At 42.1% G+C, this 72,089-nt stretch overlaps 1 protein-coding gene across 1 annotated transcript; it reads right to left on the bottom strand.

The window, feature by feature from the left end:
- Window positions 1-14,353: 14,353 nt before the first annotated feature.
- Window positions 14,354-71,134, bottom strand: LOC126277950 (trifunctional enzyme subunit beta, mitochondrial). Its single transcript, XM_049977548.1, has 12 exons — window positions 70,819-71,134; window positions 70,591-70,700; window positions 70,156-70,324; window positions 61,886-62,073; window positions 45,019-45,206; window positions 44,457-44,631; window positions 30,926-31,056; window positions 26,559-26,686; window positions 18,821-18,908; window positions 15,581-15,731; window positions 15,409-15,497; window positions 14,354-14,773 (listed from the first exon to the last, which is right to left on the bottom strand). Exons 2-12 carry the CDS (start codon window positions 70,658-70,660, stop codon window positions 14,723-14,725), a joined length of 1,428 nt encoding a protein of 475 aa, XP_049833505.1. The 5' UTR covers window positions 70,661-70,700; window positions 70,819-71,134; the 3' UTR covers window positions 14,354-14,722.
- Between the last annotated feature and the right edge of the window lie 955 nt (window positions 71,135-72,089).

The following is a 72,089-nucleotide window of genomic DNA, read 5'->3' as shown; positions in this document are numbered from 1 at the left end:
ATTTCAGATTGTTTGTTAGTACACTTGTCATTCAGTTTTATGGCACTAAAGTCTTCCTGTGCTCTTGGTTGCCCTGTTTCCCTTTCACTAATATTCCAAATTGCTTTAATTTTATTATCAGAGTTACTGATCTCAGACATGATACCCATGCTTCTGGACTTTTTAATAACTTTTCTTAGTACCGCACAATAGTTTTTATAATATTGAACAATTTTGGGGTCAGTACTCCCTCTTGCTGTTAGATACAGTTCTCTTTTACGGCTGCAAGATATTCTTATTCCTTTAGTTAGCCAAGGTTTTTTATAGGTTTTCTTGGAATTATGTTTCACTGTTTTCTTGGGAAAACAATTTTCAAATACCCTTAAAAATGTATCGTGAAATAATTATTTCAACTAATCTTGATAGCCCCTACGGTTGTTAATACTGAAAAACTGTGCACTTCCGACAAAGAATAACTAACAGGAAATATTAAGAATTCCCATTAACAATACAAAAAGTTTCAGTCATTGTCAACAGAAATCACAGTTGTCTGCACAGTCTCCTGTCCCATTCGACACACATTACATCTCTTCCATACAAGTTGCTTTTCCCTTGTCAAATGGTTCCTGTTTTGTACAATGTGGGTTTTCTTCCAAGTCAATCATGTGCCTAAATTTTCATTTATGGTAAATTATCCTCTATTATTTTTATTCTACATTCACACAATACCATTTCACTACAGAACCACTGCCTGTACAGAATGAGAATTAAAAGGTAGCAACTTATTATATGAAAGAATAGTTTATGCTAGTGGACATTCTTCCTTTCACACAAATAATATGACAGCATCTAGACCTGCCTATCACATGCAGACATATTTGCATTCTGTTTGCCAAATGGTGGTTGTTTCGAGATTTTCTGGCATAGATATGGCATTTGCACTGTTATAAATTCTGTCAAAATTTAACAAACATCTCACCTGTCCTTCCATTTACTGTGTAGTGTATCAGGATGTTTTGGCAAGGATCATGGCCCACTACGAAGAATCGTCCCAGCAAAATATGATCACAATAGAGGCAATAGTAAGGCTTTATTCTGGCAAAGACACCACAGGACGGTCTAGATATGATGGCAGTGAATGCACGGCATCTACTGACTGGGCACACGTTTTTACACTGTGATGCCTCTAGTTGACAGTGTCAATGTCATCAAGACAAATGAATTATCTTTTAATATACCACTAACTGCCTGTGCAACCTTTTGTTTTAACGACTGATGTCATGTCATTGATTAGCCTAGCTGAGCAGCTGTAATATATGTTAATCAGAAGTATGAACTTAAAAGTACAGTAGAAGTTGCACACACTTATTTAGATTCCTTGCAAGACAGCACGAAGTCCTAAACAGTTGGATGTTTAGTTTGACCACAACGGTGGCAGGGAGGATTCAGACCACCAGAATGAAGTAGCAAGAGAATAGTTCACCAAGGAGAGATATTTGAGGTAACTGACGGCATTGTGCAGACAGTACATCTCAATGTCATACTTTTGTTTCCATGTATATTGTTTAAATGACAATATCACCCCAAATACAGGGTGTACAAGTCTGAGAACACTTTCAATTATTTATTGCACAAGACCCAAACATTCTACAGATATAATACATATGTCATTTTGAAGAGAAACCCTGAAAGTTTTTTTCATGTATACTGCCACAGCATCGATGGATTGGTCTTGCTACAGAAACAGCTGTTTCATGAAATGGGCTCCCCAATCATCAGATCTCACTCCGTGTGACTTTCTTCTGCAGGGACACATTAAAGATCTTGTGTATGTACCGCCTCTACCACGTGATGCAGCAGAGCTCCAGGAGAAAATATGGAAAGAGACTGCCACAGTCGACAATGCCATGCTGGCAAGAATTTGATTACCATAATGATGGCTGCCGGGTCACCTGTGGTTCGCACATCGAATGCTTGTAAAAGACTTTCCGAGTTTATCTTCAAAATATGTATGACATCTGTACAATTTTTAGTTCTTGTGCAATAAATAATTGAAAGTGTTTTTGGACTTTATATACACCCTGTAGTTAATCTAATAGCCCTCTTTCTGGAAAATATAATGAGCACTAGATACCTGTGTACCTCTCTCTACTCACACTGATAACTATTTATCAGTTCTAAGACCAGAAGATCTTTCTTCCAGAAGTCTCAATCTGAAGAGTTTAACATTAAGCATATACAGGGTGTTACAAAAAGGTACGCCCAAATTTTCAGGAAACATTCCTCACACACAAATAAAGAAAAGATGTTATGTGGACATGTGTCCCAAAACGCTTAATTTCCATCTTAAGAGCTCATTTTAGTTTCGTCAGTGTGTTCTGTACTTCCTCGATTCACCGCCAGTTGGCCCAAATGAAGGAAGGTAATGTTGACCTCGGTGCTTGTGTTGACATGCAACTCATTGCCCTACAGTACTAGCATCGAGCACATCAGTACGTAGCATCAACAGGTTAGTGTTCATCACAAACGTGATTTTGCAGTCAGTGCAATGTTTACAAATGCGGAGTTGGCAGATGCCGATTTGATGTACGGATTACACGGGGCAATAGCCAAGGCACAGTACTTTTGTATCGAGACAAATTTCCAGAACGAAGGTGTCCCAACAGGAAGATGTTCAAAGCAATTGATCAGTGTCTTAGGGAGCATGGGACATTCCAGCCTATGACTCGCGACTGGGGAAGACCTAGAACGACGAGGATACTTGCAATGGACAAGGCAATTCTTCGTGCAGTTGACAATAACCCTAATGCCAGTGTCAGAGAAGTTGCTGCTGTACAAGGTAATGTTGACCACGTCACTGCATGGAGAGTAATAAGGGAGAACCAGTTGTTTCCGTACCATGTACAGCGTGTGCAGGCACTATCAGCAGCTGATTGGCCTCCACGGGTACACTTCTGCGAATGGTTCATCCAACAATGTGTCAATCCTCATTTCAGTGCAAATGTTCTCTTTACAGATGAGGGTTCATCCCAATGTGATCAAATTGTAAATTTTCACAATGAACATGTGTGGGCTGAAGAGAATCAGCACGCAATTGTGCAATCACGTCATCAACACAGATTTTCTGTGAACGTTTGGGCAAGCATTGTTGGTGATGTCTTGATTGGGCCCCATGTTCTTCCACCTACGCTCAATGGAGCACGTTATCATGATTTCAAATAGGATACTCTACCTGTGCCGCTATAACATGTGACTTTACAAGTACGACAACATATGGTTCACGCACGATGGAGCTCCTGCACATTTCAGTCAAAGTCTTCGTGCGCTTCTCAACAACAGATTCGGTGACGGATGGATTGGTAGAGGCGGACCAATTCCATGGCCTTCACACTCTCCTGACCTCAACCCTCTTGACTTTCGTTTATGGGGGCATTTGAAAGCTCTTGCCTACGCAACCCCAGTACCAAATGTAGAGACTCTTCGTGCTCATATTGTGAATGGCTGTGATACAATATGCCATTCTCCAGGGCTGCATCAGCGCATCAGGGATTCCATGCGGCAGAGGGTGGATGCATGTATCCTCACTAATGGAGGACATTTTGAACATTTCCTGTAACAAAGTGTTTGATGTCATGCTGGTACGTTCTGTTGCTGTGTGTTTCCAATCCATGATTAATGTGATTTGAAGAGAAGTAATAAAATGAGCTCTAACATGGAAAGTAAGAGTTTCCAGACCTGTCCACATAACATATTTTCTGTCTTTGTGTGTGAGGAATGTTTCCTGAAAGTTTGGCCGCACATTTTTGTAACATCCTGTATAATGAGATTCTCAAAAAGTAAAGTATTTTCTGCATTAAATAGGAAACATTATGTCCTATAAATATTTGTGAAACACCACAAGTGTTTCCTGTTTATATTTTCTGCAGTCATGGATCATCCATCAACTGTAGAGCCATTGGTGTATGCCCCGCTGAGCCTGGAAATTTGTCAAAAGCATAAAGGAACAGGTGGCGAAAAATCATAGGGTCTTAAGAGCCTTTTGGGCCTAAGAACAGGTTGTGGCAGATCTGAGGAGGGGGTACACACCATGGGGTGTGTGCAATTGCTCCCCGACAAGAGGAGACAGTGGGGAAAGATGGAGACACTGTATGTGAACTGTGATTACAACTCCAGACCTTTGCCTCTGTTTTGGGACATAGACCTGACTACCAGAAGAATACATGATAGTATTGCACAACAGAACCGCAGTTATTGGTGTCCGATTTGTAAGGGAGGGACACCAATCTCTGCAAACAGGCTGGTTACAGTGCTGGTCCGAAAGTCACCTGTTTCGTGCTGGACCCTACACTGTTATAACGGGTCCAGCATCTGCAATGATGAAGGCTATGCTGAGCAATATACCAGGCTGCCATAATCAAGATATCACAGGATCAGAGCTTTGCAGAGCAGCAATGCAGAGCTATTGTGTAGGGATGGTCAAGGGAACCTACACATCCTCGTTCATCCCTGCAAAATGCCTGCTCCCAACTCCTTGCCTCATGGGATCATATGCCTTTAGTAGACGTAGATGCAAGACCTGTCCCATCCGTCCTCCCCCCACCACCACCACCACCACCTCCAGTCTGATCGCAAGCATCATCTATCCCATCAAGGGCAGGGCCACTTGTGAAACCAGTCATATGTTCAGCAAGCTAAGCTGCAACCACTGCACTCAATTCTATGAGAGCACAACAACCAACAAGCTGTCTGTCCACCAACAAACTGACTAAGAAACCTCTGGACCACCCCATTGCTGAGAATGCTGCCCAACACTAAGTTATTCATTTCAATGACTGTCTCACAGCCTGTGCTATGTAGATTCTTCCTATCAACACCAGCTTTTCTGAGCTGCACAGGTAAGAACTCTCCCTACAATGTCCCGTGTTCCTGTGATCCTCCTGGCATCAGTCTTAGTTACTCGTTGTCCCCACCCATCCAGCCCCTTCCTTGTTCCCATTCCAGCACTACACATCTCTATTCCACCAACGTATCCACAGTCTTCTCTCTTTTTCCATTACCCATCTCCCCTCCACCCTCCGTCTAACCACCCAACTGACTGTACCTAGATGTCATGCCCTGCCCCCTCTCCACCTTGTCCCTATACACTCCCACAAGCAGCACTTTACCGTTCCACTATTCCTACCTTGCCATCCCTCCCCCTTTCCACCCATTTGCGTCTCCCATCATGTGCTGCTGCTTGTAATGTGGTCACAGAAGCCGGACACACTGTGTGTGTGTGTGTGTGTGTGTGTGTGTGTGTGTGTGTGTGTGTGTGTGTGTGTGTGTGTGTGTGTGTGTGTGTGTGTGTGTTTTTCTAAGGCCTTATTGGCTGAAAGCTCACTGACAGACTTTTTGTTGTGCCTAACTGCAACTCAGCATCTCTGCTATATGTTGAGTAGCAACTATCCGTCCATAACATTGTTACATTTCATCCTGCATCTTCCATTCGTTTGAGGGAAAAAAATTATTTTATTGCCAATTTCGGCACTGCTCCTCATCAGTTTCAGTTTAATTTTTTCACCAAATTTTTTGTTTTCGATGTACGGTACATTCCTTCTTTTTGCCTTGTTACATTGTTTTTCACTTTTGCGTTGAAAATTAAAATGTACTTCTCAATTACATCATAATTATTGACATCAATGATCATACACATTTAAGTTATTAAAAGAGAAATAATTTATACTAAATTTAATCAATTAAAAATCAATAACAGCCACCTACTGCTGCCAGTTTTTCAGAACAAACTGCATAATTTTAATGCTCTCTTCTGAAACAGTATGATGCCGCTACATCAACAGTTCACTTTAGCATGAAAACAGCTGCACAACTCTGCATTTACACCGAGCACAAGACACTGAACAATCTAAATGTTGCTGTTCTACTAATAAACGATGGAATGCGCATCTCTCTAGAATATCTACATGGCTGAAACCAGCCATTCCAGGTGCTCCTGATGGTCTCTTAACCATGTTGGCATTACTAAGAGTTCATCATTACTGTAGCATGCGAGTAAAGGTAAGTGCTCATTGCTGTAATTGCATTGCTTCCATAAGCATCTGACAGTCTTTCGCCATCCGATCTATTTTAGGACACTAGTACAAACCCTCGATCAATGATTAACGGTATTACTGTAATCCAAGACACTTCGGCAGCATTGTGACATGTGGTATATGTAAAAACTGGAGTGTGTGTTAAACAACCATGTCCAGGAATTGGCCATCCAGCTTCGAATTGGCTTCAAGTCAGCATCTGCTGCACTGTCGCCCTGACAGGACCACTAGCATGGGATTCCAACCACAGCACTGATAAGCTGAGGACCAACTGAGGTTTTCTCGGACACCAATATTATTATTGTTGTGGTCTTCAGTCCTGAGACGCTTGATGCAGCTCTCCATGCTACTCTATCTTGTGCAAGCTTCTTCATCTCCCAGTACCTATTGCAGCCTACATCCTTCTGAATCTGCTTAGTGTATTCATCTCTCGGCCTTGCTTTACGATTTTTACCCTCCATGCTGCCCTCCAATACTAAATTGGTGATCCCTCCATGCCTCAGAACATGTCCTACCAACCGATCCCTCCTTCTAGTCAAGTTGTGCCACAAGCTCCTCTACTCCCCAATTCTATTCAACACCTCATTAATTATGTGATCTACCCATCTAATCTTCAGCATTCTTCTGCAGAACCACATTTCGAAAGCTTCTATTCTCTTCTTGGCCAAACTATTTAATGTCACCAAAGAGATAGAGGGGCTGGCCAGTACTTACCTCAGCTCAGTACAGCCAATGGAAACAAAAAACAACCGAAAATTTAAGTTCCTAGCTTTCGGAATAAATGTTCCTTCATCAGGGAGGAGAGAGGGGAAAGAAAGGGAAGAAGGGAAAGTGGATTTAGTTACTCACAACCCAGGTTATGAAGCAACAGGGAAAGGAAAACAGGGAAGGTAGCAAGGATGGAGGCATGGTTGCGGACAAGAGGGAAGCCAAAGATATTCTCTCTTCCCTCTGACAACCATGCCTCCATCCTTGCTACCTTCCCTGTTTTCCTTTCTCTGTTGCTTCATAACCTGGGTTGTGAGTAACTAAATCCACTTTCCCTTCTTCCCTTTCTTTCCCCTCTCTCCTCCCTGATGAAGGAACATTTATTCCAAAAGCTAGGAACTTAAATTTTCGGTTGTTTTTTGTGTTTCTATCGGCTGTACTGAGCTGAGGTAAGTACTGGCCAGCCCCTCTATCTCTTTGTTAGTAATTGTTTCACATCTTTATATGAGATTTTCCATTAATTAGTTAAACTATTGTCTATGTTTCGCTTCCATACATGGCTACACTCCATACAAATACTTTCAGAAATGACTTCCTGACACTTAAATCAATACTCGATGTTAACAAATTTCTCTTTTTCAGAAACACTTTCCTTGCCATTGACAGTCTACGTTTTATATCCTCTCTACTTCGATCATCATCAGTTATTTTGCTCCCCAAATAGCAAAACTCCTTTACTACTTTAAGTGTCACACTTCCTAATTTAATTCCCTCAGCATCACCCGACTTAATTCGACTACATTCCATTATCCTAGGTTTGCTTTTGTTGATGTTCATCTTATACCCTCCTTTCAAGCCACTATCCATTCCGTTCAACTGCTCTTTCAAGTCCTTTGTTGTCTCTGACAGAATTACAATGTCATCAGCGAACCCTTAAAAGTTTTTATTTCTTCTCCATGGATTTTAATACCTTGTTTTGTTTCCTTTACTGCTTGCTCAATATACAGATTGAATAACATCAGGGACCAATATACTACTGGGGAAAAAATGATTCAACTGCCTTCGAACTGCCCATGACCTACACTGCCACCAGCCGAACATTAGCAACGTTGAGAAACTTGCATGGGATCTATAGCGTTTGGTAGGGTAAATCTGACTGGTTGGGTAAACCCGACCAGCCCCATTTGTGAGAAACGGCAAAGCAGAGTGAGTTTGCATTAGTGTTGCAATAATGTTATCATACAGAGCATTTAATGTAACGAAAATGTCACATTGACAGCTTTGCCACATTTAGATACTCAAAACGCAAGTTTGTTTTCAATTGTTTGAATTTAATTTTTGTGCAAATTGCATCACTTCATTTGCCTTATTAAATACAACTATCAAAAAACATATAGTATGCAATTTGTGTAGTACATTTAGTGACCTATTCAGTGTATGTATCTTTCTGTTGGAAATTTCAAGTAAATTGTTTGTATGTGTGTTAAATGAAAAATGACATGGTGGGGTAAATTGAACCACTAAATGGTGGGGATCTGACCGCATATTAACCATTTATGTGTATGGAATTATTTATTTATTTATGTAAACAAAGTGAATTTTTGTTTATTTTTGGGAAAATGGTATGGAATTAGAAACAAAAAACAACAAAATGCAACCAAAACGATATTTGCCGAGCAGTTGCTGCAATGCAAATGGGAATGTCTTTACGAGCTGTCGCTTGTGATTTTAACATTCCGAGATCGAAATTGCTTAAGTCAATTTGAATGATATTGCTGTAGCTTCTGCAGGCTGTAGCACAGTAAGATTGCAAAAAATTTTGACTTCAGTCTTCTTGGTTTTATTATACGAAGCAAATTATTTACCTTTTTTATTGCATTCTTCTTTACTTTTTGAACTTCTTTTTACATAGGTGCTCACCACAGAACAAGAAAATGCTTAAGAAGATTATTTGAAGCATGCTTCTGATGTTTTCCTTGGTTTGACTAACCACCAGTCAAGATATTAGCAGTCAAATTCGTCACACAAGTAAAAGCCAATGTCCGCGATTCACACAAGAGAATCTAAAGCGGGACAAGATTGGTTCCGCAGATTTATACAATGGCATCCAACACTCACTGCGAAAGCCAGAAGCAACCAGTTTGGCAAGAGTAAGAGTGTTCAATCGACATACTGTCCCCAAATTTTTTGAAAGCTACAGACATGTAATGAACACACATTAATTTGGTCCACACAATATTTGAAATGTCGATGAAACAGGCCTCACAAAAGCACATCGGTCTGTCCGAGTAGCAGCTGACATGTTGGACAAATTATTTCAGCCGAGAAGGGGAAACGTGACAGTGCTTTTACCTGTCTCAGCTATCGGAATGAGGATGCCACCATATTTCGTGTTTCCCAAGCCCACTTCCAACCACAATTTTTAAATGGCGGCCCAACAAGTTGCATTGGTGGGGCACATCCATCAGGACGTATAGCGAAAAAACTACTTCTGGACTTCCTAAGGAGTTTCCATGCCTTCACGCATTGCTCTCCAGACCAGCCAGTGTTGCTATTCATGGATAACCGTGAAAGCCACCAGTCATTATCAGCGTTGCAATACTGCCGAACAAATGGGATTCATTCGGTGTTGTTTCTGCCCCACTGCTTGCACTGATTGCAATCGCTTGATGTTGCAGTATTTGGTCCATTCAAAACAGCGATGCACCCCGGCCCGCCGATCCAAATTTTTTAATTTTCCTGCAATAGTGAATCGAGCGCTGGAAATTGGTGCCACGGAAACCAATATTAAAGCTGGATTCCGTGCAAGGGGCATTTGGCCGATTGACCCACAAATTTTCCAGTACATTGTTATGCCTAGCAAAACAACTGATTGGTCACTGGAAAAAGGCGCTATGGATGTTGATGATGGCGATGGTAATCAACATGAGGATGACATTCCATTGAATCCACCACTCGCCGCTTCAACAACAACATTGACATCCAGTTTGAATGAGACGTTGCAATCAATTCGTCCGTTCCTGCGTGCACTGCCTCGCCAAGGAACAAAACATGGCCGTAAGCCTGGCCAAACATCCATCATAACCTCAGATGAAACCATTTCTGAAGTGGCAGAAGCTGAGCGAAACAAAACAAAGAAATCCAGGTGTAAAGACAAGAAGGCAAAAAAAGTTAAAAATGTAACAAATGCTGAACAACCATCGACATTGCAGCCATCAGACATTCAAATTGAATCAAATGCTAGCAAATCAAGCTTTTTGATAGCCAATCAGACTCAGATTAATTAATTCTTCTCTTTCAATGAAATAATCTGTTTCCAATTAAAATCTATATTAACTTTTAACACATTTAGTACTCCACACTTATTTTTTGAATAAATTTTCCTCATTTATGTAAAAAACATAATTGCTTATAATTATTTCCCAAAAAACTTTTCATTTAGAACTATTTCTGCGCAAAATCAGCCAAACAAATAGGGGGTTGGATTTTCCCCAAGATTTTTGCCAATGGCAAAAAGAGTTTCTTAAAATACGGATATCTGAAAAACTATTGATGTCATAACAAAAATATTTTGCAAAAGTTGCTCCTGTATATTACCAGTCATTTAACATATATTTTAAGATCCGACCTCTGTTAAGAGTTTTACAGCCACAAGAAATTACTAGGTCAGATTTACCCCACTTTACCCTATTGTTAGCCCACTTTGAAGGTGTCCACTGTGTGTTTCCTTCACCAACACCTGCTGTATCTGTCCCTTCATGTTTTCCACAATCTTTCTGATTGCATCGCCAGAAATTCCTTTTCCCATAATGAAGGAATCTTAATTTAGACTAGTTTCATTCAGCAACAACGCATTTCCAATTGTGCACAACAAATCTTACCAAAAACAACAGTTTGTAGACATTAATCAGTTTGTAGACATTAATCCAATGCATTAACTAAACTGCAAATTTTCATAGCACCAAAGTACAAATACTAAAAAATGTGGCACTTTAGTTTCACAAAAATGTAAATCAACATGGCACCTACTCAACTTGCTTTTATCAGCAAATCACAGAATAGAATGTGTCAAAAACATTTCTGGTGGTAAACCAACACAGAGAATGTTTATTTCAATATTCGACGTCATTTCATGAGAAGCTATCAGTTTTACTATTTGTGCAACACGATTTAAATTCTTCGTCTGACATATGCGTGACTATGTATCATGTGTTTTGGCTGATGGAAGGAAACTGAATAGACATACAAAATTTCAGGTATGAATATCAAGAAGTAGGAAAAGGACAGATTGCTACTTGCCATAAAGCACACATATTAAGTTGCACACAGGCACAATTAAGACACACTTACATAAAGCTTCTAGTCAGTCTTCATTAGTGTGTGTGTGTGTGTGTGTGTGTGTGTGTGTGTGTGTGTGAGAGAGAGAGAGAGAGAGAGAGAGAGAGAGAGAGAGAGAGAGAGAGAGAGAGAAAAAATACATACACACAGCCAACCAAGCATACTTCATGCACACGACTGCGAACTCCAGCAGCTCGGGCCCTGAGATGTTTGAACTGGTGGCCATGTGTGCCTGAGATGTACTTGCTTGTGCATGTGGATTGGCTGATCAGTTCTAGGCACTACAGTCTGGAACTGCGCGACCGCTACAGGCGCAGGTTCGAAACCTGTCTCGGGCATGGATGTGTGTAATTTCCTTAGGTTAGTTACGTCCCTTAGTGCTCATAGCCATTTGAACCGTTTTGCATTTCTTTTACTGATGAAATCTGTGCATGAAAGCTTTATGTAAGTGTCATAATTGTATCTGTCCGCAACTAAAAAGTCTTCTTTACGATAAGTAGCACTGTCTCTTCTCTGCATTGCTGAATAGACAATGTTGATTTACACGCTTACAAAACGTCTGACAGTTTTCTTACTTGTACTTAAGAACTACGTAAGTATGCAGTATAATTCATGCACCGTACTAAACTTGTCAACAAAATGTGCCATTTTCTTAACAACCTGCTGTGCAAAAGCCTCAAGAAATGTGACTCTGTTGGTTAAAATTGTTACTGGAATGAAGTCCGTCTGGAGTAGAGTGGTTGAGGATCATGTTTGCCCATATTTGCTTCCGAATATATAATTATGTAGCAGGTGTTAGAAAGCTTAGTTTTACAAACCTTGAACAGGGTAAAAAAAGTGAAAAGAAGAAAGTGAGCAGAATATCATCCATACTACAAATATTAAGACAGCCACATAAACATCACATGTCACTAATAAAAGAGCTTATGGACAGCACAAACTTCACTGAAACATGCGAGCCATGCTGACCCCAGCTTATGCGTTGCTTTAAAACTTAACTGATACTCTGTTTGGTTTCCCGCGGTTATTGCAGTTATGCCGTGGTTCTTTCTCTTTCTATGTGTGGCAGTAGCGATGTGTATCGATTTTGCATCGTATACCATCTTTGGTCCAGTATTTATAGTTCTGGATTGGTGGTGTGCAGCCAGTCAGTCGGTTGGAGCAAATCAGCACGCAAGTCTCCGCTCAGCACTGTCGGCCAGGGCTGCTGGCGGTATCTGCACAGTGTCAGAGCGTGTGGAGGCTGTTCCGAGTGCTACGAGGTTTGTGGCTCACCGACCCAGGACACGAAAGTTGAGTGGTTATTTCATTACTGAAGCCACATCTGTTCACGTGGTCCCATTGGTAGGTGGTTCGCTGTCTGCGGTATTCCTGGGAGTAACAGCGAGTGTTCCGAGTTGGTTAAGATTTAGCCGCCGTGTGGTGGAATTAACTATATTTGTCAGTTTGAAATGCAAGTGCACAAGTGGAATTTTCTGCCTTGTGGCCATTAGTGTTCCAGTTACCGGCCCTGGTCGCTGATAAATTCAAGCAGTGTCCTTTCCTCACCTGTTGTTGCTGTCCAACATGGGGGGTAGTTTTTGACAGCTTAATGTATTTTTCGTTGTGGGCAGCTATGTCTGTAATGTTTTGGCTTTGGAATTCTCATATACTGGTCGGTGGGTCCCTGACTGTCTCTTGGTTGTGTTGCCCGAAGATGGAGTATAGTTGGGCCAACTTCTTGTCTCACCTAAACGGACGTTAAGATTTCAAGGGCAGACTGAGCCCCCCTGAAACCTGAGCACCGTTGCCTATACTGCCTTCTTATTAGCGTTGGTTGGAGTTTGTATGCTTGTAATTGTGTTTTTAAAAACAATAGCCTTCAGCCGTTTTGAAAGTAAGGTTTTTCTAAATTGGACATGTCTTACGTCTGAAGATAAAGCTTGAGCCTTCTGCCTATTGAAAATTTCTAGTAGTTGTACCTATATAAAAATAGTGGGCCTTCATCCGCTTTAAAATTTTGGATTCTTATTTATCAATTTTTACATCACTTGGGCTTAAATACTATTTAAGTTTAAAAGATTTGGGCCTTCTGCCCTAGAAAATTGATTTCGTAATGGCCATGAAGCTTGGGACTTCAGCCTATTTAAAGGTTATTGAAGTTACATTGTTTTAAATTTATCGGCCTTCAGCAGCTTTTAAAAACTTAATCTGACTAGTCAAGTCTTACATCGCATTTAACTCATGGGCCTTCAGCCGTTTTAGAATTAAAGACGTTTTTGTCGACAGTCAAATTTAGAAGTTGCTGTACTGTTGTCATGTTTGGAGTGTAACTGACAGCCGCCCATTCTGGGCCCCTTCCACAATTCCTACTACTTGTCCTGTACTGCGCATTAAGCATGGCATCTCAACATGTTTGGATGTTAATAAGAAAAATATGTTTGCTGAAGACATGGCTATACTCTTGTAACTGTAGAGCACTTTTTTGTTTGACATCAGAGGCTGACATTTTAATGCTGTCATCAGATTTATAACATTTTTGTACCGAAAATGCCTACTTCTGTGACATTTCGAAAAATACCCGATTTCGTGTTATTTCACTTAAAACTGCTGACTTCCCATTACTGTTTTCACAAAAATTTCCTGTCCTTTTTTATAGCATTTTTAGATTTGGAGAAAGCTTTCGACAATGTTTACTTGAGTACATTCACTGAAATTCCGAAAGCATGGACAAAGGTCATCTACACTATATATAGAAACTAGACTGCAGTTAACAGTGTAAGGAAATGAAAGGGAAGCAATAGAGGGCAGAGGTCTATTTCTCTTGTTACTCAGTCAATACAGTGAGCACACTGAAGGAAAACAAAGGAGAAATTTGGAAAGTAATTTAAATGCAGAGAAGAGAACTAAAGCAATTTTGTCAGTGACACTAATTCCGTTAGACATCAAACAACTTGGAAGAGCAGTGTAATGGGATGGATAGCGTCTTGAAAAAAAGACGCTAAGGTGAGCAGGAATTACAGTAAAACATAATAGAATGTGGTCAGACACTAGCGAAGGAAAGACTATGTAATGATATACTAATAGAAAATGAGCTTTTGATTTGGACAGTAAAATAATTAATGATGGCCAGAACAGAGATGGGATATAAGGTGGACTGGCAATAATAAATGAGAAATTTGTAAACAGAGAATCCATATTTAAGAGCCTGGAAGTCTTACGTCAACTTATGGGGACAACAAGAAACATATGCATAAGGATACTTGAATAAAAAATTTAATACCTTTAGAAAAATATACAAATACTCTAGAGAAAAATGTTATGAAAAAGTAACTAATAAATACAAATAATCACATCGTCATGTGTTCAGTTCTCAGTTGTGTTTGTCATTGAAAATCAGGTTCCGTATCTCAAAATACACACATATGCACACATACCTAAATAACTTTATAGTGGTATTATACATCAGTTCCGAAAACATCATAAAAACTTCTTGGCTATGTACATACTTCTCTAAATTTATAACCGAACATAGTTTAGTTTCCCCAAACCATCATTTGGGGGATGCAGCAAGGAAATGTACCTCAGGCAAAACTGTGGTAAATATCTTCCTTGGTTTCACAGTCTTATCACTTGAAAGATGGTGCATCTGGATGCCTTTCCACAATCATGCCGACACCCTGCGAACAGTGCACAATATTTGTGATGTATTGCATGGAAATACAACAAATGGAAAGGAAACTATATAAAAATGGTTAAAAGTTCAAAGGCTGCTCCTGGACATATATTCCATTAAGAGCAGACAAAAATCTGTGTAAAATAAAATTAGAATGTCAGAGACTTATACTACCAAACAGCCAATCCTTATAGGCTGCTGGCCCTGTTGTCTCTATTTAATCTGGCACACTGCCTGGAGCCATTCCATGACAGGGTTGGTTAAGGTAGGATCTTGGGCCGAGGGATGAGGGGTGCGCGACGCGGATGCATCCCTTGAACTGATGAGATGCACAGAATGACTACACGCCGTCCTTCCAGACATCTGGGTAACCAGTTACAGACAGTGTGCGTATATTTATAACAGTAATATTTATAACACTAATATTTATAATAATTTAAATAATAAAAGTAACATTCGTTGGTAAATTTTTAAGTGCACATAGGCACTATTAAAGGTCTGACAATAGGAGTAGCTTTTAAGCAACGCATCTCTTTTCAGCATTAGGTTATTTACACTTTCACACAAATGATTATAGCAAAACACAAAATGTTTATCTTCTTTCCCATGAAGCACACTTCAAGGAACAATAATAATTACCTGACCACCAGCTGCACACGCAGTTATCAAGGCAAACTGACCATCTTCACGAATTAAGCGGTTTGCAGCATGAGAAGTCAACCGCACACCTAGAGCAAAATTGACAATTTTCAAGCATATAAGGACTTTGCAGAACTGTACATGCCACTAGACTTTCCATCAGAGGTTTTACCTGTTGCTGCAAATGGATGCCCAATGCTTAAGGAACCACCCCACAAATTGAAACGATCCATTGGAGGCGCACCAACTTTGCTTGAACGGCCCATGTAAGTTTGAGCAAACCAATCTGAATCCATTGCCTTCAAATTGGCAAGAATCTGTCCCTGTTACACAATATGTTTGATTAGATATCAATTATATTGTCCGATGCAGAGAGAGAGAGAGAGAGAGAGAGAGAGAGAGAGAGAGAGAGAGAGAGAGGTATGTGATTACATCTCACATGATATGGTAATATAAGGAAAGTTGAAATGTTCAAATGAAAAGGTACGAAATGTCATAACAACCAAACTAGTAGAAATCTGCATATTCTGCTATGGGATAACATAGGGAGACATCTAGGGACTCTAGTGCATTTAGAATTAGTTGTGACTTGACATTTGGCTACCAGAGGGGAGATGACCCCGTTGCCTTTTTAACACCAATGGCAAGCAAGCTTTCCCTACCATAGCTCCAACAGTTCGGTTGGTAAAGTATTCCTGTTGCCATGCCATGGGTAAACAGTACCACACCAGTGCTGTGAATAAGATGTTTCTGTGTTCATCAGCTCTTTGTGGGGTATTATATTTTTTTGTCATTTAAATGAGCTGCAGCAGGCAGGTGTTCTGAATTAAAAGTTTTTGTGTTAGCATTGTGTTATAACAACAGCGCACCAGATCTGAACATTATATTCACAATAAGAAGAGATCATCTAAGAACAGATTCACCGGCTGCAAAGATATAGCGCATTGGAAGCTGAATTCCAGTCTGTGGCCAAGGTCACACTCTAGTGCAGTGACAGCGGTCCAATTTTAGATGTTACAATAGTAGTGGACAGAACATGGAGAAATGGCAATCGTCATCGAAAAATATGTCTGCATTTGGAAGTACATGATCTATGAAGCACATGTTACAAGTTTGAAGACGCCAAATTGTTTAGTATTCATTGGGCAACCATCAATAGTGAATGTTGTGAGTGACTTGAGAAAATGGAGAAAATTGGTTACTTATCTGACAATTTTTTTAAAAGGCTTCAGTGCAACCAATATTAAAGCTGAGCTAGATTCTACTTTGAGAGAGTCTGCTCCTTCATTGACAACAGTAAAATATTGAGTAGCCGAGTTTAAATGAGGCCATATATGCTGCAAAGACGAGCATCGCAGTTGTCGAGCAAATGAGGTAACGACTCCAGAAATGGTGAAGAAAATCCACAAAGCGGTACTGGATGATCGCCACTTGAATGTGTGCGAGCTAGGAGATATACACAAGGCATTTAAAAAGTGCAGTACATCACATATTATCTGAAAATTTGGACATAAGCAAACTGTGTGCAAGGTCTGTGCCATGTTGACTCACACTCTAGCAAAAACAGTGTCATGATGATGTTTCAATTGAGTGTGTAGCGAAGTTTCGCGGCACCAAAGCTGATTTTTTGTGCCATTTCATAACCATGGACGAAGTATGGGTCCACCACTTCACTCCCAAGACATAACATCAATCAGAACAATGGACACGAACTGGACAAGCAAATCAAAAAAAGGTGAAGACCGTTTCATTTGCAGGCAAAGTCATTGTGTCACTTTTTGTGGTGCGCATGGGATAATTTTCATCGACTACATTGAAAGAGGTAAAACTATCAATAGCGAGTATTACGCAAACTTATTGCAACATTTGGGCAAAGAAATCGAGCAAAAATGGCCGCATTTGGCCAAAAAGAAAATTTTGTTTCTTCAGGACATGACACCAACTCACAAGTCCATTATTGCAATGCCCAAACTTAATGAATTAAAGTTTCAATTGCTGTGTCATGCACCCTATTTACCACATTTAGCCTCCTTTGATTATTTTCTGTTCCCAAATTTGAAAAAAATGGCTCGGTGGTTGAAAATTGAGGAAATCTCATTATAAAAAAGGTATCAAACTTATTAAACATTGCTGGGAAAAGTGTATAGAGCTGGAAGGAGATTATGTTGCAAAATAAATTTTTTCCAAAATCTGTGTTTTCTTTGTTGGGTCGGGTACTTATGGAACCACCCTCGTATACCCTTATCAGTGCAGCAAGGTATACCCTACTTCAAATAAGCTGCTTTTCAGCCTCAAAGAAGCCAAACTATTCAATGGCATTAGATCATCACTTTGAAATTGTCTATACGAGGTTGGCTTCCGGCAAAGTTTTCGTCTGACATTTAGCACAGAGATAAATGACAGAGGCCTGGAGAAGCCAGTAGCTGCAACAGTGGAAGACATTGTGCGATTGGGCGAGACATTTGTTAATGCATTTCGCACACTGACAATGGTGTAGTCTGATCGCACAGCACAAGACACTACAGGAACACCGATAGGAAAGGGTGGCAGGATAAGTGTCATCCACATTGGCTCTGCTCATGGCTTCATTCCATTACATTTTCGTTTCAGCAAGCATGGCAACTACCATAAGGATATGAACGCCAAAGTTTTCACAGGCCACTAAATGTCGCAACCTAAGGTAAGCGCATCATTACTGCCACCTGCTGATGTGCTCAGTGCATGCTGGCCACTATGCTCCCGACTACTCGCCCTGTACAGAACTGTCTAGTCTCAGTTTAAGCACACTTATAGGGGCATGTGTCGTCACCCCTCCATAAATAAATTCCAAGCTGTATCCTCAGTAGGCAAGGTGATGGATGCCATTTTTTTCTTCCCAAGTCAAAGGTCCAATACTCGTCTAATTCCTTGAGCGAGGAAAACCCATTAACAGTGACGTCTACTATGAGATACACTGTAGCTTACTGTATGTCCATCAAAAGCAAACAGCCTTGGCTGCTTACACAGGGAGTGATTTCACTCCACAATAACACACATCTCCAATGCCACACAAAGTGTAATAGCCAAGTTGAAATGGGAGCAGCCCAGACGTATCGTCCTGCAATTTCCACATATTCAGTACACTAAAAAAACATCTCAAAGGGAAGCGCATCAATTCTAATGAACTGAAGAATGCAATGGAGGACTGGCTTCTATCACAACTACATGAATTCTGGTGAACAGGACTCATTCAGCTCATGAAACATTAGGTTAGTTATGCTTAAGCCTGTGGAGATTACTTTTGAATAAAGACTTCAATTATACCCAGAGTGCTGCTTTGTACCTTTTCTTTTGAACACCAATAATAGTCTGAAATATTTTTGGTATCACGTCCCAGTCTTTTCCCTGGTAAAAACTGCTTAATGGTACTTACCGCAAAAGCCTCATGGACTTCCCAAACATCAATATCACTAGCCTGAAGTCCTGCTCGCTCCAAAACCTTTGGAACTGCGTATGAGGGACTGGAAAAACAAATTAATAAAATGTGACACATGCACTTTACTATTACAAAACACAACTAAAAGTTATTACTATTCTCCAGTTGTATTAATCATTGAGAATGAAGTAGTAGTAGTAGTAGTTGTTGTTGCTGCTGTTGTCTTCAGTCCCGAGACTGGTTTGATTCAGCTCTCCATGCTACTCTATCCTGTGCAAGCTCCTTCATCTCCCAGTACTTACTGCAACCCACATCTTTCTGAATCTGCTTAGTGTACTCATCTCTCGGTCTCCCTCTACGATTTTTACCCTCCACGCTGCCCTCCAATGCTAAATTTGTGAGCCCTTGATGCCTCAGGACATGTCCTACCAACCGATCCCTTCTTCTAGTCAAGTTGTGCCACAAACTTCTCTTCTCCCCAATCCTGTTCAATACCTCCTCATTAGTTACGTGATCTATCCACCTTATCTTCAGCATTCTTCTGTAGCACCACATTACAAAAGCCTCTATTCTCTTCTTGTCTAAGCTATTTATCATCTATGTTTCACTTCCATACATGGCTACACTCCATACAAATACTTTCAGAAACGACTTCCTGACACTTAAATCAATACTCTATGTTAACAAATTTCTCTTCTTCAGAAACGCTTTCCTTGCCATTGCCAGTCTACATTTTATATCCTCTCTACTTCGACCATCATCAGTTATTTTACTTCCTATGAAGTATGCTGCTTAAATGAGGCAGTTCTCTTTCCCCCAGTTATAAATTAACTTTTTGTCGCTATAGTTAAGTCTATTAAGACACCTTGGTAGTTTATTCTTCACGGGAGGACAGTGGGTGCACAACTAAGGAACAGTTCCTTCAGTCCAGGAACTTATTTAACCAGCTCTCCATATTGGTCTATCCTGCTGAAGTCTCTTCATATCTGTATAATTACAACTTACAACTACTTTAACCTGCTTAAAGTTCGGTGACCTGTGGGCCCAATTCACACCCATACGTAAGCTCGCAGACCACCTCGTCGTGAGATGAGACAGAAGTGCTACTAGTGCACAAAGTCCAAATTGCGGTATCCATGATGATGGCTTAATGAACCGGTATGAACCCTGTAACACCACACCAATTAACTGTACTTCAAAACACACGTTCTTGAGAGTACATTAATTTTATATTGACTGAGAATTTCTTACGCAGTTTATTAGATTACAATTTGTTACACGTTTTTACTTTTTTCGATGTGAAACTGCAGTCTGGTTTCTGTACAAGTGTTAGCCCTTTCCTTCTTGTATTTTATCCCAGGTACCTAAATAATTCAAGAGTATTCCAGTTAATGTTTTAAAGTTTTTCTGGAGTCCAATATGAAGTCTGGTCAAAAAATTCTGGAACTTTGTCCACTAAATTTTTCTACATTACCTTTTATTTATTGGGCATGTTTCCTTCAAAATAATCTTCCCCACAATTGATGTACTGCTCCCAATGCCATTCCCACTTCCAGAAGCAGTCTGTGAATTTTGTTTTACGCTCTCTATCATTGAAAATCTTCATCCCTTCAAAGGGGTTTTCAATTTTGGAAATATAAAAAAAGTATGCAGTCTGGAGAGTACAGAAAATAGAGGCATCACAGTTATTTCATTTTTTGTGCAATAGTTGCGCACCAACGGGAATGACTGTGCTGGTGCGTTATAGTGACGAGAGAGTTATGAATTGTATTTCCATATTTCAGGCTGTTTCCTTCTCACATTTTCTCGCAGATGTCGCAACACATCCATATAGTACCATCGAATAACAATATGTTCCTGTGGCACATGAATTCATGATTAACTAATCCTTCAAAATCAAAGAAAACTATCAGCATGGGTTTGGCAATTGACCTGCTCTGACAAGCTTGCTTTGTCTTTGAGAACCTTTCTTGACCCACTGTGAAGACTGCACCTTGGTTCAACATCGTAACTGCAGACCCACATCTCACCACCAGTTATGATTCTCTTAAGGAACATCTCATTCTCATCCAAAAGCTCTTCAAACATAGCAAAGCAAAGGTCTTTCTGGTCCTGACTCATGGGCCATGGGACGAACTTGACAGCAACACTATGCATTCCAAGATGCTGTGTCAGAATTTCACGACGTGATCCAACTGAAAAGTTACATTCTTCTGCAATCTCTGACAGTCAGTCTTCGATTGCCATGCACAATTTCATCAATGTTCCTGACCTGAGCGTCACTGGTAGATGTCAAAGGGTGCCCTGAATGAGTGCCATGTCATCTTTAACTTCTGTCCAGCCATTTTTTATCCATGCGAACCTTTCGTAATGCTAAGTACAGCTTAAGTACTCATCACCATAGGCTTTCTGCATCGTTTGATGTGCGCCTGTAAAGGTTTCTCAAGTTTGGCATATTTAATGCAGACACATTGCTTCTCTAACCCTGCCATCCCAAAATTCGCAAATAGTGCAACCCAATGTTATACGCAATACACAACTGAACAGCAACACACATACAACAATGAAAATTCTGGCAGCTCATATTAAACACAGGCATGTGCAGGAACACCAACTGCTGTTCACTCCAACACACCTGTCCCAAAATTACGAACGTTCTGGAATTTTTTTTAACAGACCTCGTATGATATAAATTTTGGTGTGGTTGTCTTAATGTTAAAACAGAAGAAAAGACACCTTTCCTAGATATGAAAAAACTCCCAAAGACAGTGTAGAAGATGGCTTTATGAAATAGGTCGGTTTTTTTCTATTTAAAAGGACCAACCTGGGAGGTCATCTACCCCTTCATCCTATAGTATCAAACCATCGATAATCCTCGGAAGAAGGATTCAAAAGGCAAATTCTGGGAAGCCCATCTGTAAAAATGTTATGAAAACATAAATGGGGAGAGGGAGGGAGGGGGGGAGAGAGAGAGAGAGAGAGAGAGAGAGAGAGAGAGAGAGAGAGAGAGAGAGAGAGAGAGAGAGAGAGAGAGAGAGTCACTAAGCTCAGAAGCATTTTGAGGTCCCCATGGCGTTGGTATACAATGGGAAATGCACCCGTCTGCATCCGACTAACGTACCTCGCCTTTCATTACCCCAAGAAAACAAGTAGCACAGCTAAGATGATAAAATGTAAGGAAAGACAAAACATTAAAAACAGATGTGAAAGAATGAATGGAATTAAAATGTGGGGAGAATAGGAGCCAGACTGGGCCACTGAGCAAGGACTGTCGGGGGAGGGGGGGGTGTCCCTGGGCCAGAGCAGGCAAGGGGGGGGGGGGGTGTCCCTGGGCCAGAGCAGGCAAGGCAAATTAAAACTATGTGCCAGACTGTGACCCAAACTCGAGATCTTTGCCTTTCATGGGCAAATACTCCACGAAGTGACCTATACAAACAACTCTTGATTCGTCCTTACAGCTTTAAACTAACAAGTTTCTCCTGCAAGTTTCACAGGAGAGCTTCTGTGAAATTTGGGAGGTAAGAGAGGAGGTACTGGCGGAATTAGAGCTGTGAGTACAAGTCATGAGTAGCTCAGCCCAAAGAGCATTTACCCACGAAAGGCAAAGGTCTTAAGTTGGAGTCTTGGCCCGACACCTGGTTTTAATTTGCCAGAAAGTTTCATATCATCACACACTCGCCTGTAGAGTGAAAATTTCGGCAGCAAGGAATGCTCTTCGAATCCCCAAGCAGTCAATGAAGCCAAATTGTGCCATCTAAAAGACGAGCAGAAACCACCTTCACCAGTGAAATGTTAAAACAAGATTGTGGTGTCATCCACTAGCATCGGAGGTAGCATGTCAGAAATTTTAATATATTGCCATAAAACAGCTGTATTTGGGCAGTCTAGTAGAATTTGGGCAACTGTCAGGGAGGCACCACATCGACAGTACAGTGGCCACGGCTCAACCAAGTGTGGCCAATGCACAACCGTCAAAGGACAGCTGATTCCCTGCAAGAAGGGAAGACTGTCCCATGGTCATAGTCTCCATTATTGCCTTAGGGAGTCCAGAGCAGACCAGTCAGGCCTCCAACAACTGATGGCAGGCATAGAGTCCAACAAGATACAGTTCTGGGAACCCCATTTCCAAAATTTGCATCCTAGTAGCCAACTTTGCCAACCAGCCAGCGTTTTCATTCCCTAAGATCTCAACATGTCCACACAGATGAATAGCCGTCCAGCTTGATGGTGGCCAGAAAGAAGATTCTGGATAGTATTGACTAATGTATGAAGAGGGTAGCGCAAGCCTATAGCCTGAAGGATGCACAAGGATTCGATGCAGATTAGAGGCATCTTGCTGGAGCAAGAACAAGCACTATTAAGAGCTCATTTGATGGGTAACTGTTCAGCAGTGAAGACACTGTATCCCACATCCCAACCTGGGAATGCGTCAAGGAACATGTGACAAAAAACCATAAAGTCACAGAGTCTTTTGGTTGAAAGGATGAATTGAGACAGGAGTAGGAGAAGGATGCAAGACTTGTCCCATCCCACCTACTCCAGTCCAGTCACAATCATCTCTATCCCATCAAAGGCAGGCTGGAACCACTGTGCTGCATTCTACATGAGCACGACAACCAACAAGCTGTTTGTCCCTATGAATGGCCCCCAACAAACCACCCTGCTGCTGAATATACCACCTAACAGGAAATTCTTCATTTCAGTGACTGCATAACAGTGAATGCCATCTAGACCCTTTCCACCAATGACAGCTTTTCTAAATTGTGCAGATGGGAACTCTCCCTGCAATATATCCTACATTTCTGTAATCCTCCTGGCCTCAACCTTTGTTAGTCGTCCTTCACCATCTAGAGGTCATCTACCCATCTGTTCCCAATTCAGCAATCCACAGCCCTCTGTTCCACCAACACACACAGTCTTTTTACTTTATTTCTGCCCCCCCCCCCCTCCATCTAACCTCCCAACTGTACCTAGCTGCTCTCCATCCTCCCTCTCCACCTTATCCATGCATGCTACCATATTTTACCGTCCCCCTCCTAGCCTCAGTTTCTTCCTTACCCCCACCCAGTTAACTATCCTATCATGAACTTCACAGTCTGGTTTCATTTGCCAGAGACTGTAGTTGTGTGTGTGTGTGTGTGTGTGTGTGTGTGTGTGTGTGTGTGTGTGTGTGTGTGTGTGTATTTTTGACAAAGGCCTTGCTGGCCAAGAGCTTTGTTTGACAAGTTTTTTTGTTGTGCATATCTGTTATATAGCATAGGTGCTGAATGATGAGCAGCAGCTAATTTTTTGTAACAATTATTCATTAAACTGACAGTTTGGTAACACCCCATCAACAATGGCACACTTAAGTTATGTGCAATTTATTTACATGGATTTGGATCCTTTTCAGTAGAAAACAATATATCAAGTTTTCAAAATTACCTGATAACCTGATTACACTTGTTCCATGGATGTCAGTTACCTTGAAGATGGGTTGATTACGCATAGAATTAAATTTCATGTGCTTGCGATACTCATTTTAATAATGTTCCCCGAATAGTGATCTCAAAACATGAACACTAAGTACATACCAGTATACCGTTTTATTGCAGCACTATGCAGGGTGACAGCTGTTGTATCTAAAGATTTACAAGTTTTTCCAAATCGAAATTCCAGATTTCCCTGAAGCAATATGAGAGCACTTGGTATTTTTTGTTCAACAACTGCAGCACCTGTGTTATTCTAAATTACAATGTAATGATACTATCTGCATGCATGAATGCATGCACACACATGGTTAACAACATATGGAAGTTTGTGTCAGGCTGAACCTCTTTGGAGTTCTTTAACAATTCTTTTCACATCCCAAAAGAACGATCTCATAAGCTTTCCTTTTTGCAGTTGCAGAACCAGCTGCTGTCCATCGACTGAATTGCTGCTTTGATTCTGCTGTGTAGAACACTGTTCACAATTTGTGAGAAGTTCATTTCTGATCTGCCATGAGCCGGTGCAGAAACCATAAGGTGCAAAAGGTAGTGCACATGTTCTTTTGAAACCATTACAACAGTTTGGCAATTTCACAACCTCTCAATGTTTATCTTTCCAGATCCTATCATTCTACTATTTCAGGTGTGTTTGCATTTTTCATACAGTCTCCTCTTTTATAGCTTCATTTAAAGCTGACAGCAATTTCTTCGGAGTGGAAATTTAAGGAGAGCTACCATGCACATTTATGAACCTTAAATTAATTTCAGCTAGTCTCAAGCCATCTTAAAAAAATCATGTACCTGCCTTGTTCAGACAACTGGCCACACCCAATTACTGGATACAATGATTCAATTTTACATAGAGACTTAAAAGTTGGGGGAGGGGGGGGGGGGGGAGATGATGCACGTACTGCCGCTACGTAACAGTGAGGCTAACTGCTACTCTGACCACCTTTTTAGTAAAAATTGACTGAAGCCTGAATATTTCTTGCTAACCTGCAAGTCCAAATATGCATCAGCTTTTGTATCTTTCACAATAAAATAAACAAGCTTATCTTGCGCAAATGAAATTCACTGCTATGTCACAGATTCTTACATTCACTATGTTATTTTTAACAGAATTACTAAGAAAATTTCTTTCCATCTAAAAAACACTTGTCAATTCAATTTCCATTTCAATTATCAGTTTCCCTGATAAGTCATAACCAACATTACAGTGATGTTCTCTCTACAATGTGTCACATTTTGTTTAATTTGCTGTGCCAGTGTAAGGAAATGTGACAGGTGACTATATTGGAATCAGACTAGTGTTTAAAATAATGTACTTACATGTAATATCACATCTAAGTCATCAGTTGTTTGTGTGGGGTCTGAATGGCCGTTTTAAGATTATATGTGAACCTTGAGGAAGAAAGGGCAAGATCCAGTTTCAACAATAAACAAACACAGTAGCTAATATTAGTAAACCGCTAACCTCAGCTTTACAAATTTTGAAGAGGCATGGTAAAATTGCTAACTTTCATGGTGTTCGCCAAAAGCAAGGATTTTGTATTACATTGCTCGATTCTAATTCCCATGATTTACACGAAATTTTCACATGCCTAGTGACGATAACCTGGCACAAAGAAATATCCGAAAGCGAAAATACAATCAAAATAGTTTTCTTTTAAACAAAGGCAATAAAATCTGTAGCTTTCAGAACATTGTTTTATTTATGAAAAAATTTCTTACAGTTATGTTAGTGATGTGCTGTACCGTGGAACAGATATTCATGTTATGTGTGTATTTACTGACTAAGAAGTTAAAAGTTAACGGCTTCAATAGAAATCAGTATCAGTACTTATGGTGACCCTGGCTACACAGGCTGCATATCCGAGGCTATGAGATCAGACCTCCTCTTAACTTTTTATTAAGAACTTTTCACTGACTGAATTTAAGCATTTTTACCTCCACTTTTCTGAAAAATTTGAACACACACTTGATACTTCATAAGATGAACAGAGAGTTGGTAAATACTTAAAAGACTTTCAACAGTTGAACAATTTCAATGTTAAAACAACTGTGACATCTAATTTACACCTGATTTAGGCCATCATAATCACCTTTCATTACATATGACCAGGAAACTTCTCCAAAGTAAATTATGCCTCTGATTTGGATGATCAATTACAACAATAATTTCAGCTGTTAAAGATTAGTGCAGCACTGTGAATGTAACGGCATCACAAACTGAATTGTACATAATATGTAATGTTAAATTTATATACCTTAAAAGCAGCTGATCTACAGGGTCCTGAGAGACATAAACAAAGTCTCTTAAGTAAGCCTTTGGTTTTAATCCAAGCGATTTTGCCTTTTCTTCAGGCATGATCAGGCATGCTGAAGCACCATCAGTCTGTTGGGAAGAAAAGGGGATGTAGAAATGTCAATGTTTTTAATACACTTACAATAAAAATTCAACACTGAATTCACACATATTAAATGCGCTTTTCGTTAATTTTGAAACCATATCGCATACCCAGACCCATCCCTTCCCTTCCCTGACACCACAGCTTAACTGCCAGACAGAATGTGTGCATATATCTGGTGTGGCGGGGAACTGGGGGAGATGATGCGAGGGGGGTAATGGGATGAGCCAAATTTTTCTCCCTCCTACTACTTTTCTCTTTTCAGCCATAGTAGCATGACCTCCATAGAAATCTAGTGTTAACATTACAGCAAACCTAACAGGACACCAGAACAACACTACCACACTACTTTAATCCACTCTGAAGGCAGATGTTTACTACCAAGTAATCTTCCATTGGTTGCTTGTATAAGCACCAGTTTTCTCTACTTGCAGAAGTGGCTTGTGCAAGTTATTGGAATCAGTTTCTTGGATCTTGCTGGGAAAAAAAGGGACACACAAAAAACAAAGCTGTACTGTTCAGCAGAAAGTATGTTTCTCATGAATCTTGAGCACCACTCTGCACACAAAATCAACAGCAACATCCTTTGAAGCAGTTCTTGAAAGATTATGCTATTTTAGACAGAACCCAATGGTTGAACATGTCATGCACTAACAAATAACAATGACTCAATAAAGCAAACTTCTACACAAACGTGGTAGACTTATGGAACAAACTGCCAAAGTACAACAGCAAGATTTTAATGGGGGATTTTAACGCAAAAATAGAAAAAGATGTTTTTAAACCTACTATTGGAAACGAAAGTTTACATGAGAAAAGTATTGACAATGCCATTCGACAAATTTTGCTGCGCAATGGACATGATTATTAGTAGCACAACATTCTCTCAAACTTTTACGTAAAGAAACCTGGAATTCAAGCGACGAAACAGCAAATGAAGTTGACCATACTGCCATAGTTAACAGACACAGAAAAGCAATTTAGTGATGTATGATCCTTCCAAGGATCAGACCACAATCTAGTAATAACAATCAGAATCAGGTTGAAGGCAGCACACACAACAAGTATCTGATCTAGAAACATGGCCAAATTTGATCTGGAAAATGTAATCGTGACAGGAGATACTAAAATACAAAGCTGAGATTTCCTATTGACATGTGGTTTCAAGTAGTATCAGAGTAAGTTATGAAATGACGAGTAATGAGTGCTGGAATTGAATAAAAAGAGTCATTCACACAGCTGCAAGTAATAACATACAGAGAGGAAAGAAATTCAGGAAGTAGTAGTCTGATGAATCTTGACAAGAAATGGCTACAAGCAAAGAAGAATCCTGAAATATCTTATCAGCAAGAACAAAGGCACATAATAAAACAAATAGAAAAAGAAACAATACCTAAAACAGACAATATTTAGAACTATCACCCACATAATATTCAGATAATTTATAGGCAGACACACACAAAATTAAAAGATGTTTTAATTACAAATCTAGGCTGATGAAGGGAACATATGGCAAATGATTACTGAACCATACAAAATCTGGACAGTCCAATCATGGAATATTTTGACATGTACTGAAATGTTGTGATCCAGAACAACAACTTACAAATTCCATCAGCAGCCCTAATAATGACCAAATACCGTAACTGACATATGAACATAAGCTGGGAAGTATCAAACACCTAAAAAAAAATGGCAAAGCAACAGAGTGACAGAATTATAGCCGAGATGCTAAAACATGTAAAAGCACTGCAGAAATGTTTCTTTCGGCTGATAAGGGTAATTTGGAAAACAGGTTATACCAAAAGAACAGAATTAATAATAATCCAGATACATAAAAATTGAGATGAAGATTTCAGGAACTACTGGGGGAACTTCACTAGTTAAAAAATTTAGAATTTAGAATTTTCATTATTAAACCAATTGAAATCATAACAGTAAATATAATATGGGATTATCAAAACGGCTTTCACAGGAATAGATCCACTACTGTCAGTGTACTTGTGATCAGAACAAAGTGTGGGAATGTAAACAAAAAATACGTAACTTGTTCACTGAGTCTATGAAACTTATGACTCCATTTACTGTCAAAGGCTATGGCATTTAATGACTGGCTTGAGACTTCTAATTAAACTTGTAAATCTCTGTAAAATATGCATAGGTGATAATATAAGCACAGTTTTGCTATAAGGAATAAAATCTGACCTAAAAATAAAACTATACCAAGACAGGGAGATACTCTATCCCTTCTTCCTTTCATGTAACAGAGAGCAGTGGGGAAACAAATTAGTACCTGCTGGCATCCTCCAAACAAAGTTAATGTTTGAACTTAAGCAGATGATATAGCACACATTAGAGAAAGTGAAAGAAATGAGGCAGTTGTTTGTGATGCTCTTAAAAGAACCACCCAAATTAGGCCTAAAAGAAGATCAGTAAACAATAAACGATAGTTCAAATGTGTCATGACAAAAGAGGCAATCACTAACACCTAATAATAGGCACACAAAGTCAGCCCATCAAACAGTTCAAATTTTTGGGTGCAACACTGGGCAAACGAACTGAGACAAAAGTAGAAACAAAAAAATGACTGTAAAATGCTAACAGACTACTACCCACTACAAAACCTATGGTCTAAACTACTGACAAGGAAAACTAAACTGAAGCTATTTCACACTCTTTATCAGACCAGTCCTAACTTATGGAGCAGAAACATGAAGTTTAACTAAAAAGATAGAATACCAAATACAGATGTTTGAAAACAAAGTTCACAGGAAAAATCTCTTGTCCGTATTATCTACATTTACATACATCTCCACAAGCCACTGTATGGTGCATAGCAGAAGGTGCAATGTACCACTGCTAGTAATTTTCCACTCGCAAATAGGGCAAATGAAAAACTGCTATCCATTTCAACCATAATCTCACTAATCTTATCTTCATGATCATTGGCAGCAGTAGAATCTTTCAGCAGTTAGCCTCAAACGTCAATTCTCTAAATTTTCTCAATAGTGTTTCTCAAAAATAATGTCTCCTTTCCTCCAGTGATTGCCATTTGAGTTCCCAACGCTTCTCGATAGTACTTGCGTGTTTTTCGAACCTACTGGTAACAACTCTAGCAGCATGCCTCTGAACTGCTTTGATGTCTTTCTTTAATCCAACCTGGTGCAGACCCTTAGCGCTAACTGCACTCAACAATAGGTTAGGCTAATGTCCTATATGCAGTCCCCTTTACAAATGAACTATCCTTTCCTAAAATTCTCCCAATAAACTGAGGACTACCATTCACCTTCCCTACCACACACACCTTAAATCATAAGAACCAACTATAGCACGCAGAAAAAATCTGGAAGACTTATGGGCGGGCCATCTGACGGGAATGAACAAGGATTAGGTTATTTCCAGAATGTACACGGAGACGTAAGGAAGAAATCCAGGAGTACATGAGCAAATAAAATTAAAATAATATGTAACATAACAGGCATAAATAATCAGCAGGAAATAGCACAAGACAGAAGCATTTAGGACGACTTTTGTGATCAGCATGGGAGCTTAGAGTCCCTTAGAAGTCAAGAAGAAGAATTCTATACTGTTGATTTTTGACTAGCTCATTAGTTTAGTTACCAATTGAGTAAGAAATGAATACTTATTTCTTCTGTGTTGAAAAGATCCATATTTTTGTGGCCTAAGCCACTGCTATACATTTCATCAACCTCAAAGCCAATAGGAAGTCCCGCTGTGCACTAACACACCGAATCCACAACTTTTTAAACAGATTAAATGTCATTCCCAGTTAGAGAAACACTGAGCATTTAGATGATGCAACACTATTCACATTTACTGGAAGATACTAGTCAACAAATGGTTCAAACAGCTCTGAGCACTATGCGACTTAACTTCTGAGGTCATCAGTCGCCTAGAACTTAGAACTAATTAAACATAACTAACTAAAGGACATCTCACACATCCATGCCCGAGACAGGATTCGAACCTGCGACCGTAGCGGTGACTCGGCTCCAGACTGTAGCGCCTAAAACCGGCCACTCCGGCCGGCACTACAGTCAACATGGCAAGCCACTGCCGTATGCTTATAGATAAAAATTATACTGAATAAGGACTAACAATATTAACAATAAACAGTTACTTCTGCACAAAGTATTATATGGATAGATAATACATAGTAAATTAACATATTAACACTAAGTGGAATCAGTTGCCTAAAATCTCACCAAGAAAGATGCATTTGCTGCAGTTACAGTCCCATGTGGCTTCACAAAAGCAGGCTTCAGTTTAGCCAGTTGTTCAGGGGTTGAAACACGAATACCGTTGTCTTTTTCCACAAACCCATCAACTCCAGGCACTAAAAATCAAGAACATACTGTAGTTAAAAGTAATTTCAGGACCATACCAAGTTAAACAACTGACAAATGAGTTAACTTCTCAAGCACTCTAATAGGCAGCTGGCCCACTTTCAAGTTCCTTTTCCTATAGTACACTGATTGGTTAAATGATTTACAAGAAAACACCCTTTGGCATGCCACACAATTTCTTTTTCCCTTTAGTTCCGAATGTGTTTCACTTTTTCTGACAAGTCATCTTCAGTGCATGTCCCAAAGTATTTCAGATTGTTCATTTTCACACACTGGTTTTTAAGACTTGAAAAACAGTTCATAGCAATATTTTATCATAAAATTTGTTGTATCATACAATATATTTCCATTAACTGTTTTAAACCAAAAATCAATACAATTGTGTAATACTCTAGGACATCCAAAGTAAGTGCCTTGTTAAAAAGCATTGTATATGTAAAATGCCCCCATGAATAATGGACCTTGCCGATGATGGGGAGGCTTGCGTGCCCTACAGGTAGCCGTACCGTAGGTACAACCACAACGGAGGGGTATCTGTTGAGAGGCCAAACATGTGGTTCTTGAAGATGGGCAGTAGGCTTTTCAGTAGTTGCAGGGGCAACAGTCTGGATGATTGACTGATCTGGCCCTGTAACACTAACCAAAACGGCCTTGCTGTTGTACTGCGAGCGGCTGAAAGCAAGGGGAAACTACAGCCATAATTTTTCCTGAGGGCACGCAGCTTTACTGTATGATGAAATATGATAGAGTCCTCTTGGGTAAAATAGTCCCCCATTCAGATCTCCGGGCGGGGACTACCCAAGAGGATATCGTTCTCAGAAGAAAGAAAACTGGAGTTCTACGAATCAGAGCGTGGAATGTCAGATCCCTTTATCAAGCACGTAGGTTAGAAAATTTAAAAAGGGAAATAGATACGTTACAGTTAGACATAGTGGGAATTAGTGAAGTTCGGTGGCAGGAGGAACAAGACTTTTGGTCAGGTGAATAGAGGGTTATAAATACAAAATCAAATAGGGGTAATGCAGGAGTAGGTTTAAAAATGAAAAATGGAGTGCGGGTAACCTACTACAAACAGCATAGTGAACGCATTATTGTGGCCAAGATATACACGAAGCCCACACCTACTACAGCAGTACAAGTTCATATGCAAACTAGCTCTGCAGATGAAGAAATTGAAGAAATGTGTGATGAGATAAAAGAAATAATTCAGGTAGTGAAGGGGGACGAAAATTTAATAGTCATGGGTGACTGGAATTCGAGAGTAGGAAAAGAAAGAGAAGGAAACTTAGTAGGTGAATATCGATTGGGGCTAAGAAACGAAAGAGGAAGCCGCCCGGTAAAATTTTGCACAGAACGTAACTTAATCATAGCTAACACTTGGTTTAAGAATCATGAAAGAAGGTTGTATACATGGAAGAACCTTTGAGATACTAAAAGGTATCAGATAGATTATACAATGGTAAGACAGATTCAGGAACCAGGTTTTAAGTTTTAAGACATTTCCAGGGGCAGATTTGGACTCTGGTTATGAACTGCAGATTAAAACTAAAGAAACTGCAAGAAGGTGGGAATTTAAGGAGATGGAACCTGGAGAAACTGAAAGAACCAGAGGTTGTACAGAAATTCGAGGAGAGCAAAAGGGAACCATTGACAGGAATGGGGGAAAGAAACACACTAGAAGAAGAATGGGTAGCTTTGAGGAATGAAACAGTGAAGGCAGCAGAGGATCAAGTAGGTTAAAAAACGAGGGCCAGTAGAAATCCTTGGGTAAGAGAAGAGATACTGAATTTAATTGATGAAAGAAGAAAATAAAAAATGCAGTAAATGAAGCAGGCAAAAAGGAATACAAACGCCTCAAAACTGAGATTGTCAGGAAGTGCAAAATTGCTAAGCAGAGATGGCTAGAGGACAAATTTAAGGATATAGAGACTTGTCTCACTGGGGGGTAAGATAGATACTGCCGACAGGAAAATTAAAGAGACCTTTGGAGAAAAGAGAACCACTTGCATGAATATGAAGAGCTCAGATGGAAACCTAGTTCTAAGGAAAGAAGGGAAAGCAGAAATGTGGAAGGAGCATATAGAGGGTTTATACAGGGGCGATGTACTTGAGGACAATATTATGGAAATGGAAGAGGATGTAGATCAAGATGAAATGGGCGATACAGCGTGAAGAGTTTGACAGAGCACTGAAAGACCTGAGTCAAAAACAAGGCCCCGGGAGTAGACAATATTCCATTAGAAACTACTGACAGCCTTGGGAGAGCCAGGCCTAACAAAACTCTACCATCTAGGGACCAAGATATATGAGACATGCGAAATTCCCTCAGACTTCAAAAAGAATATAATAATTCCAATCCCAAAGGAAGCAGGTGTTGACAGATGTGAAAATTACCGAACTATCAGTTTAATAAGTCACAGCTGCAAAATACTAACGCGAATTCTTTACAGACGAATGGAAAAACTAGTAGAAACCGACCTCGGGGAAGATCAGTTTGGATTCCATAGAAATGTTGGAACACGTGAGGCAATACTGTCCCTACGACTTCTCTTAGAAGCTAGATTAAGGAAGGGCAAACCTGCGTTTCTAGCATTTGTAGATTTAGAGAAAGCTTTTGACAATGTTGATTGGAATACTCTCTTTCAAATTCAGAAGGTGGCAGGCGTAAAATACAGGGAGCGAAAGGCTATTTACAATTTGTACAGAAACCAGATGGCAGGTATAAGAATCGAGGGACATGAAAGGGAGGCAGTGGTTGGAAAGGGAGTGAGAAAGGGTTGCAGTCTCTCCCCGATGTTATTCAATATGTGTATTGAGCGAACACTGACGGAAACAAAAGAAAAATCCGGAGTAGGTATTAAAATCTATGGAGGAAAAAAAAATGTTGACGTTCGCCGATGACATCGTAATTCTGTCAGAGACAGCAAAGGACTTGGAAGAGCAGTTGAACGGAATGGATAGTGTCTTGAGAGGAGGATATAAGATGAACATCACCAAAAGCAAAACGAGGATAATGGAATGTAGTCGAATTGAGTCGGGTGATGCAGAGGGAATCAGATCAGGAAATGAGACAGAAAGTAGTAAAGGAGTTTTTGTTATTTGGGGAGCAAAATAACTTGTGATGGTCGAAGTAGTGAGCATATAAAATGTAGACTGGCAATGGCAAGGGAAGCGTTTCTGAAGAAGAGATATTTGTTAACATCGAGCATGGAAGTCAAACATGGACGATAAATAGTTTGGATAAGAAGAGAATAGAAGTGTTCGAAATGTGGTGCTACAGAAGAATGCTGAAGATTAGTTGGGTAGATCACATAACTAATGAAGAGGTATTTAATAGAATTGGGGAGAAGAGAAGTTTGTGGCACAACTTGACTACAGTAAGGAATCAGTTGGTAGGACATGTTCTGAGGCATCAAGGGATCACCAATTTAGTACTGGAGGGCAGCATGGAGGGTAAAAATCGTAGAGGGAGACCAAAAGATAAATACACTAGGCAGATTCAGAAGGATCTAGGTTGCAGTAAATACTGGGAGATGAAGCTTGGACAGGAGAGAGTAGCATGGAGAGCTGCATCAAACCAGTGTCAGGACTGAAGACCACAAAACAACATGTAAAATGAATTAATGTGCAGCATGCAAACAGGCATTTTCTAGTTAACTACTGCAAAAAGTGTTTAAGAGTACACCACACAGATGCATGAGGTGACTAGTTTAGAGATAAACGCTTAACAAATTTAATTTTGCAATAGGAAATAACAGTTCATTTACATGACCCTTCTCTATAAGTTAACTTTTGCCTTTGAAATGAAATCTTAAATTTAGTGACTAAATTAAGTTTCAATGAATTTTTCCTACACTGGAAATTATACTCTAGCACATTACACGTAACTGCCTGCAACCTTTACACTGCTTCGATGAACTTTCTGGAGGGCTCCATTAAGGAAAGCAACTTTAATATAATAATATTACGGGGAATGTGGGTAATGGATAGACTGGGACATCTAACTATGACATACTGAATCAAATTTGACAGGCAAAAATATATGGGGCAATTTGAGTAAAAGAAACATTACACTGGTAGTACACATTCTGTCACTATGGCACAGTTGACCCCTTGACTGCTACATATGTGCTCCGTGCATTACGTGCTAAAGTGGCTTTTATTATAACTGTACTGCTTCTCAAATGCTGGTGCCTGTGCTGAGAGCTGGTATTCTGCACAACATCAAATGCTGTCATGCAATGTTTCATGAACTATCAGGTACAAAAATTTTGGTGAACTGTACTCAGAGACATACAGAAGTAACTCGTCAACAGCAGGGAGAGGTTGGCGCCTCAGGATGCTTTCAGACATGTAAAAAAAATACCAAGAGGCGCGCGTATATGTGTTTACTGCACCTGGGAAACAGTGTAGCAGGTGGTGTATACATGCCCACAGTAGTGAAAGGGTTAATTTCGTAATGGAGGGAAGTGTGGGGATCAAATCTTGAAAGGCAGCCCAAGACTTCACTACAGTAAGCATGTTCAAATGAGAGTGGATTGCATCAAGCCCCTTTCTTGGGGAGGGATAACTGGTCATTTGATGACAGTATGCTTGTAAATGTCGGTGGTGGCCACTGCAAGTATGCTTGTAAATTGATGAGAGCAGGAAATGTAAACATATATGGACACCAAGCCCCACAATCTGGAAACAACTCATTTCTGAAGTCGTTGAATGTTGGCTGACCCAATGTGAGTACAAGCATTCGGGAATTCGTGAAGTTCAGCTCTAATATTGTGATCAAAACTGAATGTGTATAGACAAACTATTTCTGAATGGAAACTGATAGCAGTGCTGATAACACAGCTTATCCAGAATAAACGTTTTGTAATATTATGTGCATGTTTCATAGGAATTCATGTCAGTAGACAGTTCTCCCTCCCCAGCAGCTGACATCCAACAAACTGCAACTGGATTTAATTCTGAAGGCCTTATTTTTTACAACCGTCATTGGTCTTAGAGCCATCTGTATAAATGAAGGTCATATTAACGAACTTCGAACGAAGTTCAACAAAACGGGAGTGGTATACCGAACCGGGAGTAACCTCCTTTGGGAGCTGAGGTCAAGGTGAACGCGAACCTGAACCTGCAGCCAAGGTTGCGTGTAGCTCTCGCCCACTCTAAAGGTTGCAGGGGGTGAAAAATCAAGGTGTTGAAGGAGGCGACGAAAGCGAACTCCAGGGGGTAGCAGGGCAGAGACACACAACCCGTATTGACGGTCGAGAGAGTGGTCAAAAAAGGAACGATATGATGGGTGGTCGGGCATTGACAGTAGCCGACAAGCAGTATATTGCGCCGGTAGGTGAGTGACAGTTCACTGGCTTCAGCATGAAGACTCTCGACGATACTAGTATAAAACGCTCCGATCGCAAGACGCAAACCCCGACGTTGTATGGAGTTGAGGCGGCGTAAGATGGACGGCCGTGCAGAGGAGTATATGAAGCTCCCATAATCCAGCTTTGAGCGGACGATCGACCGATATAGGCGAAGTAGGACGGTTCGATCCGCTCCCCACGACATCAGACAGCCTTCTCGGCAGAAAAACAGAAGCCATTGGCGACACTCCAGGAGTAAAGACGGTCAAGAGAACGATAAAGATAGCGCTCCAGGAAACATGAACGCTGCGTGCTGCAATAGATGGTAAAATCGTCCATGAAAAGGGAGCCTGATACATCAGCTGTGAGGCAATCCATTATTGGATTGATTGCTATGGCGAAGAGAGCCACGCCCAGAATTGAGCCCTGTGGCACCCCATTCTCCTGGCGAAAGGTGTGACAGGACAGAACCCACACGTACCCTGAACTGTCGATCCATTAAAAAGGAACGAATTAAAAAGAGGAAGGCAACCGCGAAGGCCCCATGTATGCATGGCGCGGAGAATTCCCGCCCTCCAAATCAAAGAACACAGCCGCGGTGGGGCACTTCCGCAAGAATTTACTCATAATGAAAGTGGACAAGGTAATCAGATGGTCAACAGCAGAGCGGCGCCTACTAAAACCACATTGTACATTGATAAGTAGGCGTCGAGATTCGAGCAGCCAAACCAAACGAGAGTTAACCATTCGCTCCATCAGCTTACAGACGCAGCCGGTAAGCGAGATGGGTCGATAACTGGAAGGCAAGTGGTTGTCCGTCCCTGGCTTAGGAATCGGTACAATAGACTCGCGCCACCATGCACGAACATGTCCCTCAATTCAGATGCGATTATAAGTACGAAGAACGAAACCTTTACCCGCAGGAGAAAGGTTCTTCAGCATCTGAATATGAATAGAATCAGGCCCTGGAGCGGAGGACCGTGACCGGGCAAGTGCTTTTTCGAGTTCCCACATGGTGAATGGAGCAGTTTAACTTTCACGATTCGAGGAGTGGAAGTTAGGTGGCCTAGCCTCCTCTGCCTGTTTTCGGGGGAGGAAGGCAGGGTGGTAATGAGAGGAGCTCGAAACCTCTGCGAAAAAGCGGCCGAAGGCATTGGAGACATCCTCAGGTGCCACAAGGACGTCATTCGCGACCGTAAAGCCAGAAACTGGTGAGTGGACCTTAGTGCCAGATAGCCGGCGCAGGCTACCCCAGACAACAGGAGGAGTAAAACTGTTGAAGGTGCTTGTGAAAGCAGCCCAACTGGCTTTCTTGCTTTCTTTAATAATACAACGACACTGCGCATGTAATCGTTTTTAATTGATACAATTCGCCACTGTAGGGTGGTGTTTAAAGGTGCGTAAAGCACGTCGACGAGCACGTAAAGCTTCTCTACATGCTGCGGTCCACCAGGGGACCGGTACGCGACATGGAGAAGCAGTATGAGGGGTGGAATATTCAGCAGCAGTGAGAATGACTTCCGTGAGGTGTGTGGCCTGACTATCACAGCTTGTGAAGGTTTAATCCTAAAAGGTCGCCCTGGAAGAGAAGAGCCCCCAGCTTCCTTTGGAGATGCTCCAACTAGTTGAGCACGGAGAGGGGGTATGATGCAGATGGATAACACACGGGAAGTGGTCGCTCTAGTATGTATCAGAAAGTGCATATCACTCAAACCGACATGCAAGTTGCGTAATACATACAGAGAGGTCTAAATGGGAATAGGTGTGAGATGTGTCTGAAAGAAAAGTAGGGGCGCCAGTACTGAGGCAGACAAGATTGAGCTGGTTGAAAACGTCTGCTAACAGGGAGCCCCTCGGACAGGATGCTGGAGAGCCCCAAAGAGGATGGTGAGCATTGAAGTCTCCAGTTAACAAAAATGGTGCAGGTAGCTGAGCAATAATTTGCATCATGTCTGCCCTGGTAACGGCAGACGACGACGGAGTGTAAACGGTACAAATGGAAAATGTAAAAGTGGGGAGAGTAATGCGGACAGCAAGTGCCTGCAGGCCAGTGTGCAATGTGATGGGATCATAGTAGATATCATCCCGGACCAGCATCATAACCTCTCCATGAGCCGGAATACCTGCCACAGGGGGTAGGTCAAAACGCACAGAGGCGTATTGTGTCAAGGCAATGTGATCGCATGGGCTACAATGAGCGGACAGTGCAAGCGGAGCAGCAATTTCAAGTCCTCTCGGTTGGAGCAAATGCTGTGAATATTCCAGTGAGTAAGTGCCATCGTGAGAAGAAAAAGATGCAAGAAGGGGTCACCTCAAAGGCCGCTGAGGGCCCAGCTTCGAGCGAGCACTGCCACCGCTAGCAGTAGGCGGACAGTTATCGTCCATCTTGTTAAGATGGCCGGGAGCGGGAGCTTCCTCCGATGACGAACGGCCAGATGTTCGGCTACCAGTGGTGCGGCCATGCGAAATGGATGACGGCCTGGGGCGGCAACCGCTGGGTGGCGCAGGAGAAGAAATGCGCCGTGGCAGGGAAGGAGAACTGTGCATCCTATGAGCCTTCTTGGAAGGTCGTTTTGTGGAAGTATTGGTTGATGGCTGAGAGTTCAAGGTACGTAGGAAGTCTGCACTAGACGGTTCCTTCTTGAAGGCCCGTGTATCTGACTACTGGGTCTTCGTCGTCGCAGAAGCTGATAAAGGTGCTTTCGTCTGAGAGGTGACGGGAGGAAGAGGAGACGTCGACCGGGCGATCTTAGCACTGGTCGAACGGACGACCGTAGTGCTGAAGGTCAGATCGCATGTCTGCGTCGCCACCTCCCTGGTAGTCCGAGGAGAGGCGAGGACATTACTGTTATTTCCCCGCTGGGAGCAACGTGGGCTTCCTACTAGCAAATAGCTTGCGAGCAGCCGAGGTGGACACTTTCTCTTTGACCAGAATTTCTTGGATACAGCGTTCTTCCTTGTAGATGGGACAGTCGCGGGAGGACGCTGCATGGTTACCCTGACAGTTCACACAACGAGGAGACGGACGTGGACAGTCACCCTCATGGGCGTCCCTGCTACAAATGACATTTCGCCGCATTGGAACAAGACTGGCGAGTGTGATTAAAACGCTGACACTGGTAGCAGCGCGTAGGTGTCAGGACATAGGGGAGAACAGAAATAACCTCGTAGCCCACTTTGATGCGCAATGGCGGCTGGACACTTATCAAAGGTCAAGAAATGTGTCCAGGTCGCTACAAGGTCATTGTTGACCTTTTTCATGACACTATGGACAGCTGTCACGCCCTGCTCAGCGAGGAAAGACTGAATCTCCTTGTCAGTCAATCCATGGAGTGATCTAGTGTATACCACACCACGAGACGAATTCAAAGTGAGGTGAGCCTCCACCCGGAAGCAGTTTTTGTGCCTGAAAGGCGCTCTCAGTTTCTAGTAATAAGGTACCATTACGCAACCTGGTACAAGACTTGACCGATCCCGCTATGGCATCTACGCCCTTCTGGATAACGAAAGGGTTGACAAGAGGAAAAATCCTTTGCGTCCTCAGATCGAGAAACTACGAGGAACTGTGGGGCAGGCGGTAGTACTTTTGTCACTGGTGGTTGGTCAAGTTCCCGCTTGTGTGCAGAAGTCGAGAGAGAAGAGAAATCCATTGCGGAGAAATCCCCAATGATTGCCAGCGTCTCCAATGGCGCGCTCCTTTCTTGTGGGGACCCTCTCAGAGGGCACCCCGCCTTAGATGATTGTTCACACCTCAGGTCACACCTCCCGAGAAACGGACGGAGGGACCAATCGGCATGGTCGGAAGGTGTCAGCTCAGGCCATCACCCCTCCCTGCGCCTGGCCTTTACCAGGGGGTACGTGTGTGCCTCACTTGTCTACCCAGGGCGGCGAATTACGTGTTACCCCGTCACCGGCTACGTGTGCGAATGCGTGGGTCAGCCTTCAGGCACACACAGGTAGGAAGGAAGAAGAGGAGGAAAAAGAAAGAGGGAAAGAAAGGACAGACTGTCTCAAACGCCGAGGCGGAGACCAGAGAAGGCAAGGAGAAGGAGGCAAGGGAAAGAGTAATTAAGACAGTGAGATGGAGAAGAACAAAGAAAGGAACCAACCAAAGGAAGGAAGAAACCAGAAGCGAACAAACCAGAATGACCTCAAATATAGGTCGTGGTACCGTCCGTCTCCAGACGCAGGCACTAACTACCCCCTTGAGGAGGAGGGACTCCTTTTAGTTGCCTCTTACGACGGCAGGAATACCCTGGGCGTATTCTAACCGCCAGACCCGCAGAGGGAGGGGGGGGGGGGGGCTCTGCAGTGAAAACACCGTAGCCATCTGGCAAGTAGTGTTGCTCAGTATGTCCTCCATAAACATACACAAAGCCTATATGACCCATCAGTCATCCAGCTGTCTGTGTAGATCACCTCATGGCCCCAGTACACGTCAAGAAACTAGAGGCAGTGCTAGCGGGGAGCAGCAGGGTTCACGGAGTCCTTACAGCCATGCGAAAGGTCCAGAATAATCTGCAGACAAGGTGCACACTAAGGAGCTGTATGTGACTGGACCTCAAGGAGAGATACTCCAGCCTTCATCAGTACACAGGTTACCAGACTTACTATAAGCTCCAGTCGCTACACGAACATCACAGTGGTGCACTAAGTTGAGTAAATGCAAGGCTGAGGGCGCCACCGAACCATAAACCAGGCGAGATAAAACAAGGGCTATGTACGGCTGCTGCAGTGTAAAGCGATCTGCACCTTTTGGTGTAGCTCAGGCAGTGGAAGACATTGAGGTGCTGCCATCATTTCTACTTAAGCTGAAGAAGCCAAGTCAATCGGGTATTGAAAACCAGTCCTAAGAATCGATATGTCCCCACTACAGTGAATGGATCATCATGTTCTGTTCTGGATGAATGGCGTGATGCCACCAGAAATGCAGGACACATGACTTCGTGGCTGAAAATGAAGCCATAGGCTGGAGACCATGACAGCCTCTTGAATGACTCTCTGTAGGCAGTATGAAATGCTAAAGTAATCAAAATACAGAGAAGGTGAAAGAGACAGGTCTACAGCTGCTGCTAGACCATTAACGTTGTTGTTGTGATGGTCTTCAGTCCTGAGACTGGTTTGATGCAGCTCTCCATGCTACTCTATCCTGTGCAAGCTGATTCATCTCCCAGTACCTACTGCAACCTACATCCTTCTGAATCTGCTAAGTGTATTTGTCTCTTGGTCTTCCTCCACGATTTTTACCCTCCACGCTGCCCTCCAATGCTAAATTTGTGATCCCTTGATGCCTCAAAACATGTCCCACCAACCGATCCCTTCTTCTAGTCAAGTTGTGCCACAAACTTCTCTTCTCCCCAATCCTATTCAACACCTCTTCATTAGTTATGTGATCTACCCATCTAATCTTCAGCATTCTTCTGTAGCACCACATTACAAAAGCTACTATTCTCTTATCTAAACTATTTTTTGTCCACGTTTCACTTCCATACATGGCTACACTCCATACAAATATTTTCAGAAACGACTTCCTGACACTTAAATCAATACTCGATGTTAACAAATTTCTCTTCTCCAGAAACGCTTTCCTTGCCATTGCCACTCTACATTTTATATCCTCTCTACTTCGTCCATCATCAGTTATTTTACTCCCCAGACAGCATAACTAATTTACTACTTTAAGTGTCTCATTTCCTAATCTAATTTCCTCAGCATCACCCAACTTCATTCGACTACATTCCATTATCCTCTTTTTGCTTTGGTTGATGTTCATCTTATATCCTCCTTTCAAGACACTGTCCATTCCGTTCAACTGCTCTTCCAAGTCCTTTACTGTCTCTGACAGAATTACAATGTCATCGGCAAACCCTTACAGTTTTTATTTCTTCTCCATGGATTTTAATACCTTTTCTTTTGTTTCCTTTACTGCTTGCTCAATACACAGATTGAATAACATCGGGGAGAGGCTACAACCCTGTCTTACTCCCTTCCCAACAACTGCTTCCCTTTCATGTCCCTCGACTCTCATAACTGCCATCTAGTTTCTGTACAAATTGTAAATAGCCTTTCGCTCCCTTTATTTTACCCCTGCCACCTTCAGAATTTGAAAGAGTATTCCAGTCTACATTGTCAAAAGCTTTCTCTAAGTCTACAAATGCTAGAAACGTATGATTGCCTTTCCTTCATCTAGCTTCTAAGTTAAGTCGTAGGGTCAGTATTGCCTCATGTGTTCCAATATGTCTACGGCATCCAAACTTATCTTCCCCTAGGTCAGCTTCTACCAGTTTTTCCATTCGTCTGTAAAGAATTTGTGTTAGTATTTTGAAGCCATGACTTATTAAACTGATAGTTTAATAATTTTCACATCTGTCAACACCTACTTTCTTTGGGATTGGAATTATTATATTCTTCTTGAAGTCTGAGGGTATTTTGCCTGTTTCATACACCTTGTTCACCAGATGGTAGAGTTTTGTCAGGACTGGCTCTCCCGAGGCTGTCAGTAGTTCCAATGGAATGTTTTCTACTCCCGGGGCCTTGTTTTGAATCAGGTCTTTCAGTGCTCTGTCAAACTCTTCACGCTGTATCGCCCATTTCATCTTGATCTACATCCTCTTCCATTTCCATAATATTGTCCTCAAGTACATCGCCCTTGTATAGGCCCTCTATATACTCCTTCCACCTTTCTGCTTTCCCTTCTTTCCTTAGAACTGGGTTTCCATCTGAGCTCTTGATGTTCATGCAAGTGGCTTTTTTCCCCCCCAAAGGTCTCCAATTTTCCTGTAGTATCTATCTTACCCCTAGTGAGGTAAGCCTCTACATCCTTACATTTGTCCTCTAGCCATCCCTGCTTAGCCATTTTGCACTTCCTGTACATCTCATTGAGACGTTTGTATTCCTTTTTGCCTGCTTCATTTACTGCATTTTCATATTTTCTCCTTTCATCTCCTGTAAGCATAGCTCCTCTATAAAGCAGACAGGGGTATAGCAAGCTAGTGCAAGACATTCTTGAGCACTGCACGTTTGGGGTCCCAGAAGATGTGATTAGAGGAGGACGACATAACAATCCAGACACATGCTGATAGATTTGTTACTGGTAGGTTCGATCAGCTCGCAAATATTGTGGAAATGCTATGTGAACACTAATGGGAATACCTGGAGGTATTATTGCAGAATTTCAGAGAACCGATATTTGAGGCTTACTGCAGATCAATTCTACTCCCAACAATTATGCCAGAAATTAGGGCTCATACAGAGGCTTATAGCCAGTCTTTCTCCTCCTCTCTATTTGCAAGTGGAACGGGAAAGGAAATGACTAGTAGTGGTATGTGGCACACTGCCATGTACTATGCAGTGGCTTACAAAATAAGTATGTAGCTGTAGATGGGGGGCAGAATGATGGAAAAGGCAGCTGCAAGTAGTAGTGGCAACCTCCACAAATGAAGCAGTAATTAATTCGGCATGTGAATGGACCAAAGAAACCATTTGGTTACAATATCTACTACAGAAATTAGTTAATATGCCAGTACTCCTTACAGTCAAAATGCTAGAGCATCAGAAAGAGGCCTAAAACTAAGTTTATGAAGGGTTTATGAATGATGAAACTTAAAAGCTATACTGATCTTTTGACAAATCTCGGGAACAAGTTTGATTGAAGTTGATGAACTGCAGATACTGGTATGTTTGAAGACAAGTAGTAAATTTTAATTAATTATTTTTATGAATTTTACCTTCTCAAAATAAGTGTATTAAATTGAAAAAACTTGAGAATTCACCATATTAGTCCAAACGATAGTTTTATCTCCTGAAATATCCTTGCTCTTACAAAAATTGAAACTTTCTGTCACTGAATTTATTGTGTCCCACAAATAAATAAATATAAAATAAAAAATGTTGGGAAAATTCAGTACCTTTTATACGAACATTCTGTGTAAGCAGTAGTTTTGCTATACAACAACTTAATGTATTTGAAAGTTCCATATCTGCAATGGGGATGAGGCCAAAAAGCTTCATTAACTTTAACAGAGCCCATAATTTACCTTTAACTGGCACTACATCTGTAAAGTAACCCTTCTGCTGAGCTTCATGAGCAAGTTTGTGTGACCGGAGAGCGTAATCATCCTGTTCTTTCCTCGTAACTCCAAATGCAGCTGCCAGCCTGTCACCAGAATGACCCATAGTTTCACCTGATGAGAATTCGGATACAGCTGGCAACTAAGGGAAATTGAATTAAATCATTTTTCATTATCAGTATTCACACTATACTAACATGTATTCAACGTAATAAAATGCATACAGGAAACAAGATACTCTATTTTGTAAAACAACTGTTTGTGTAACCTGATTAAGACACCCTGAAAAAATGTACCTTTCTGAATTAACAGATTTGAACCCTGAACTATATACATTACTGCATAATAATCAGGAATCACTTTATAACAATACACCATCCACCACACAATGTAAAAATGTTTAACTAATTTCAGTAAGTATTAAGATAGTTTTCATTACAGTGTAGGTAAAGTGTAAGTTCAGAGTCATGCTGCTAACAGTTTTAACAAAGCTATATGCCTACACTTAAATAACCTATTTAAGACTTACCTCAGGCACAAAGTGACCTGGTCTGATGGATGCCAGAAGCTGTAATTTCTGCGCTAAAGTTTTTGCTTTGTTGGCCCTCAGCATCAGGCTACGCATTTTGCGTGAATGCCTAATGGGTACATCAGACATTGTTTCTACACCGCCAGCAACTATTATTTCAAAGGCTCCAGATGCAATTAAACCAATCCCTAAGAGAAAATTCATGCATTTTATTCTGGATGTCCATTACATTAAGCCTTCAAGTGACAATGCATTTTCCAGCATAATAAATTTATGTCAGCATGCATACTTACAGAATCTTAATGAGTAGAATTACTGAATGTATTATTTATTTCTAAGGCTATCATAAAAAATGGATAATTAATAAATATTTATACCAGTGAAACAAAATCAAAAATTTATACATGGTCTATACATAAAAAGTTACAGGTGTGTGTGGGTGAGAGCACACTTGTGCACCACTTTTAGGGGTATAACTGAACAATATGCATTAAATTTATACATTGACAAAAAACTAACTTCAGTAGACAGAAGAAAATATTTTGTTAATTATTAAGTATAATTACTTTAATTACCCTAAAAGGTTAAAAATAAGTAGGGTTATCAATTGTTAAATTCAGATTAACCTACAAGAGAAAACCAAATACACAAAGCAGGACAGATGCTGCTCATAATTTGGATAAAACAAAATTCTATTCTAATTATGTGTAATAATTTATCTTTCAGAGGGTTTAATACCAATACTGTAGGCTAGGTACAGTAAGTTAAGAGAGAAGAAGAAGAGAAATCCATTGCGGAGGAATCCCCCATGATTGCCAGCGTCTCCGATGGCGCTCCTTCCTTGTGGGGACCCTCTCAGAGGGCACTCCCGCCTTAGGTGATGGTTCACACCTCAGGTCACACCTCCCGAGAAACGGACAGAGGGACCAATCGGCATGGTCGGAAGGTGTCAGCTCAGGCAATCACCCCTACCTGGGCCTGGCCTTTACCAGGGGGTACGTGCATGCTTTACTTGTCTACCCAGGGCGGCGAATTACGCGTTACCCCGTCACCGGCTACGCGTGCGAACACGTGGGTCGGCCCTCAGGCACGCACAGGGAGGAAGGAAGAAGAGGAAAAGAAAGGAGAGAGGGAAAGAAAGGACAGACTGTCTCAAACGCCGAAGCGGAGGCAAGGACGAGGAGGCAAGGACGAGGAGGCAAGGACGAGGAGGCAAGGACGAGGAGGCAAGGACGAGGAGGCAAGGACGAGGAGGCAAGGACGAGGAGGCAAGGACGAGGAGGCAAGGACGAGGAGGCAAGGACGAGGAGGCAAGGACGAGGAGGCAAGGACGAGGAGGCAAGGACGAGGAGGCAAGGACGAGGAGGCAAGGACGAGGAGGCAAGGACGAGGAGGCAAGGACGAGGAGGCAAGGACGAGGAGGCAAGGACGAGGAGGCAAGGACGAGGAGGCAAGGACGAGGAGGCAAGGACGAGGAGGCAAGGACGAGGAGGCAAGGACGAGGAGGCAAGGACGAGGAGGCAAGGACGAGGAGGCAAGGACGAGGAGGCAAGGACGAGGAGGCAAGGACGAGGAGGCAAGGACGAGGAGGCAAGGACGAGGAGGCAAGGAGGAGGAGGCAAGGAGGAGGAGGCAAGGAGAAGGAGGCAAGGAGAAGGAGGCAAGGAGAAGGAGGCAAGGAGAAGGAGGCAAGGAGAAGGAGGCAAGGAGAAGGAGGCAAGGAGAAGGAGGCAAGGAGAAGGAGGCAAGGAGAAGAGTAAGTAAGACAGTGAGATGGAGAAGAACAAAGAAAGGAACCAACCAGAATGACCGCAAATATAGGTCGTGGAACCGTCCGTCTCCAGATGCAGGCGCAAACTACCCCCTTGAGGGGGAGGGACTCCTTTTAGTCACCTCTTACGACAGGCAGGAATACCTCGGGCCTATTCTAACCGTCCGTCTCTGGACGCAGGCACTAACTACCCCCTTGAGGAGGAGGGACTCCTTTTAGTCGCCTCTTACGTCGGCAGGAATACCTCGGGCCTATTCTAACCCCCGGACCCGCAGGGAGGGGGGGTATTCCATAGTTTTCATCTTAAAGTCTTTGATTTATTTTGCTATTTATCATTTCCTACCAGTCAAAATTACAAAAATTTAACTGAAGACTAAAACAATGAAAAATTCCTGGATTTTTCCTAGTTTTCTCCTGGATGAAAAATGACCGGATCTTTCCCAGAAAATATACATCCTGCATAAGGACTCATGGTGAGACTGACCTGTTAAAATTCCTACTATCTCTAAATATTCTTCCCAATTACATTTCAGAGGTTCCTGTTCCGAATCCCTGCTTATTTCCTTGATGTTGATCTCATCCTCACTGAAAGCCAACTACACACTTCTGTCCACATTAAACCTAACAAACAACGGTACTTACATTTTGACAGATGCCATCCCTTTCAAATGAAATGTTCCCTCCCACACAGCCTTGGTATTCTAAGTAAACATTTGTTCAGATGCAGACATTACAGCATACACCACCACTCTCACCTCAGCTGTCACTGGACATAATTACACCACAAACCAGCTCAAATGCAGTTTCTTGGGCCATCACATCCAATCCTGATGCTGCTGATCCCTCCAAGAAACAACTTAGGAGTACACCACTTTCATTCAGTATTATCCCAATCTTGAATGTATTAATCAGCTACTTCGACAAGGCCACGACTTTCTAAAATTGTGCCCCGATTTGATTCAGTGGGGTTATGAGACTAAATGGCTAGGTCATAAATCCCGCAATTCGAAAGTTATTTGCATAAGATAGAAGGTCCACTAAAAGTGGGCGGATCCGGTCAGAAGTGTCCAACTATTAAGTGAGGAAAATAAAAAGCACACAGAAGGATTCAAAAGGTAGGCCAAATCTAAAAGCTGGAAAAACAGAGGGATAAAAGAACTAACTTTGCACAGGGGAATGGTCATTGGTCCCAAACCTAGAATACATGAAGAAAGGCCACAACCACCATCCTTCTGCTGTTTCAGGAGTAAAACAAAGCCTTGTCACTGGAAATGAAACTGCTTCTATATAGGAAACTGAGGACCAGTTCAACCATCTGCGAATCGTCTGCCAATATTATAGACAAGGAATCTGGAAGGCTGTACTTGGCCAAAAAAAAGGGGGACATTCCACCGATATATGGGACACCATAGCCACACTGTGTGATTGACTTGTTACACAAAAAATAAACAATGGGTGAGCCTAGTATGACCGATGCATACATGGCATAAGACACTGTACTCCTTCCAAGAGGAGCAGAAGGAAGAGGGCCAAACTGCAGTAGTCTCCTTGATCGGGCAGAGTTTATTACTGAGAGCAATAGCACACCAGATGTCACTCCACTTTTGGGCAGAGAGAGATTTGTGTGTATCCATACAACCACACCTAGAACCATGAAAAGGAATGGGGCTAAGAATCTGCCCCTATAGCTTTCTGGTGACAGTAGAGGGAAATCCTGACGTGGGGAAGCAAGATACATTCCAACTGCCAGTCCCACCTGCGGGAGGTTATCAGAAGGGAGACATCCCTCATTTGCGAAGAGGATGGAGTACATGGGTTGGTCAGTGAATTGTCAAATGGTGATTGCATAAGATACCAGGAGTTGGCTCAGTTACATTTGGGGAGGGGGAATCCCTGCTTATTTGAGGAGACTGTCGATGCAACTCTTGTGAAAAGCACCAACAGCCAGACACATCCCATAATGATGAACAGGATTAAATAGTTTCAGAGAAGGAGGTGCAGAGCAATAAACCTGGCAACCATAATCTAGTCTGAACAAAACCAGAACATGGGAAAGGTGGCGAAGATTAGCACAGTCTACACCCCAAGATGTGTGGGCCAGGTGGTGGAGAGCATTAAGCAGTATTTATGTTGCAAATATGGGGCAGCCGTATCTTTTGTTTCCAAAAAGAAAGCCTAAGAAACAGGACTATGCTACAACATCTAGGTGCTGGGTGACTAATTAAAGCTCTAGATCGGGGTGCATAACCAGCCTTTTGGGGGGAGCGCCAGAAACAAAAATCAATTTACAATGCCGGAGTAACCAGAGGCCAAACAGAGGTTACAAGACCATTGATGGCGATGAGGAAGAGTGTAACACTTAACTTAGAACCATGGATTCAAGGGGCGCCAAGCGAAATGCCAACTCGAACGCAGAAGACCAGGTGGGACAAAAACTCTCAGATAAAAATCTGACGGTGGTACAAAAACCTCAGTCATGGAGGGTAACTAAAATGTAACAACACTGAGCCACATTGTTTGCCGTATGTAGGTCAAAGAGGACCGCAACAAGGTGCCAGCAGTTAGTAAAAGCCTGTCAGATTGCTGCTTCCAATCTGAGCAAATGATCAGTTGAAGATCCATCCTTCCTAGAAGCCACACTGATAAGAGGACAAAAGGCCCCGAGATTCTAATACCCAACAATCTGAACCTAACCATCCTCCTGAGCACTTTAAAAAGTACACTGGACAGGCTAATCGGGTGGTACTTGTTGAGGGACATTGGGTTCTTCCTAGACTTGAGGATGGGAATAACTATGCTGTCTTGCCATTGTGAGTGGAAGGCACCCATGAGCCAAATGCTGTTGAAGACACTATGTAGATGTTGCCTCTGGGCAAGGTCCAAGTGTTGTATCATCTGGCTGTGGATGAAATCCAGGCCTGGGGCTGTGCCATGTGAAGAGGTAAGGGCCTGCAAGAATTCCCATTCAGTGGAGGAGGGGTTTCTTCAACTCTTTCTGCCAGAGAAATGTAGCAGGATAGAAAGAGGGTGCTGATGCTGCCTTTAAGTGCCTTATGAGGCGTTCTACAAGGACCGATGGATCAGTACACAGAGCACCCTGTATGATGAAACCCTGGACAGATGATTGTCAATAGCGGCCAAGGAGGCTAAAGGGCTTGAATCAAACTTGCAATGAAGAGGCATATATCCCCAGGGAGGAAACACAATGCTCCCAGCATTTCTTACTCTGCTTAACAAGGCAGCAAACCTTACCACAGAGAAGCTTAAAAGTGATAAGACTGGTCTGTGAAGGGTGTCGTTTAAATTGTTGCAGTGCCCACTGGAGGTCCTGGATAGCGCCTACAACATCCTCAGTCCACCACAGTACTGGTCAACGATGAGGGTGACCTCTGGATAGGGTGATAGTGTCAACGACATAAGGACAATGGCAAAAATGTCTTGCACGACCACATCAATGCAAACCATGAGAGAGGTGTCAAAATGCACAGCAAACATAAATAAAGGCCAACTGTGTGTGGAATGCCCAACATGAGGGCCTATCTACCTGGCAGCAGCAGGGGAACAACAGAATTGCCGGAAAGTAGTCACTGGCACAAGATGATCATGGGGTGATCAATGCAGAGAAGCCACGAGAGCAGATGAGTAGATCGTGAGATCGATAGCAGAAAAGGTGAGATGAGCAGCGCTGTAATGGGTAGGGGAACCATCACTGAGGATGTAATATCACATACTAGTCAAATGTCTCCATTCTGAATCTTCTTTCCATTTCACAATCGACTATTAAGTAACATAAAAATCTAACTCCAAAATAAAATCTACAAGTAGCTTATTTATTCTCCGACATCTTGTTACCCCACCGTTTACAACAACAAACCATATTAAAAGATGTGTTTTGGTGAGATCTTTAATGTGGTATAAGTTAGATTCGCTGCACGCTTCACGTTCCTGGCGTTTTAATTTCTAAACTTAAGACATCTAATGTTGTGCGTGTTCAAACGGCGGCGTTTGAGTTCGCGTGACTAAACAGCAATGTTTCTGTGACATCGAGGGTCTTTTGATTGACTGGCTGACATGAGCAACTGCCATGTGATTTTACATACCATGTTTATCATACTATATATATTTATGTATTACAAATTATGCCTTTCAAATGATCTAGCATATGATAGATCTCTCCCAAATGTGTAGTGTTTGGTACATTTTGTTGTGCTTAAGTTTTGGCAAATTTGACTCTACCCTTTTTATCCACTTAATTTCCTAAGCTAAACTGATAGTTACAACAAAGGAATTGCTTCTGATCATCTATTAAGGCACTTTTGCTTACCTTAACTCATTTGTAATCTATTTCCCCTTCAGCACCGCAAAATGGTCTACGACCATTTCAGTGAAATTTGGCCGATTCAATAGTCCTTTTTCGAGGGAACCCATCGTATGTGCACTTCTGTCCTCATACAACAAGGGGTCAAAGAGTTACACAACTGACAAGTAATCACTAAAATTGAATCGATCCCTGATCTGAGCCCACACAGTATTCTTGATTTAGTGAAACATCCTTGTGTTACAGCTGACTCTTCCTGCACCCACTGACCACCAGTGTCTAGTGAGATCCTAACATGTTGGACAGAAGCTGCAAACTGAGATACATATTCAACAGTTTTATTGTATGACTACTTTGCTAAGCTGGTTGAACAAAATGTTACGATGAGGCACGACTTTATTAAGAAAAATGTAGCTAGAAGAGGAAACCTTCGTCTTGCAGGAAACCCTCAAGTCCAATAGCCTTGTTTATTGTTTTGTAATCATTACTATCATCAATGAGTTTTCAATGCACTCAGTATCCTTCTGGTATTTGAGTACACTTGTTACGCTCCGCGATTTGAAATTCCATCTGATGGGCTGAGGACAAGTAGGAATACATTTTTTTCAGTAGCTCATCAAAAATGGCTGTACATTTAGGGGACTGGAAATAAAAGTTGCTCAAGAAGATCTGAACTTGCTTATTGCCTGTCACACAATGTTAACTTTAACAAATGTGCATAATAATGAATGAAGTGAGCATTTTTATACATCTCTAATTCTGATTTGATTTTCACTTTTGTGGTCACTCATGAAAGGAGCACCATCATTGCACTGAGCTATCAGTTTCTCAGGTGTTTAAGATTTAGGTATCTCAAGCTGATTCAAACAGTCCACTTTGAATTGTTTTGGAAAAACCTACAAAACCCAGTTTTCTGACTTTTCAATACACTGCTTCTAGACACAATCACGTTCTGCCATCAGATAAACTAGTCCTCTAAAAATTCCTGTGTTCTTGGAATTTTCTGTTTCATTATGGCCCCATAAGACCTGCTCAGATTTGCTGCAAAATTTAATGCAATCTATCAATTTACCGAAGACAGACCAGCTATTTGAGAAATTTTCATTGTATGTCTTAATGTATGTCCCGAGCACTGAAAAATCAATAAAACCACTTAAATGTATTTCACTAGAATTGTGTTTCTTCACCTCTCTGCAAAAATTTGTAAGTTGTGATACCACCCCCCGTCCAGGAGCTATCACTGCTGTGTCACAAAGCATGTAAAGCATGTAAAACAGAAAAACACTTTTTCCACTTCACAACCACTCAGCTACATTCTAAATTGTTCTGTTAAAATTTTGTGTATACTCTTGCCAGAAATTTCAATGCTTGTACATGTACTGCAATAATGAGGTCCATTCTGTCAGATTTTGCCCACCACACCTAGAATAGCTTTCTATTGTCCTCCCAATATCTGCAATATCCTCGTCAGACCCTGCACTACTCCTGCACCCATCTCCCTACCCTATGGCTCCTACTCCTAAGATGTTTCCACTGCAAAACTTCCCCTATGAACCTACACCAGCCCTGTAACGGGCAAACTATCAAAGGGAGAGCATGAGCTATGAAATGACACGTCCTATGCCAGTTATATAAACGACATTTAGCCTTTTATCAGCATAACCAATACAGAGTTATCAGTTAAGATGAATGGACACAAGCAGAGGGTGTATACTGGCATCGGACAATATGTTGCAGAACGTGCTCTATAACATGACAATCATGACCTTTGTGACAGTTTCACCACACACATCTGGATCCTTCCACCAAACAAGTTTCTCAAAATTCCACAGGTGCAAACTGGTGCTACAAAATCTCCTTGGTTCTCGCCACCCACTTGACCTTAATTTACATTAATTTCTTCTCTCTCGGCATTTCTTCATGTAACTATCCCTTCTTCGCTCCGTCACATATTTCATTTTCTGGCCTGTCTGTTTCGCTGGCGCCCTCCCACCTCTACCACATACAATGCACTTACCTTTTCACTCTTATTAACTCCTGCTGATGTTCTGGTAATAGTCTCTGTCATGCATATTACCCTACCTTCCACCTTCAAGCTCTCAGGTTTTCAAATCTCACCTGGTGCAGTGCCAAAGTATCAGTTTTTCCTTCTCATCCTGTCTGGCAAGTCTCCCCCAGCACAGGTTCTGTGTGACTTTTCCGAGGTCTACCCCCTTTCACCCCATTTCCTAAATCTCACCAGTCCTTTTCTTTTATCCCTCTTCCCTTCCTTCAGTCAGGAAAAGCTGTCACTGTCTCCAAAAGCTTGCCTATGTAATACCTTTTATATGTGCTTTCAACCGCCAATGTTTGGTGAGCAGATTTTTATTTATCCATATTTATATTTTCAACAACTGATTATTTTTATTGAGATATCAGTACCTAAAGTGTTGTATGACTTCTTAATTCCACCCAGCAGTCACTACACATTCCTTGTTTCCTTTACCTAAGTTTCACCCTAACTATTTGAAGGATGACTGTTGCGCCCCCCCCCCCCCCCTAATCATTGTGAATTGGTTGGTTGGTTGGTTCAGAGTGAAAGGTACTGAACTGCAAAGTCATCTACCCATTCATCTGTTTAGTGGCAAACCAGGAACGGTCAACAAGGAAGGAAGCAAAATCCTGGAAAATCTGAGTGTAATTAAAAAAAAGACAAAAACACAGAAAAAAGACAGCACACAGAATTCATTAGAAGCTCAGGACGAGGCATTAATACTAAACAATAAAAAAGAATAAAGAAAGTACAAGGGTAGACGCCAGTCTTGGCTAACAAGCCAGGGCCAACAAGGGACTCCGAGTAGGTGGGGTGGGAGTGAGGGAGCAGCACAGGGCAATGACTGCAAAAAGCCCTACGTTACACAGTGGAGTAGAAACCACCTTCATGGGCAAAACGTAACACCAGAGCAGCAGCTTTGGTTTTTACTTGTAGCACCAGAGGTAGCATGTCACGAGGATTAAGAAGCCACCTTAAAGCAGCCACATTACGGCAGTCCACGGGTAAGACGGCCATCAGGTGGGCTCCGCATCAGCAGTGTGGAATTTGGGAGGGGTTATGACCCAGGGTCATGTGCTGGCACTGGTTGAGATATCAGGGGATCCACTAACATGTCCTGCAGCACATTACCTGGGAAGATCTGGTGCCTCAGGGGCAGCCAGGAGCTCTGATAAGTTTTTCCGGGATTGGTTTCAGAGACAGAGGAAGAACCGAAGACAAACAATCCAGCAGTCTGTAGCTCCTTCAGCTGATAGCTGGTGTCTGGCTGTTTAGCAGCAGAAACCATGGAAGTAAGTACCAAAGAACCTCTTCCTAGCTAGTGAAACAAGAGGAGGATAAGGCACCCTGGAAGCACCAGAATGGGCCCAGACTGTCTGGCAGGGCAGGTATCAGTGGGTGCCTAAGAGCCCACATTAAGAGGCACAACAAAGGAATGCACTGTCAATAGAAGACGATTACATTGCAGCAGCAGCTTAAGATCTTTATCTGATTTCTTGATACATGAACTTGTACAAGGTCCTTTATTCTTGGATTTTCTTTGGGGGAAAAAAAGCAGTCTTGTGAGCAGGGAGAGTGGAGCTCACTGCAGTTTACACAGAAGGGTAAGGGCACAAGAAACGTTTGCATACAGTGGACATCCACGATCCCTGTAGACGGGGTAGCTGGGCAATGGAATACACATCTGAACTTAATACACCTGAAGCATTCATACAACAAGGGATATAGGGTTTCATATCACGCTGGTAGACTATTACCTTGACTTTCTCCGGCCAAGATGAAGACCTTGGTAGTAGCTTCTTTTCCCGTCGTCCCCTATGGGCACAACAGATTAAGTGCACACTCCATTGCTCTAAGCTGGCCTACAGCTGACTGCTCTTCTTAGAGGTGGCTACAACTTCCCTGTATTTGTCTTCTACTTGTTCCACAAAAAAAGGCTTTCTGGCCTAATGTGTGTCTTTGTCAGTTGTTGTAAGAACCAGGTAGAGAAGGGGAGGAGGGGAGGAGAATTTTGGATTTTGCTCCTTTTCTTGTCCTGTGTTCCTCCTAAGGTTCTCCCCATGGGTGTCACCCAACCACAGCCACAGGGCTGCATTGCCTGCTGCTAACGAAGTGAGGTCTTGTTGAAATGACGGCACTATCTCATTCGGAATACCATGGAAGAGACACATTCATGAGGACTCTTTGAGCCCTCACCTGTGTGAGAATCAGAAGTACTGTTGATCAAGCGCACATGCCCGAAGGGAAAACAAGCTGAGGCTCTTCTGGGTGTACAACAATGGAGTTACAGTGTCCATCGTTTCTGTAGCGTAGTAATCCTTTGCCGGGAGTCCCCGTGTCCAAGTCACGACGAGCGCATACTCCATGTCATAAATGCGTGATCAGGGAGCTACCATCCTACTTCTGAAACTTAATTGGCGCGTAGATACTCTTTCTACAAACAGAAATAATGCCTCTAACCAGACGTAGTTAAGAACAAAGGGAAAATAATAAAAAAGCAGAATCAATATAATTCCTAAAAATATAGAAATTGCTTGTAGGCTGCTCAAGGAGTCAGTACACAGAAGCAATGACTCGTCACGACATGAGCAGACGTGCTGAAGAGCACGAGATATGGCCACCAGCTCTGCAGTTTCTTTTTTTGTGGTTTTAGGGCGCACAACTACAATGGTCATTAGCGCCCAGACTAAGTTAGGAATGCACCACGAGGCACAAGGTTAGAACAGCAACTAAAAGGGACAACACTATAAAAGACGTATTAAGAGGCATAGGATTTTTTTTAAAAAAAGCATAATCAAACGTCCTTAGACAGGTGTGTCAAGTTGATAAAACAAAGAACGCGAGCAGCAACTCCTGGGTCATCCACTAAAATGGCATCCAATGGCATCCAGAGTACATGGCAGGCCAAGATCAAGACATAGTGTAATAAAACCCAGACAGGACGTTAAAATGTGGCGGTCCGTCAGCAATTGCCCACATGAACAGAACGGTGCCAGTGCAGCCGTTAGCAGATGGCTATGGCTGAACCAGCAGTGTCCAATTCGTAGCCGGGCCAAAACGACCTCCTCCCGCCGAGAAGGACGTGAGGACGACATCCAACACGCGGGAAGAGGTTTCAAGGCCCGAAACTTGTTGTCCGTAAGTGCAGCCCAATCGGCATACCACAGCGATAAAATGCGCCAACAAATGGCCCTGCTACAACCTGATGAAGGGACAACAAGAAGCCGTCCGAGGCTGGAGAACTGCAGCCTTGGCCACGGCATCTGCAGCTTCGTTCCCAGGGATACCGACATGGCCAGTAACCCACATAAAGCTAACCGGAGAACCGTCGTCCACCAGCTGCTGACGAGAGCGTTGGATCCAGTGCACGAAAGAGTGAACCGGATACAGGTCACTGAGGCTCTGGATGACCTCAGAGAATCGGAGCAGATGACATAAGCAGAATGTCGGTGGCGGCAGACGTAAAGAACAGCCTGGTAGAGAGCAAAGAGCTCAGCTGTGAAGACGGAACAATGGCCATGTAGCTGGTATTTGAAACTATGTGCCCTGACAATAAAAGAACACCCAACCCAGTCATTGGTCTTAGAGCCATCTGTATAAATGAAGGTCATATTAATGAACTTCGAACGAAGTTCGACAAAACGAGAGTGGTATACCGAACCGGAGGTAACCTCCTTTGGGAGCGAGCTGAGGTCAAGGTGGCTCTCACCCACTCTAAAGGTTGCAGAGAGTGAAAAATCAAGGTGTTGAAGGAGGCGACGAAAGCGAACTCCAGGGGGTAGCAGGGCAGAGACACACAACCCGTATTGACGGTCGAGAGAGTCTTCAAAAAAGGAACGATACGATGGGTGGTCAGGCATTGACAGTAGCCGACAAGCAGTATATTGTGCCGGTAGGTGAGTGACAGTTCACTGGCTTCAGCATGAAGACTCTCGACGATACTAGTATAAAACGCTCCGATCGCAAGATGCAAACCCCGACGTTGTATGGAGTTGAGGCGGCGTAAGATGGACGGCTGTGCAGAGGAGTATATGAAGCTCCCATAATCCAGCTTTGAGCGGACGATCGACCGATATAGGCGAAGTAGGACGGTTCGATCCGCTCCCCACGACATCAGACAGCCTTCTCGGCAGAAAAACAGAAGCTATTGGCGACACTCCAGGAGTAAAGACAGTCAAGAGAACGATAAAGATAGCGCTCCAGGAAACATGAACAATGCGTGCTGCAATAGATGGTAAAATCGTCCATGAAAAGGGAGTCTGATACATCAGCTGTGAGGCAATCCATTATTGGATTGATTGCTATGGCGAAGAGAGCCACGCCCAGAATTGAGCCCTGTGGCACCCCATTCTCCTGGCGAAAGGTGTGACAGGACAGAACCCACACGTACCCTGAACTGTCGATCCATTAAAAAGGAACGAATTAAAAAGAGGAAGGCAACCGCGAAGGCCCCATGTATGCATGGCGCGGAGAATTCCCGCCCTCCAAATCAAAGAACACAGCCGCGGTGGGGCACTTCCGCAAGAATTTACTCATAATGAAAGTGGACAAGGTAATCAGATGGTCAACAGCAGAGCGGCGCCTACTAAAACCACATTGTACATTGGTAAGTAGGCGTCGAGATTCGAGCAGCCAAACCAAACGAGAGTTAACCATTCGCTCCATCAGCTTACAGACGCAGCCGGTAAGCGAGATGGGTCGATAACTGGAAGGCAAGTGGTTGTCCGTCCCTGGCTTAGGAATCGGTACAATAGACTCGCGCCACCATGCACGAACATGTCCCTCAATTCAGATGCGATTATAAGTACGAAGAACGAAACCTTTACCCGCAGGAGAAAGGTTCTTCAGCATCTGAATATGAATAGAATCAGGCCCTGGAGCGGAGGACCGTGACCGGGCAAGTGCTTTTTCGAGTTCCCACATGGTGAATGGAGCAGTTTAACTTTCACGATTCGAGGAGTGGAAGTTAGGTGGCCTAGCCTCCTCTGCCTGTTTTCGGGGGAGGAAGGCAGGGTGGTAATGAGAGGAGCTCGAAACCTCTGCGAAAAAGCGGCCGAAGGCATTGGAGACATCCTCAGGTGCCACAAGGACGTCATTCGCGACCGTAAAGCCAGAAACTGGTGAGTGGACCTTAGTGCCAGATAGCCGGCGCAGGCTACCCCAGACAACAGGAGGAGTAAAACTGTTGAAGGTGCTTGTGAAAGCAGCCCAACTGGCTTTCTTGCTTTCTTTAATAATACAACGACACTGCGCATGTAATCGTTTTTAATTGATACAATTCGCCACTGTAGGGTGGCGTTTAAAGGTGCGTAAAGCACGTCGACGAGCACGTAAAGCTTCTCTACATGCTGCGGTCCACCAGGGGACCGGTACGCGACATGGAGAAGCAGTATGAGGGGTGGAATATTCAGCAGCAGTGAGAATGACTTCCGTGAGGTGTGTGGCCTGACTATCGCAGCTTGTGAAGGTTTAATCCTAAAAGGTCGCCCTGGAAGAGAAGAGCCCCCAGCTTCCTTTGGAGATGCTCCAACTAGTTGAGCACGGAGAGGGGGGTATGATGCAGATGGATAACACACGGGAAGTGGTCGCTCTAGTATGTATCAGAAAGTGCATATCACTCAAACCGACATGCAAGTTGCGTAATACATACAGAGAGGTCTAAATGGGAATAGGTGTGAGATGTGTCTGAAAGAAAAGTAGGGGCGCCAGTACTGAGGCAGACAAGATTGAGCTGGTTGAAAACGTCTGCTAACAGGGAGCCCCTCGGACAGGATGCTGGAGAGCCCCAAAGAGGATGGTGAGCATTGAAGTCTCCAGTTAACAAAAATGGTGCAGGTAGCTGAGCAATAATTTGCATCATGTCTGCCCTGGTAACGGCAGACGACGACGGAGTGTAAACGGTACAAATGGAAAATGTAAAAGTGGGGAGAGTAATGCGGACAGCAAGTGCCTGCAGGCCAGTGTGCAATGTGATGGGATCATAGTAGATATCATCCCGGACCAGCATCATAACCTCTCCTTGAGCCGGAATACCTGCCACAGGGGGTAGGTCAAAACGTACAGAGGTGTATTGTGTCAAGACAATGTGATCGCATGGGCTACAATGAGCGGACAGTGCAAGCGGAGCAGCAATTTCAAGTCCTCTCGGTTGGAGCAAATGCTGTGAATATTCCAGTGAGTAAGTGCCATCGTGAGAAGAAAAAGATGCAAGAAGGGGTCACCTCAAAGGCCGCTGAGGGCCCAGCTTCGAGCGAGCACTGCCACCGCTAGCAGTAGGCGGACAGTCATCGTCCATCTTGTTAAGATGGCCGGGAGCGGGAGCTTCCTCCGCTGATGAACGGCCAGATGTTCGGCTACCAGTGGTGCGGCCATGCGAAATGGATGACGGCCTGGGGCGGCAACCGCTGGGTGGCGCAGGAGAAGAAATGCGCTGTGGCGGGGAAGGAGAACTGTGCTTCCTATGAGCCTTCTTGGAAAGTCGTTTTGTGGAAGTATTGGTCGATTGCTGGGAGTTCGAGGTACGTAGGAAGTCTGCACGGGATGGTTCTTTCTTGAAGGCCCGTGTATCTGACTACTGTGTCTTCGTCGTCGCAGAAGCTGATAAAGGTGCTTTCGTCTGAGAGGTGACGGGAGGAAGAGGAGACGTCGACCGGGCGATCTTAGCACTGGTCGAAAGGACGACCGTAGTGCTGAAGGTCAGATCGCATGTCTGCGTCGCCACCTCCCTGGTAGTCCGAGGAGAGGCGAGGACAGTACTGTTATTTCCCCGCTGGGAGCAACGTGGGCTTCCTACTAGCAAATAGCTTGCGAGCAGCCGAGGTGGACACTTTCTCTTTGACCAGAATTTCTTGGATACAGCGTTCTTCCTTGTACATGGGACAGTCGCAGGAGGACACTGCATGGTTACCCTGACAGTTCACACAACGAGGAGACGGACGTGGACAGTCACCCTCATGGGCGTCCCTGCTACAAATGACATTTCGCCGCATTGGAACAAGACTGGCGAGTGTGATTAAAACGCTGACACTGGTAGCAGCGCGTAGGTGTCGGGACATAGGGGAGAACAGAAATAACCTCGTAGCCCACTTTGATGCGCAATGGCGGCTGGACACTTATCAAAGGTCAAGAAATGTGTCCAGGTCGCTACAAGGTCATTGTTGACCTTTTTCATGACACTATGGACAGCTGTCACGCCCTGCTCAGCGAGGAAAGACTGAATCTCCTTGTCAGTCAATCCATGGAGTGATCTAGTGTATACCACACCACGAGACGAATTCAAAGTGAGGTGAGCCTCCACCCGGAAGCAGTTTTTGTGCCTGAAAGGCGCTCTCAGTTTCTAGTAATAAGGTACCATTACGCAACCTGGTACAAGACTTGACCGATCCCGCTATGGCATCTACGCCCTTCTGGATAACGAAAGGGTTGACAAGAGGAAAAATCCTTTGCGTCCTCAGATCGAGAAACTACGAGGAACTGTGGGGCAGGCGGTAGTACTTTTGTCACTGGTGGTTGGTCAAGTTCCCGCTTGTGTGCAGAAGTCGAGAGAGAAGAGAAATCCATTGCGGAGAAATCCCCAATGATTGCCAGCGTCTCCAATGGCGCGCTCCTTCCTTGTGGGGACCCTCTCAGAGGGCACTCCCGCCTTAGGTGATTGTTCACACCTCAGGTCACACCTCCCGAGAAACGGACGGAGGGACCAATCGGCATGGTCGGAAGGTGTCAGTTCAGGCAATCACCCCTCCCTGGGCCTGGCCTTTACCAGGGGGTACGTGCATGCCTTACTTGTCTACCCAGGGCGGGGAATTACGTGCTACCCCGTCACGGCTACGCGTGCGAATGCGTGGGTCGGCCTTCAGGCAAGCACAGGGAGGAAGGAAGAGGAAAAAGAAAGGAGAGAGAGAAAGAAAAGAAAGAGGGAAAGAAAGGACAGACTGTCTCAAACGCCGAGGCGGAGACCAGAGAAGGCAAGGAGGAGGAGGCAAGGAAGACAGTGGGATGGAGAAGAACAAGGAAAGGAACCAACCAAAGGAAGGAAGAAACCAGAAGAAGGGAAAAACCAAAATAACCGCAAATATAGGTCGTGGTACCGTCCGTCTCCAGACGCAGGCGCTAACTACCCCCTTGAGGGGCAGGGACTCCTATTAGTCGCCTCTTATGATGGCAGGAATACCTCGGCCCTATTCTAACCCCCAGACCCGCAGGGCAGAAATTGAGAGCTCTGCTACTGCATCCAAGCACAACCACACCCTCTCACACAACGAAGAATAGAAATGGGACTGGAATCTAAGCTGTGCTCCTCCATCCCAGTTAATTCACATCCCTGGAGGAAAAATAAAAGCTACACACGACATTGTCACATATTTGTGACAACAAAAATTATATGCGAAGGAATAGCTTTTCTTATTCCTATGCTGTATGCATCCACGTGACAAAGGCAAAGTTGCAATTGGCTGACTAGAAATAGTGAACAGAATCAAATCATGCAGCCACTATCTTCATTTCCACCATTTTGAAGCTGACCTGCTGTTTGGTGATTTGTATATTATAAAAATCTGCAGTTTTATTGATACAGCACACGAAGCACTTATTCAAAATATGGTTGATTGTAGTACAGTTTGTAATGTAGCCGCAGGAAGTCCCAAAACAAAATATAAAAATTTTACTAGTATGAGAACAGATGTAACCTGAAATTTAAGCACACAAACAAGAAGAAATTTGTTTTGGTAAATTAAGGTCAATGAAGTACCTGTTGTTATGGCAACATTTGAACTAATGCATGCCATTGTCACAGTGTGGGCAGGTGTGTTTAATGGATATCCAGCACAGAGAGCAGCATCACGTGCAATATTACTTGTCTTCACTTCCTGTATAACTGTACCATATATTATATACTCCACTAAGTCCTGTGGTATTCCAGTCTTTCTTGTAATTTCTCTGGAAACAACAACATGACCTATAATTCCGAACACATCTTTCACTTTTTCTCAATGCAAAATACTAGAGCTAGTCAAAACACCTAAAGTCAGTGCTAGTAACAAAAATCAATATAAAGGTTAGGTCAAATGATATATACTACACACAGATGTATTACTAACTAAACAATGACCTGGTGACACAGAAATCCTGTTTTCTTCTATTAGTGTTTGGAATGACATTCTATCAGCCAACAGATACATAAACATGCTTATCCTAATAAACTTCAGAAAAACATTAACTTATACTCTGGACTTTGCAAGCAATGAAAGACATGAGCACACTTCACATTTACTTCGTAGACATTAACTCAGAGCACACTTCACATTTACTTCGTAGACATTAACTCAAAGTCATTGATCCACATTCAAATATTTAAGCTTCAGTTTGCCAGACAGTTTCATTCTACATATTTGTAGTATCCTCCCCAGGGAACACTGCACTGTCAAAGGCACCTTCTGTGCCAGACAGGTTCTTTGTTCTGAGGAAGTGGCAGCTATGCCAGCAACAGCATAAATAATGGCAGGTTCACTTAAGCTTGATTTGCCTTGACAAAGAAGGCAGACAACATGTGTTTCAAACTAGGGAAAGGTGAGGGCAGCTCTACAATCTAAGGTTGTCAAACTCCTGAAATGGAAGTCTGGTCCTTCTAATAGAGTTGAGTGCAGGGTCAGTACCCCTGCTCACTGAATCATCATCATCATGAATAACTTAACACAGCACAGCAGATTGCCTCAGAAAAATGAATTGCACCAAGGAAAAGAAGTATGGATACACCAGTGCTTAAGGGGGTGGGGGGGGGGGGCCAACTGGCTGACTTCGAGGAGGAGAGGCATCACAGCACATTTTAATTTGTACTGTCTATACTTTTACAAATAAATTCATATTACTTTGTCAGCTTGACCAGGAAGGATTCACACTCATAGGAGCGGAAAAATAATATTTTTAAATGTGAAATTTGATTATTTTTTTCCACTTACTGTTGGCTGAATTTGTTCCTGTAAGTACACTTTTCTTCATAAGTAAGAGATTCCTCGAATTTTGCACAGCCTACAAACCATACTTGCAGGTGTATGAAAATCTAGAATTTATTGAATCTATGGAAAAATGAAAGGGCTGTTACGTTTTAAACTTCGTGTTTAGAGAAAATTTGAATTTTATAGTTAATTATCTCAATTTTTACCACAGTTTGTAACAGATTTGGGAAATTCTAGAGTACCTACACCAGCCTACATCCTTCTCAATCTGCTTAGTGTATTCATCTCTGTCTCCCTCTACGATTTTTACCTTCCACGCTGCCCTCCAGTACTAAAATGGTGATCCCTTGATGCCTCAGATCATGTCCTACCAACCGATCCCTTCTTCTAGTCAAGTTTTGCCACAAACTCCACTTCTACCCAATTTTATTCAATACCTCATCATTAGTTATGTGCTCTACCCATCTAATCTTCAGCATTCTTCTGTAGCACCACATTACAAAAGCTTCTATTCTCTTCTTATCTAAACTATTTTTTGTCCACATTTCACTTCCATACATGGCTACACTCCATACAAATATTTTCAGAAACGACTCCCTGACACTTAAATCAATACTCTATGTTAACAAATTTCTCTTCTCCAAGAAACACTTTCCTTCCCATTGCCAGTCTACATTTTAAATCCTCTCTACTTCGACCATCATCAGTTATTTTACTCCCCAGGCATCGTAACTCCTTTACTACTTTCTGTCTCATTTCCTAATCTAATTTCCTCAGCATCACCCAACTTCATTTGACTACATTCCATTAACCTCTTTTTGCTTTTGTTGATGTTCATCTTATATCCTCCTTTCAAGACACTGTCCATTCCGTTCAACTGCTTTTCCAAGTCCTTTACTGTCTCTGACAGAATTACAATGTCATCGGCAAACCCTTACAGTTTTTATTTCTTCTCCATGGATTTTAATACCTTTTCTTTTGTTTCCTTTACTGCTTGCTCAATACACAGATTGAATAACATCGGGGAGAGGCTACAACCCTGTCTTACTCCCTTCCCAACAACTGCTTCCCTTTCATGTCCCTCGACTCTCATAACTGCCATCTAGTTTCTGTACAAATTGTAAATAGCCTTTCGCTCCCTTTATTTTACCCCTGCCACCTTCAGAATTTGAAAGAGAGTATTCCAGTCAACATTGTCAAAAGCTTTCTCCAAGTCTACAAATGCTAGAAACGTATGATTGCCTTTCCTTCATCTAGCTTCTAAGATAAGTCTTAGGGTCAGTATTGCCTCATGTGTTCCAATATGTCTACGGAATCCAAACTTATCTTCCCCTAGGTCAGCTTCTACCAGTTTTTCCATTCGTCTGCAAAGAATGTGTGTTAGTATTTTGCAGCCATGACTTATTAAACTGATAGTTTAATAATTTTCACATCTGTCAACACCTGTTTTCTTTAGGATAGGAATTATTATTTTCTTCTTGAAGTCTGAGGGAATTTCGCATGTCTCGTACATCTTGCTCAACAGATGGTAGAGTTTTGTCATGACTGGCTCTCCCGAGGCTGTCAGTAGTTCTAATGGAACTCCCAGGGCCATGTTTCGACTCAGGTCTTTCAGTGCTCTGTCAAACTCTTCATGCAGTATCACGTCTCCCATTTCATCTACCTCCTCTTCCATTTCCATTATATTGTCCTCAAGAATGTCACCCCTGTACAGACCCTCTATATACTCCTACCTTTCTGCTTTCCCTTATTTGCTTAGAACTGGGTTTCTATCTGAGCTCTTGATATTCATACAAGTGGCTCTCTTGTCTCCAAAGGTCTGTTTAATTTTCCAGTAGGCAGTTCTATCTTACCACTTCTGAGATAAGCCTCTACATCCTTACATTTGTCCTTTAGGCATCCCTGCTTAGCCATTTTGCACTTCCTGTCGATCCCATTTTTGAGACGTTTGTATTCCTGTTTGGCTGCTTCACTTACTGCAGTTTTGTATTTTCTCCTCTCATCAATTAAATTCAGTATCTCTTCTGTTACCCACGGATTTCTACTAGCCCTCGTTTTTTAACCTACTTGATCCTCTGCTGCCTTCACTGTTTCATTCCTCAAAGCTACCCATTCTTCTTCTAGTGTATTTCTTTCCCCCATTCCTGTCAATGGTTCCCTTATGCTCTCCCCGAATCTCTGTACAACCTCTGGTTCTTTCAGTGTATCCAGGTCCCATCTCCTTAAATTCCCACCTTTCTGCAGTTTCTGTAGTTTTAATCTGCAGTTAATAACCAGAGTCCACATCTGCCCCTGGAAATGTCTTAAAACTTAAAACCTGGTGCCTGAATCTCTGTCTTACCATTATATAATCTGACAGCTTTCAGTATCTCCAGACTTCTTCCATGTATACAACCTTCCTTCATGATTTTTGAACCAAGTGTTAGCTATGATTAAGTTATGCTCTGTGTAAAATTCTACCAGGCGGCTTCCTCTTTCATTCCTCACCCCCATTCCATATTCACCTACGACTATTAAATTTTTGTCTCCCTTCACTACCTGAGTAATTTCTTTTATCTCATCATACATTTCATCAATTTCTTCATCATCTGCAGAGCTAGTTGGCATATAAACTTTTACTACTGTAATAGGCGTGGGTCTCGTGTATATCTTGGCCACAATAATGCGTTCACTATGCTGTTTGTAGTAGCTTACCCGCACTCCTATTTTTTTTATTCCTTATTAAACCTACTCCTGCGTGACCCCTATTTGATTTTGTATTTATAACCCTGTATTCACCTGACCAAAAGTCTTGTTCCTCCTGCCACCAAGCTTCACTAATTCTCACTATAACTTTAACCTATCCATTTCCCTTTTTAAATTTTCTAACCTACCTGCCCGATTAAGGGATTTGACATTCTAAACTCTGATCCATAGAACGCCTGTTTTCTTTCTCCTGATAATGACTTAGTCCCAGCCCGGAGATCCGAATGGGGGACTATTTTACCTTTTTACCAAAGAGGACGCCATTATCATTTCATCATACAGTAAAGCTTCATGCCCTCAGGAAAAATGACGGCTGTAGTTTCCCCTTGCTTTCAGCCGTTCGGAATACCACAACAGCAAGGCTGTTTCGGTTAGTGTTACAGGGCCAGATCAGTCAATCATCCCGACTGTTGCCCCTGCAATTACTGAAAAGCCTACTGCCCGTCTTCAGGAACCACATATTTGTCTGGCCTCTCAACAGATATCCCTCCATTGTGGTTGCAGCTACAGTACGGCTATCTGTGTCATTGAGGCACGCAAGCCTTCCCACCACCGACAAGGTTGATGGTTCATGGGGGGACACCCCTTAAATTTAGAAAATGAAACGTATGTACACTGTTTTAGATAGGAACACTGAGGTACGGAATGGGAGTTGTTGCACTCCAGGAACCAGGTGAAAGAAGGGGGTCAGGTTCAGACAAACTATCCCTTTATTCTAAGGAAAAGATGATACAAATTACGAGTATGGCATTGTAATGATAGTGTATAGGTAAAACATAATGCCCCAAGCAGCAACAGAAGAGGAAAAAGAAAAACGTTGGGGAAATTTGCAAGCTTTCGTAGCCAGTGGCTGTTCCTGGCAGAAGGGTTGAAGGGAAAGGAAAAGGGAAAGGAAAAGGAACGAAGAAAAAGTTCCGACAAGGTTTAGTAAATGGGGAGAGTTCCAAAAAATAGCAAGGAGCCACTGGTCTGGGTCTGGGAAGACTTTCCAGATGGGATGAGAAGGGAAGTCAAGCCTGCCCTGACTCGGGGCAACTTTTCTGCACTCTCCCAGTTTCCTAAACGTCACCAGTCCATTTGTTTCATCCTCTTCCTTCCCCTTCACCTGTTCTACCAAAGTAGGAGCCACTGGCTCCAAAAGCTTGTAAATTTCCTCAATCTAATATGGAAAATGCGTAGACTTGCCAAGCAGCTTATTCCGATTCTGGCAATTATCTAATAGGAGAAATGAGGCAGAAATAGCTGAAGAAAGAAATATAACTACAGTGAAACGGAATACTGAACAACTGTAGGTTGGTCTACTGTTCAAGAGTATCATGACAGACCTAAGTTATGTACAAAAGATGGTGTGACTATACGGATAAAGTACGGGATGCTATGAAAAATGCCTTTTGAAAACAGCATCTAAAGTATTGTGGGAATCAAGGAGATTTAGAAAAGAACAGGGGCATAATGGGAAAAATAGATAGAAATACAACAGAAAAAGGAAGTAAGACAAATGTTTACAACAAAATACACTATCAACTCAGGCATTGTATAATTAAGACAACAGAGGCAGGAAGGATGTGTAGCAAGAAGAAGAGAGATGCCACACAGAGAAAGATAAGAGGAAATAGACTATTTTAAAGAGAAATTAAAGTAGTAACTAAACTATATGTTAAGTAGCAACTTTCCTTTTCATAATATCGCTAGACTATCTCTTGCAGCGACAGCTCACTGTGTCCATACTGAGGAAGACTGCAACATTTTACGATCGGAACTAACCCAGACCTTGCACTACACTACAGAGCATTCAATAACCACAACCCAAATTTTAGGAGGGGCTCACTATCACACTAGTCAAAAGTTTACATACTCAATCTTCTCTCTGTTTCATAATGAACTATGATTAAGATCAAAAGCTAGCTACAAGTTAAAATCTACATGTAGGCCTAGCATATTTATCAATCATCATATTTCCTCACACTGTGTGTGTGTGTGTGTGTGTGTGTGTGTGTGTGTGTGTGTGTGTGTGTGTGTGAGAGAGAGAGAGAGAGAGAGAGAGAGAGAGAGAGAGAGAGAGAGAGCTGTTTCCAGACACTCAATATGCTGCAAGAAAAATGAAACTAAATAATACATAATACTCAGGTACAACACAATCAAAAAAACACTTGCTAATAACAGTATCTGAATATTTTTCACACTCTTATTTTCTCAATTACTATTCACACATTTTCTCGATTCATTCGTGAAACTCTCACTAGGTGATATTTGTTTCCTATTCGAGAGCACTCTAGCAAGACATTTACAAACTTATTCGTATGTAAAATGAAATTGCCAAATCTAGAAACAAAAAAGTTTCTAAACCACTAGGACAACAATACTAAATGTTGATTATAGGGATATAGAGCAACGATTCAGTATCAAAGGTTCAGCAGCTCTGCCAATTCCTGTTGTATGCACCACAATGTGAAAATTGGTAGGGCTGGACAGATAGCCTTCTGAGACCCCCAAGAGTTGTACTCCATAGAAGCCACACCCAAAGACTTAACAGAGCTAACCAGCATTTCAGGCTGCAACCCCCTGAGAAACTTTACTCCACATCAACATGTCCAGAAATTTTTACCGTTATTCATGTAGGAAATACCGTAAATGAGCCCCCGAAAAATTTAGTAAATACATTAGAGAGAAACACACTTTAAAGGATTGTACATAATATGGCAGCAGCATTTGCACAAGAGATTCTGGTAGAATATATGGATTTCAGTGTATGAGATCAACAACAAATCATATTCGTTGTCAGGAAAATACCTGAGTATAACATGGAGCTTCCTAAGCTCTTTGCAGACTTCAAGCCTTTGATAGTCTTTACAGAGCTGAAATACTAAAAAAAAAAAAAAAAAATGTTGGTGCTTAGTATAGCACTGAAGTATGTTGCTCTTAGCAACATTTGCTGGTTCCAAGGCTGCAGTGCAAGTGGATGGTGTTGGACAAAGGACCCACTCTCAACAATGCTTTTCGGTCAGAATCTTGAAGCAGTCATTCAGAAGCTTCAAATATTTGGGCTGAAAGTCAGTTCATATGAGCATATGCTGATGTGACAAATGGGCTTACCAGAATAACAGTTTCACTGTAGTGAACAATATGTGAGCTAAAGAATCCACGTAGCCTAGAAACATAGTCGTCGATGGAATGAAGGGATCACAAGGAAGGAAAATAATAACTCGAGTAAACTATCAGCATCAAGTCAATTTTGAAAATGTGCAGAATATTGGGACCCAATATTAATAGGGCAAATTCAATTTTGCCTTGAAATATGTACCTTAAGTATTAACAGATGCTTACACAAATTCAACAAATTGTTGGCCTATAGGTTTTAAATAGTGAAATTGCAAAATTATAGGGTCACGATAAGGGCACCTTTAACTAAAGATTTTACTCATGAGCAGCAGAAAAGGACATTTCAATAAAAATGTTCTGCAAAAGACCTATGCGGCAGTTCATAATAACAATGGTTTCTGGAAATCTATACGAATGCCACACTGGACCATTCCATAAAAGGACCTGACAATCTAAGATAAATAAAAAGTAGAATAGCCAGCCTTGCTCATGTCCTTAGGGCAGATGCTAGAAGAATGGCAAAAAAAGGTTTTTGAATAGTAGCTGATATGAACACAATAGTGAGGAAGATCATGTAGGCAGCAACTACACAGAATGCGAGAAACTTTAAAAGGCCAAGACCAATTAAGTGTTGTAAGGCCATAAGAAGATCTGTATATCCTGCATTTAGTATTGTCTAAAGTATACTGTCTTCATCTATTCTAGCCCATTCACACAATAACTGAGAAGCAATTTGTAATAACTGTACTGCACACGATCTATTAATATTTGATTAAAAAACAAGATTTGATGGAAGCACAATTCTAATTCATTGTCAAAATCTTAAGTTATGGAAAGTTCCAAATACATGAACTGCACCTTGCTCTTCTTAGCCCAGATTTATGAGTCTCATGTCATCACGACATACTTTACTGACTACTGAAGAATCTTTGTATCCCATAAAAACAGGATTTACTATCGCCTAATGGTGATTTATACAGTTCCCCTAATGAACAGCTTATCAAAAAACAATTTATACCACGATTACGGAGCCTAAATATAAATCCTTTACTTCTTTTGCAAATACAAGCTCTCAAATTCTGCACAACAGGAACATGTGGAAGTTACAGTGCACCTCCTAAAAAATTATTTATGCTAAAATGATATCAACATTCTTGTAAAAAAAAAACAAAAAAAAACCAAGTAATCAAATTGTTACGTCAGTGCAAGTGAGTATACTTACAATAATGCATTTTTTGCCAACTCATGTGGCATTAACTTGGCATAATCTGTTCCGGACAGCAGAAATGGTGTCCGGACCCCATCTACGAAAACTACATTCTTTCCCGTCTTGTCCACAACTGATTTCTTTCCAGGTGCGGCAGAGGTAACACTTAAACATCTTGCCGGGCCTGTAAATTTTTGTTACATATATGACTATTGGTGCTATGGCACCAACAAATTTATGAAAAAATCTTAGAGCGAAATTAGTTGGGCAATAGCAACAGCCCAGGTACTATAAATAATAGGAGTTAACAACAGGCGAATTATTGCTACAGTCGATCAAAGGTTAACGACCAACAGTGAACCTTGTACCACAATACTGCGAACGCGTACAGGAATAATATACCTAAAATTAACTAGCAACTATTAATCTGTGCATAAATATGAAACTTGCCCGAAATAACAGGGGAAACTTTAAGCGTACTCCTCAGCAAGCCATTTCCAACAGCCATGCACGCCATCATCCCTACACCAACGGCCGAAACTGAAGTCACGGCCTCTTTCCTGCAATGCAAAGTTAGAGTTAAAGACATAAATAGTCTTCTAAACTATTGTAAATAAAAACAACTAAACATATCTAATTAAGATTTAGATTTGTCAAAAACTTGAATAAATGGCCTACACTTCGTGACAACAGCTACAAAACACAACTCCTCTGGATGAATTAGGAATCTCGAATGACTGCTATCACACTCCGCTGAGTCGTATCGCACGCCGAAGTTCGATTTCCCTGCGCTAACGCATGCGCACACGGTTCTCGTCACAAAAAATTACATTTTTACTACAGATTTCGTATATATCACAATTAAAAGTGCGAAATTCAAAATCTTGCTGATATCCCACAGGAATGATTTACATCTATGAATAATGTCTCAACTACCCATCTCAATATGTATCTAGATCGATTCACACTTGACGGAACGGAACTCAAAGCTAATGCTCAAAATGGGTTCAGAAAGAACAGAACCAAAGAAACGCAAATCTTCTAATTTATAAAAATGGTCCAAAATGCCTAGGACAAGAATGAATTAAGATACGGGATATTCTTAAATTTATGTAAAGTGTTTGATCTAATCAGCCATTACTTATTGCTTATGAAACGAGAAGTTTTATGTGGGCCCGGTACTTGCCTTCTACTGGTTCAAGTCGCATCCATCTGATAGACAACAGAAAGTACAAAAAATCTCATGAAGGAAAAGACTATCTTTCAGATTTCAAAAAAACTATCTATGGAATGCCCCACATTCCAGTGTTAGGTCCTCTGTTGTTCTTGGTGTATATAAACGATTTGTCAAACCATCTATCAGTTGCAGAAACGGTAATGCTCGCTGATGACACTATCATTTTTATAAAAGCATACACAGAGGATAATCTGCAGCAGAGTGTTTCTAGGACAATAAATGACCAAGGAAAATGGTTTAGCGACAATGCTTTGATAATGAAGAAGGATAAAATAGTATTGATGAATTTCAGTAATATTAAAAGTGAAGTTAGAAGAAGATTAAAACCTGAGTTGGGGAGCTATGTTATGGCACAAGCTCCATACACAAAATTCCTAGGTAAATGGGTGGATGAGCACTTGAGATGGGAAAAGCATCTACAAGTTATGAGTAAGAAAGTAAATAATGCTGCTATGTGCTAAGAATGCTTCAGCAATGTTGCAACACTGAATCATTGTTGTGTGCGTATTATGATTACATCAACAGTTAGGTTAGATATGGTGTAATCTTCTTGGGAAATACAGGTATGCCAAAACAAGCTTTCAAACTTCAAAGAAGGGCTATTGCAATATTGAAAGGGGTTTGCTGTAAAGTGTCATGCAGGGAAATATTTAAAGTATTTAAAATAATGGCTCTTCCTCGCTTATACATCTATGAATGTGTCTGCTTTGTG

This window comes from Schistocerca gregaria, chromosome 6 (assembly GCF_023897955.1).
Source record: "Schistocerca gregaria isolate iqSchGreg1 chromosome 6, iqSchGreg1.2, whole genome shotgun sequence".
Classification (NCBI taxonomy): Eukaryota; Metazoa; Arthropoda; class Insecta; order Orthoptera; family Acrididae; genus Schistocerca; species Schistocerca gregaria.
Note: the sequence above shows the minus strand (reverse complement) of the source record. Positions and strands in the feature narration are given on the sequence as shown.

Bases quoted from the DNA above. Each gene is read 5' to 3' on its own strand.
- LOC126277950 (XM_049977548.1), bottom strand. From the start codon at position 70,660: ATGATGGCGTGCATGGCTGTTGGAAATGGCTTGCTGAGGAGTACGCTT. The intron at 70,325-70,590 runs GCAAGTTTCATA...AAAAATTTACAG, and splicing joins AGTTTCCCCTGTTATTTCGG to GCCCGGCAAGATGTTTAAGT. The intron at 45,207-61,885 runs GTACTTCATTGA...ATTTTCTCTTAG, and splicing joins AAATGTTGCCATAACAACAG to GGATTGGTTTAATTGCATCT.